Source organism: Ptychodera flava, chromosome 9 (assembly GCF_041260155.1).
Source record: "Ptychodera flava strain L36383 chromosome 9, AS_Pfla_20210202, whole genome shotgun sequence".
Taxonomy (NCBI): Eukaryota; Metazoa; Hemichordata; class Enteropneusta; family Ptychoderidae; genus Ptychodera; species Ptychodera flava.
Window position 1 is genome coordinate 30521684 of NC_091936.1, and position 72089 is coordinate 30593772.

At 38.3% G+C, this 72089-nt stretch overlaps 1 long non-coding RNA gene across 1 annotated transcript; it reads left to right on the forward strand.

Moving 5' to 3' along the window:
• The first annotated feature begins 25126 nt into the window (after nucleotides 1–25126).
• On the forward strand, nucleotides 25127–56869 carry LOC139140634 (uncharacterized). Its single transcript, XR_011554034.1, has 3 exons — nucleotides 25127–25608; nucleotides 35244–35415; nucleotides 54563–56869. It is a non-coding gene; the product is annotated as an uncharacterized lncRNA (long non-coding RNA).
• The last annotated feature ends 15220 nt before the right edge of the window (nucleotides 56870–72089 follow it).

Below are 72089 nucleotides of genomic sequence, written 5' to 3' on the forward strand. Positions count from 1 at the left end.
TCTGACGTTGTACCGATGGAATTGACAATCAAAAAATTCAAACACAGCTAGAAATGTAAGTTAGATCGATCAGGATGGCTTATTTAAACCGAATTACCATGCTATGTCACTTTGATGTGCGCTTTTGCGTCTCATGGAAAATTGACTGTATTACCCTGTCAGGTTGCATTTGACCTGATCGTCACAGAACTGTCATCTTTACTCAGTAATTATTATTGGGTTGAGCTCATTGTTTGTCTGATAGAACAGCCAGGGCACACAGACCATGCGCAATGGAAAGACAGAACTAACTGGTTTTACTGCAAAGGTCGCCTATGTTGAAAAACATAATCGCCGTTGATGAGTTCTTATAATACATGTGGGTTTACCGGGGTGTTATACGTCATCATTCTTTCATTTATATGTCAATGCACGGCATCGCTGATCACAATATATTCGTTACAGTATATTATTGCATCACCTGCGCAACGCTTGTTGCAAGCTACCAACAGACGATAGGTACATTTTGTCTGTTGTGCAAATATGTGTGTTCGCGCCGTTTTCCCTCCATGGTTTTAAATGCAGCGCTGGTATTGGGCGCTATTTAGGTCGCCTGTAAGCGCCTTATTCCTGCAAACTTAGATCAAATATTTCGAACCAATGACGTTTACTTAGCGTATTCTACTATTAATGATAGATCTGAGATGTCAATGGGAAACAGCCTCTATGTACCAGCCATAGTAGCGACAGTGCTTTACTCAAAGACTAACACATTTTGTCGACAGCATTCAATGACATTCTCTCGTCTCCTGTGTACGCAATAAAGCGCAAGTACACGTGCTGTGAAGAAGTGAAGTCTTAATGGCGAAATGCCAGTCACAGATGAAATCACCATGATTGAAATATCCGGGTACCCTGTTTTTGATACATAATCGTGAATTTATAACTCAATGGTCACTCGAAATTTTTGATGAATATCAATGCTGAGATATTAATATCGGTTTACAAACCGTTATACTAAACGACCTATAATACTATCGTAAATTTACTACACTCCTACTCAGTGTCAATGGTACTCAAAAAAATACTGAACTCCATTTCAAATTAACTTGCCACGTCGTCTTTTACAAGTATGCCTTCTCTACTTGAATATATATAGGACTGCACCACCGCTTGCAGTCAATATAAAGCTGCAGCAACGATAAAATTTCCGGTATACAGTAACTTTGTTCGTCAACTTGTCCCCGTATGTTTTATTTTTTCTTGACCTTGAGAAAGTTAAAAATATTATCGCGATGTTTTGAAATGCAGAAAATTTTAGAGAAAGTGGAAAAAGTGGGTATATGGTGCAAACTGTAAAGTGATTTCTCTCGGTCCGATTTGTAGGTTGTATACGTGGCAACCTACATTAATGAACGCCACACGGCAGTAGTTCATCGCCATAGCATCAATATGCAGGTTGAACTGAAATAGGTGATCATATCTAAATTCGTGTTTTAGGCCGTCACAGTTTCTTTTCTATGACAGATTTATGAATTATCATTATTGGAGTATGTTGACTTGGCAGTGTTTACTGTTGCACAAAAAATAATGATTACTTTTAATCCGACACGCGCCATTGAGTATATTCCGTATTTATCATACATCGCGTGACTTGTTTTGCGACAATTACATTAATCTGGATAAACAATTATTATTCTGTTGCTGGGTATAATGCTTACAAGTTGATTCAGCACTTTAAAATTCCTGGATCAGAATGCTGTGCTGTTGTCACAAGAACTCAGTCGATGACATTTTGATAGTTCTTTGTCAGCAGTGCATGGCATTCTTTATTTCTTGACTTTTGTGACATTAAGGTAGTTCGAAAATGAAAGACTTAAACTTTTTCTCAAACTTTCCTTTAGGAATCTTTCAACCATTCTCTTTCAAAATCAAGAATAAAAATCAGGGTCACCGTGCAAATTAGATTTACCGATATTTAAAATTCAAAATGGCCGCTATCCCTGTGTTAACGCCATGGAGAATAATGAAAATTTTCGAATTTCGAAAAACTAAGCCCGTGAAACGTTTTCTTACACCAGGAGCTTTAAAATGAACCCCCACAAGTGGTAGATCAGAAAAGAATTGTAAAAGTTTGAGAGTCCGAATATCCCCAAGACGCGTTAGACCTATACCTTAATGATTAATTGATGTTAAGTTCTGCCTTTGGCCTTTACGAAGGTTTTTCATATGAAAACAATATATTTCAAGATCTCCTGTATACCATATATTTTTTCACTTTCTGTAAAGTTTTTACGCACTTCAAAAAGTTATAATTGTGACCAATTTTGGCTCGATTAGAGACAATGAATGTGATTTCCCCCAAAAATGCAGTCTTGACTTTTCGCTTGAATTAAGCGATCTGTGATTTGCTGTAAATAAGGATAAACGAATTGACTAATGCCTCGCGGACGCTGAAACAGTCAGAGAAAATTCAGAGTTGTCATGACAACAAAGCGTCTCGTCAAAAAAAAAACGACAATGCGACCGACGTGTCTAGGACAAAGATCGTAAAATCTAAAGAATGTTAACTTTCCCATTTCTTATAATTTGATATCCTCACGCACGAGTAACATTGAGTGATAAACAAGATGAAGTCATATATCCCTTTCTATAAATATCCCAAAACAAAGCCAATTGTTACATGCCTCATACATTGAACGTCACGCGCCCAATAGGATTTAATGGTAACTCGTTGATGGCATAGCGGGCCACCGAAGAAACATTTTTTGGCTGAAATTGACCTTCAACTATTGTCAATTGGATAACGTTTATATACTGAAATTACATTACATAGAATATTCAGTTTTTAGAAAATTATGCATAAAAACAATAGACCTACAACATTTTTTGAAATACAGCAATGTGTCGTTCGATGATGAAAACCGTTCTACTATCGTGAGAATAAAACATATGATTATCAATTTTCAAATAAGCCCCAAAATTATGAGACTACTATTGCAAGAAAGGCATGTAAAAATATAGCCAAGACAAGGGACTGTGTACCCTCGAGGCAAGAGACCATTTGCCCTGCTAACGGACATCGGGCAAATCGTCACCTGTACTCGGGCACATAGTCTCGTGTTTGGGCTATAATATGTAACACCGATGAGTATTGCACTTTTCAGACCAGGCCAGGCACCGCCAGGCTCCTGTACTAGTTTAAGGGACAAAAGCAATGACGTTCCACGATATTTTCACTTTTGTTTTTCAAAAACAAGTCGCGGTACATTTTTATGACTCTCCTTCATAAAGTATGCTTACATACAAGGTGCGGCACCTTGACAACGAAACCATCTGTGTACAATATTCAATGTTGATGTTGACGAATGAAACATAGTTTGGAGTAAAAGTCGGTTGTCAACGAACACTGTCAACGTCATACACATATTGGTGGCGTTGAAAACTAGCCATGATATTCCTTCATTGGATACTCAAAACTATGTAAAATGCTGGAACGTGCACCAAGGAATAAGATACTGACTTTTATTTGAAGTTTCCTTTTCATTCGCCAGTCGAGCAAAAATAATCTTCGCGACATATTTACATACAATACACATAATGTACTACGAGCTGTGAGAGCCTATGCACGGGCAGTGTATCCCAGGAGATCACGAATATATGATTTCTGTACCGTATTCCTTTAAAGATGCCATGCTGACAATGTTTCGATGCCACGTTTCGCCGTTTGTTACTAAAATTGTCCTAAATCTTGACAGGTAAAGCCGAACGGTGAACTGATCGTACTCTCCGGGGAGTACGGTACATCATGAGTTCAATCTCAAGTATTTATAACGTTCTTTTGGTCGCCGATGGTTAGTATTTTTTATAGCGGCGAGGTCGCGAGGCTAGGCTGTAGTACATACAACTGGTGAAAGGAGGTTCATACGCGAAGTTTAACAGCTCTTCGTTCTCTGTTATTTTAATTAATAGTTGTGCTAAAAAACGTTATTTAATTGTCTGTAGCTGTACGTGTAATCCCAGGTCGATCGTGTATAAAAATATTTGATGGCAACGGTCTCACTTTTGTTGTGGAACACGTATCGACAAATACACACTACAAATTTTATCCTAGGTGGAATAACTACATCATGGTGTGTCGTACTTCTCAACCGAGAATTCGGGGGACACACGTTTAACAAAAAAAAAGGCATGATGTCGGATTTACGTGAGCGGCACCGTGTAGTCGTAAACGTCATTTATTTCTAAGCCGATGGAGCATAATCCGCGTCAACTGCGCTGGCGTGAGATATGTCGCCAAGTTTTTTTCGGTTGTGTAAATCGACAGAATAAATTTGCCTTACCTTTCCTCGATCGCGATTACACGGGTGCGGGGTTCGCCGTCTCCTGTAAAATGTATATGTCAGGGGTATTATCTAAAAATAGTCGTCTTGCTAGGGTGCCATCTGATGCCAGACTTTCTTCGCGTTGTTAGGTCGAGAAGCGCCACCTTTCCACGCTGACAGAGCCTGGTTTAAACGAGTAGAATGTAATCACATGTCAGTCATCTATTCGTGTCCCCCCCGGTCAGGTCACGCCCACTGCAGTGTGGCTCACTAACATGGGAGAGGGGTTCTTGTAGGAGGTTCGGAAAATAGTTCAAAGGTACCTTTTCGTATTGCACATCCGGGCACACGATTTACGATTTTAGCCGATGCTGTATATTACTCAGCCGACGGAAGCACTTCAATTCTGAACATGGAAACAGGAGCGTTGTGTTGTTTCGATGACTTCGCCAGGAGCACTTAAAGTCGGATAAACTTATGGCAATGTGAGATTTATTACCGGTTTATTTTATTGATTTATTGATTAGAAACTGAATGTTTGATTTCATTGTTTCAGTGTTTAACCGGGAAGCTGTATCTAGAACACCAGAATATATTTTTGAACCAACTATAAGCATATGATTAAAAAGACTTGCCGCGCTAGTATTCTACAAGTACAGATATTAGTTTAATTCCAGAACGTAAATTGTAAAGCAAATAAACATAAAACTCGTTTCATGGACATGAAAACTTGTCACCATCAGAAAGAAGAAAGTGCAAGTCGAAAAAAATTCCAGCCGCGTTTAGGTGTTTCCAAGTTCAGAGGTAAGCTTCCCATCTTCGTCAAAGTGATACGCCTGATATGCCGATATGCGACTGCGCAATGCTGTCGCTGAACGTTGGTTCATTTGACGATAAACGCTGAGCTGTACGATGATTAATTGAAGATGCTCGTCCAATATGATATGCTTCCATGGTGTGTCTGTTACAGATTGCCACTCGCCATAAAAGTCCAAATTTTACTGTAAAAATGCATTTTCATTTTAAAAGTACCTTTTAAAAGCATAATTGCTATAATAGTGAAAAATATACTTGACCGTATGGTATAATCCGCCTCGGGTACAGATATTTGGACTCTCAAAATTTTACAATTCTTTTATGATATACCACCTGTTAGGGGTTCATTTAATTCTCATGGTGTAAGAAAAACTCACAGTTTTTTTTTGAATATAAAATTTTTATTTTTCTTCATAGAGTTAACAGTAAACAGGGATGGCGGCCATTTTGAATTTCAATATATGTAAATCTCGGGTAATTTGTTTCTCTATTACGAAAATTTGCACGCGACCCCGATTTTCATTCTTAATCTTGAAATAGAAAGGTTGAAATATTCCTTCTGGAAAGGCTGAGCGAAAGTTTAAGTCTTTCTCTTTCGAAGCGCATACTACCTTTAATTTGCTGCGTGATGGCAAAACGTCAGACTTGAAGCAACAGACTATTAAGGTCGACCATACGATCCTCCGGGAACGAGAATTATTAGGAGATTAGAATTTTATTATCTCTGACAGAGTAATTGGAATCCCGTCTGCCTGGGAGTCGTTGTCTCCACACGACATGTTAAGTCGTCAACTTGTCGTTTTCGGTATGGCAAATGCTATAGACGTCTATCCACAATTCTGTTCTTTGATGTCTCGTATATATCACCACCTTCACCTTGACAGCAGGGGCAACACATTCGTTTTACATACTGAGGTGGCCACGTTCAAAGGCCAGCAGCTCGCGTTAGGTCCCGATACAACGTTAAACGTTGTAACGACCGACAACTTGAAGTTCGGAAACATACAGTATGCTATTTTGGAAGAGTGTAAAACACAGCGTCAAAATATATTACTGATTACTGAGAAATTACCAAGCACGCTTACTTTCAGTACTAGTAATACATGCCTAGTCAAAAACATTCGGATTATACGCATACATTATCTCACTACAAAAGATAATCATTACTTTATATCTCTGAGCGATATGAAAGATCTTCCGAACATGAATAGGCCGTGTAATATTATCCATACGCAAAACAAGAGGATTAGCCGAGATTACAGTGTTGGTTGGAATATGCCGATGGAAGAAAAGAGAACGTTGAAATATCAGTCGCCTTGGAGAACTAGCTCCGAGTATGATAGATGGAACTGCCCAACTCTCTGGGGAGCATCCTCGGTACGGCGAGTACACAGCGTTTCGTCACCTCCTGTGAATTATTCATGTAACGAAGAGTATTTTATTATACCTATATGAACATCGATGATCTATTACTCTTCAACAAGATCTGCGCATACTTCCTAACACTTGCGCGAGTCTTCAATCATTAAGCACCGTATGTTTTCGATGTTATCGTCAACAAACTTTTGTACGGCCACAAGCTGCTGTTAAAATCCAATGTGCGTCACTAATCATTGTTCTCAAAGGCGTTCAACGACCCGATATACATCGGATATACATCGGATATACATCGGATATACATCGTGATCTTTCGCGTAGAAATTGCATTGTGGTCGTCGGTCTTTGGATTTTGCTTTGTAAATTGAAGACTTACGATGCGGCGCGTGTGGACACACCAATGAACAGACCATCCTCGGGACGACCAATCCAACAACCGACCATCAAAAAAACTAAAACAGACTCTTATGAGTGTGCCGACTCGGTATTTTACTCAAAGTCTGAGCTTTTTTAGACATCGTCAATGAAACGGAAGAAGAGCAATAAATTTGTTACTTTTCATTAATTTATTTCTAGTTATTTCACGAGAAAATAAAAACCCCCATGATTTACAGATACATAAATCACAAAATATCACATGCAAAACAATAGGTTTCCTACGACCCAACGAATAATATTTGCCAATGCTATTCCATGATACGAGAACCACTCACGAAAAAAAATACACGACATTTATTGACAATTGCAAGGCTGTTTCTTGCATTGTGGACACAGCACTTTCACATCAGTAAAATGCAATAATTCTATGGTCAATAAAAAAGCGATAGCAGGTTGCGGATCTCTCACGTCATGATACGGTTACAGGTGTATGTAAGTCACGTGACCGGTTGCATGCAGTCGACCGGAACAACATTAAGTGACAGGTTTCAATTTTTATGTAAATTTTCTCGTTCCGCTTTTTAGAAGATCTGATAATGCAGACATAAATTATTAAAATAAAAAACAACATTAAATGGAAATATTAACAATTAGAATTCGCATTCATCATCATATATAATAGGCTGCAAATTAGCTTAGTTAACTTTTACAAATTTAGTTTACTTAACATTTATCAAACTAGCTTGTTTAACATTTACAGGGACGTAATAGGGAGATAAATTTTGGAGGACATGAGAAAAAACCTTCTTAGTGGCTCCTCTTCTATCATTCACCTGGAATCTCGGCCTAGAATTTTCTCTGCTAGTTTTTTGTCAAGATACTATTTTGTCACATTGATAATTTTCTGAGTATTTGGTGGTGCACCGTCATATGATTTTTGAAGGATCGTTGAAACAACATGTTCAAATAGTTTCTCTGACAAGATATGCTGGAGTACGTCAAACCTCAAGCCCCTTCTTCGCATGTGGTTGGATTAATTTACACCGTGCGTGACCATTCTAGCATAACAACCGGGAATACTGCATTTTTACTGCTGAGATTGTGACTTACTGGTAATTTCGTTCGGGTAGTTTTGAGATTCGGAGCCAGAATTAGATATGTCATTAAGGAGGAGTGCCAATATAAATAAACCGTGAACATGAATTTTGATCAAAGGTTTTAAAAACTTACACAGGACAGAAAATAGGTACTTACTTGAACTAGATTACAGGCGGCTAAAGTTATTCCCTTACGTACTCAATTTTGGACTCTAGGTTTCGGAGCTACTTGACAAGGGACTCATCGCTTTTGAATCGTTTGGAACATTTGTGACATTGAAACACAGTACTGAACACTCACCTTTAAGCTCCGGCAGGTTGGTTCGGAGAAAGAGCAGACGACGCTACTGGAGAAATACTGACAATTTTTTTTCACCGATTCCCGGATGTGTGAGGGAGGGCGGGGTTGCACTATGCAACGATGTATAAACAACTATCGTTAACGTGAACATGCCGGAAAATGCCGAGAGAGTTTGACCGGTTAAGAAGGGCTTGACTACGCAGTTTCTGCGTAGTGAAGCTTCATTACGTATTCATGGTGACCCCTGGCCAGCTGTCAATAACTTTGGGGGCTTTTGTCTTTTGGCCTGCTTTGCATATGCGTCGTTGGACACGACCTGCCAATCACCCAGGTAGTCAATTAAACTATTAGTTGACTGTTTACCGACCCAATTAACACTATCCAGCAGTATCAGTCATATTTTAATCGCGTGGCCCGGGTGGGCACAACGTATAGGAACGCGTGTATTTCTATGTGTACGTTTCACTTGTGGTGTTGTTTGTACCATGGAGGATGAATGTTTGTACCATCGTGCGTTTGAAGTAAGCTTACTTGTTTCACCTACAGCATTACCTTCAAGGTGACAGGCTAACTATTAATGTTCAGTATGATTGCACCGAGTTCTGCCCACGGTGAAAACCACCTGTTTTGCCACGGTCCCTCTGTGGAGGGACCGTGGTTTTGCCTACTAATTACTGCCCGTCCTGAATGTAGCCTATCTATAGCTACAGTAATCAGTCAATATATAATACCCCGCGCCTTATAATTTTTATATAAACCACAGTCTCTCTATCCACGAGGGACTGTGTATAAACTTATAAAATCATAGTCCGTGCCGTAAAATTGTTGACTTTCGATGCGATATAGAGGTGATCGTTGAATCGCACCGGCGCATCCATATTTACTTGCCCCATAAGCTTACTACTCTGTAAAGGGTGGGTAGATGGAATTCCTGGGCCAAAATGAACACCGGGGCGAAACTTTTTGTGAACCCATGTGAAAACATAAATCATTTATCAGTTTTGATATATACTCCTAAATTGTAAGTTTGATCATGGAGGTACCTCCATGGTTTGATCAAAATCGAGACCACATTCAAGGGCTATGCAGACTGTCCATGTACGCACACACAGTGACAAGAAGGCGGCAAACACCTACTTACCAAGCACATCGAATCGGCGAAAAGAAGCATAAAAAAGCTATAGGCTCATCGCCAAAACAAACGCGCCAAGCGCTAACAAAAACCCATACCAAGCGGCCCTTTTCAGGGCCACCAAACACTCCAAAAGAGAACTACCCAAAAAAACCCATAAAATGACATAGAACACACAAACACTTAAGAGAAATAACAAAAATCGTACACATAAAAATAACGTGACAGAAAAAATGGCCGTGGAAATAAATCAGCTATTTCCAAAGAAAAGCCGACAACAACATGAAATTCAACAACAACCTATCATCGCTCAAACTATGAAACTCCGAAAAATAGTACTAGGCAAAGGCCTTAAAATTAATTCGGACGCCAACAAAACCAAACAGAATAAAACCACCTCAGGATTTCAACAAATAAAGTCGTAAAATGTGACTACGCTACATCGTGAGACACAAACAATCGCAACAACACAAATTCAAAGAAAAGTCAAATTGGGCTCCACAAACAACAAACACCAAAAACTTGAAAGCTATCTGAAGCTGCTAAACTCGCACTTCTAGAGATACCCTTTCAAACAAGGAAACAAAACATGTCGCGTGCTAAAAGAATCGCGATAAACCAGCTTGCAAACAATAGACAAATTTCGGGGAAAAAACCCTCGACAAGGGTCGGGTTTTCGTCATTGTCAACACAAACGATTACGTACTCGAATGCGAAAGGCAATTACGCAACACTCAGTATTATACACAACAAGCCAGAACAAACAGTAAACAAAGTAAACGAACTATGAATCAAAATGTACGAGAACAAGCACATCAACCAGGATACTTGTGAGTATCTTGATCCAATAAACATAAAATCCGTACCCCCAGTGGTACTTATTGCCTAAAAATTCACAAACCTCCGCAAAAATCTAAAAGACACACCAGTCAAAACAAAATTTACCGAAGTAAAGAAACATAGAACAAACAAACCGAACCACCAAACGGACTCACAACGTGACCAAAAATTAATATACTTGCCTCGCTAATCGAAAAGCAAGACCACTAAAATGCATTAAAATAAATTTTCACAAACACAAACTAAGGAAAGAATGTACACCGCGACTGATGAGAAACCACAACCGGGTTTCGAAACGCAAGCGTCAAAGGGCGACTCTATCAACTTTTGCAACAAAATAGGTCCGGCTGCGTCTCGCCATAAGCTTTCCCCACACAAACAAAACATTACCGTACACACTAATCCAAACTTCTCTACAAATATCCAAAGCGAAACAAACATTTTTATTAACACACACAATCGGATAAGAATGTAGGAACACATTTTCGAAACGAATCAAACACAAACTCGACACAAAACATTTAGGATAGTTAGATGGGGAGCCTCTTTCACATTTTTTACATCTCGCTATACTGTCTATGATTCTAAAAATAAAGTCATCTGCCACTTTTTCTGTATACGCGGTTTGGCAAAACTCATCTCTTCAATCGAAAGTCGGGCGATTTCATGGTTCTTTGGGGTACGTCGAGCTTAAGGAATGTGGTTATATTCGCGATGTTTTATTCGAAATTATTTATTTCTTCTAGGGCAAATGCACGTAATTCATGCTGTTGGAAATACTGGCCGCTTATAAACAAGACAATAAACTCGATATCTGTGCATCTTTACTTTTATTGTCAAAGTACCATCGACACCCAAAAAAAACCAAATGGTTCAGTCCACGCGTGGGTTCAGTCCAGGTATTTGCAACGCAAGTCACCTAGGCGACGGTAATCCGCACCACTTATCACCATCGGGAAGGTACTCCTCCCCCTATACCACTGGCAATCCCACCCTCAAGGCACTGCGTCATTCGACCAAGCATTGTTATTGTAATTTCCTGCATAAAATTAACAGCGAGGTCAACCGGTCAAACTCTCTCGGCATTTTCTCTCATGAAGCCAGAAAAAGTACAATAATTTCGTTGAGTACTAATCTAATTACAGTTATGAGGCAAATAAGGCAAAATCTTTCGAAATTTTAATCTGCAGTGTTCATGATTAATGTGTATTAACAAACCATCCCCTATTAAATAATGCAGAGATCCAACTATATGATAAATAAAGCGTGCACAGCGCTTTATATACAGACATGGCAGAAGTTCATGTAGGGTCGATACTGAAAACACTAACATAAAGTTAAGACAGATGTTTGAACTTTTAAATTATTCCAACACTTTTCTGGTGTGCCGCTTATTAGGGCTTATTTTTGAGCTGTCGGTGTAAGAAAAATTAATGTCAGGTCTTAGTTTTTTTGAAAATCGAAAATGTTATTTTTCCCCATTTAAATTAACACATGGATGGCGGCCATTTTCAAAAATCCGTCAATGTTTGGTTATTTGTTTGTTCAGTTTCAAACTTTGCGAGGTGACCCCTGATTTTTGTTCTTGATTTGAAAGAGAATGATTAAAATCTTTATTTACAAGAGTTGAAGCAAATGTTTACGTCATTTACGTTCGTGGCGCGCGCGTACTACCTTAACATCTTTGTGAAACTGGGAAAGACACTTTCTTATTGTTCTCAGGGAACCATGTCCAAATTCATAATTTCAGCTCGTCAATATCGCCCGTATGTGTGTAATAAAAATAATACATTGTTATCGTTCTGATTTTTGTCCCGACTAGAATTTATTTGTCGATGGTAACATTGATGTCGTACAGAGTGCGTTGTCTGCGCAAAAAATGTACACTGTATTTCAAAATATGTTGATGGGAAGACTTGTTTCATAGAACAAAAATAACGAAATGTTATCAAAGGTTACGACTCACGTCCCTTAAAAAAGATTGTCCAGTTTTGACCATTTTTAGTGGAGGTGAGTCCATAATATGATGGGGTTCTCTCCTTGTTGATGTCTCTCGCTCTCTGACTCACCAAGGAATAGCAGTATTTCCTTTAACTGTCCGTTCTCAGAATTGTACATAATTATGACTTTATTTCAGTATAACAAAGCAATTACTGATCATCCGGTATGAAACGATGACAGTGATTCATACTTTCACCCTGATTCTAGATCACAGGCTAATATTCTTCTAGATTCGAAAATGTGCACTTCCATCTATTGTGGAACGTCTTTATGCAAATCACATTTATCTTGATATATGTATTGCGTCTTGGGAAATCGAACAGGCACGGATCCCACTGGTGCTTTAGGGTGCGATAAATATAGTGAAAACTGACAAATTCAGAGCCTCCGACCGCCGCGACACTCATTACGGGCAGTCGTAAAATAATTAACAATTTCCCAATACACTAGTATATCGAGCGACAGCTGACCTTTGACATCAGGCGCAGCGGATCAAATCATTCCGAGAATAATAAGTGTCTTATAAACTTGCCGTGGAAAAATATATCGTAAATTTATGGTATCTTTAGCTTTTCTAGCCCCCCTCGTCTCCTTAATCTCTTGTTCTTTTAGTTGACGCACCGAACAACTTTAATTTAAGTAGAATCGGTGTATATTGTTGCTTTTCCTCAGGGAATAGCTACATACATGTATAACTCGCTTGCTCCACATACGCAACTTATTTTTAAAACGCACAAGCTAAATGGTAGACTCAAGCTGCTATAGGAAAATTGTCATCGAATCCTATTCATTATTCCCTTATCCTAATTTGCGTTTGGACCAATTACTCTCACCCGAAGGAGTTTCCATGTTTGGCACCTGGATGCTTAGTCAAAAACACAATGTCAATGTGTGTCAATGATGCTGTCTCAAAGTATATGTGAATTGTCAGCGACATTGTAGTCATTGCAGAAGTGCGCCCCCTGTATCCCATTTTGAGTACGTTGTTATAGTGTGTGTGTGTTCCGTTACAGATCCTAATCGAAATATCGGTGTTGATAACTTTCAAGTAAAGAAGTTATTGATTTTGCCGCAAATATCATTAGCACATATAATATGTTCGTATCGTATCGCACTACCGATTATAAATGTAAATAGTTGGTATCGTAGGACCCACTATTTACCCCAAATAAACTATATTCCATATCCTTGATAGTTGATGGCGAGCTAGTTCCACGTTGTAGCCAGTCAGCCAAGCCGAGGTTTGTTCTTTGTTTGCCTGCCTCCATGCTTGCGTGCCACATATTGGCCGTTTGCCATATTAAAGGGATACAGTTGTCGGAACTGCGCCTGTGCGAGTTTCTTGTTTACAAACAATGTATTTCGTGCACGATATCTACATGCACCTCATCATCATAGCAGCGACATTTAAATTATACCATGTAGATTATGACAGACATATTTTAACTTCCATCAATCACCATCATAGCTTAGCTGCAGTGTTTACATTGGTCGTACGGGTCCCATACGACCTTTGAGCGCAGTTCCGACGAGCGTATCCCTTTAAATCTGAAGAAAATCGGCAACCGTTTCCCCGTCTCTCTCTAGTCTGTACGATTCACTGGCCGGTAGATTTAGCCGTTTAAGCCGTTTCATGGTTAGTATGTATATATGTTGAATTTTTTGTCTTACTATTAAGGTAATATGCACCTCGAAAGTGAAAGACTTAAACTATTGCTAAAACTTTCCTCAATGAAACTTTCGACCATTCTGTTACCAAAGCAAGAATAAAACTCAGGGGTCACAGTGCAAAATTTGGTACTAGAGAGACAATTAACTAAGATTCCCTGATATTTAAAATTCAAAATGGCCGCCATCCCTGTGTTAACACTATGGGGGAAAATAAAATTCTCGGTTTTCGAAAAACTAAGACGGTAAAAAATTTTCTTTCATCAAGAGCTTTAAAATGAGTCGCCACAAGTGGTAGTATATAGATCAGAGGAGAATTGATAAAATTTGAAAGCCCGAATATACTTCCCTGAGGCGCTTTCTACCTTCAAGTTAAAGCACGTGCACTCTCCAAGTGTAGCATTGCAATTACGGTTAGATATGCCCGGATGAGAATCCGAAGAAAGTTAACAGAAGCAATGAACCAACAAGAAGAAAATACTTGTGTTCTTTAATTTTATCACCCAATAACGACATAAACAGCAACATGAAACACTCTGTTCCCTGCAGTTTCACCATCGACCCAGGAGAAAACGTCCGGGTCTAACCTTTCACGTACTGCGTTAGCTTTGCCGCACGCGATCGCCAGGGTAACTGGACATCAAATATGCACTAGACCACCAGAATTCTTGCACTGACAACGGAATTAAGTAATGAACATACGACGAAACTTTCAGAGTGGTGTTATATTACACCGCTGCAACAAAATAAATGCAGCTTTTACTGGGCTTTAAAGAAAAGAACTTTTAACGACTGAATGTGATGTTGAATTTGTTGGGCCAATGGGGAAATCCGAAGCGTTTGGGAGAGATCATAAATAATGCGTATTCTAGTCAAGCGTGATACAACTTGTGAAAGTCTTGGAAACCTCGGAAAACCATTATTCGCTTGAATTTTTAAAACTCGGGTTCTCTCTAGATTTCCCTGAGCGGTGGACGGCTCAGTAATATTCATGAAGAAATTGGCACTGTAATTTATATGCTTGCAGATCTGCTTTCTAAATTTACCAGAATAATAAAAGTAGTGGTTTCCAGTGATCCTTCAGAATATTTATTTCTTATTTGACGAAACTGTTGGCATAATGAAATAAAATCATCAGCAGTCTTGATAGGAAACTTTTCAAAGCTTCTGTAAAATAGTCACGAATCTATGTTGCTCAACAAGACACTAAGAGAGTGCAGAAAAGCAGTACGCCCTCTATCAACAACATACAAAACCCTTCGAATCATTGAGTAACCGGGGGGACTGCTGTCTTGACGGAGCTAATGTATCGAGTTTCCGTCTTTTGACAGTACAAAGACTAAACTTGCACGCAACCATTTCAGAATTCATTTATTCATATCGATGTGAAGAAGCGAAGTATAACAATGTTGCCACTTCCTTGGCAAACTCCCTTGAAATGATGTGCGTTTAAAATGTTACGCTTGCATATCCCTAATAAGCATACGGTCGGTGGTTATGCCCTAAATGGGTACGGAAAACCCCCGTTGGCTGTATCTTTTTGCATTATGCTTACGAAAAATGCCATCGAATATTCGCCAGAGCGATTACCATTGTTGTGCCATATTATCTTTGAAAATGTCCCCATCAGAAGACTCGGTGATGGATTTGATGGGTTGTTAATAGGTTTTGTGTACTCGCTCCAGGCGGCCATTGACCTAGGAGTCGAAATTTATTTACCTGTTTAAAACCAAGTTGTACATTCATCGTCAATATTTTCACAACGTTCAGTGTTCGCCCTTCAATAACCGTTGCATAAATTGCTTTTAATTCCATTTTATTGGAAAAGATTGAAAAAGCTACAACTGATTGGGCTTTGATGTTTGGCTACTCTTTACTTCGTCATCATTTAAGGTAGAAAGTTTCTCGGGGTCAAATATTTGGACTCTTAACGTTTTTCTGATCTATCACTTGAGAATTTTAAACTACTTAGTTTTTCAAAAATCGAAAATTTTATTTTCCAAATTGAGTTAACACAGAGGTGGCGGCCATTTTGAATTTCCAAAATCGGTAAATGTTCGGTAATTTGTTTCTCTGGTACTAAACTTTGCACGGTGACCCCTGATTTTAAATCTTGATTTGGCAAGAGAATGGTTGAAAATTTCATCGAGGAAAGTTGGAGCAAAAGTTTAAATCTTTCACTTTCGAGGCACGAACTGCCTTAATACATGTGTCGTCTGTGTATAATATGTACATTCTGTAAGAGGTCTCACATTCTTTGTCCTCTCAAAACCTAGGTCTACCATAACGTAAAGATCGCTACCTTCTCCCGGCTGTGTTGACACAACATAGGGACAGGCGATTGAAACATCGCCCGCTACGACGTAGATGAGTGTAACGCCGTCCAGAGAACAGATGAGCTCGCATGAGGGCGCGCTCCGAGCTAAATTCATCAGAGCGGTATTAAAAGGCTCATCGTGTGCGTTGCGCAGCAGATGGTCGGCACCTGTGACGTGATAAACGGCATCAACGAAACAAAAAAAACCAACAACACAGAACAAAACGAATTAAACTCAAACGAAGTAATTGATGTAATTGATGGAGCTAGCGTGTACTTTTTCTTTGAAAAGCAATATCAAACGGTACATTGCAGGGGAATATTTATGGATATCAGCTTAGCCGTGACTTGTCAAGAAGCCGATTGAACCATCAAAGGGAAAATAGTACATCACTCACAGTCAACAGTCGAATAAGGTAATAAATTCCCTCTAATCTCTCTTTCCCTGCACTTTTTTCGTTGTCGAGACGCTACTTTAGAACTACTATGCTGATATTTTTGATGAGCGTTACTTAAGAGATATCAACAACTTTGCACCGTAACAGCTTTCTGGAAAGACACAATTTTAGATGAACACTGATATCTACCAGTCAGCCACTTATTTACTGTGATTGTCATATTTCTCGAAAGTCTCTACTGTCCTATAAGCTGTCAATAAAAAGGTGATAACAATATCAAGAGTGAGATAATGCAATAATTCTGAAGGGTTGACATGACCGAGTATGTAGAAACAGGGGCACTGAAGTATAACAGTAGCAGACACGGACGGTAATACCACGTGTCACACATGTGACATAGATGGCAAAAACTAGAGTTCTATATTCAGTGTATGTATGTATGTATGTACGTATGTATGCATGTATGTATGTATGTATGTATGTATGTATGTATGTATGTATGTATGTATGTATGTATGTATGTATGTATGTATGTATCCAAATACTTATAATACTAATTAACCACGGAGTGGTTTCCATTCCCCACCCCTATTTCTAACATAAGGCCATTTAAAGAAACTATTTTGTTTGCCGTCCTTGGGTTTTTGAAAAACCTACCAACCAGCCAGGGAAAAAAAAACAAACACAGACAAAAAACACAAGTGTATTAACATGAGCTCAATTTTTATTTGGTTTTCTTTGGAAAAATAATATTTTTAGTTGCAATAGTGTTAACATTGTGTTTGTTTTCTCAATTTTCTCTGAAAACCTACCAGCACGTGGACGGCAAACAAAGACTTTTATTTAAAGTGCCTAACCGAGTTTCATCAAGGTTCGTAGTAACTGACTAGTGATCGCATCTTTTTGGACGGTCCCGACATCCTCAGTCTCCTCTTCGTCTTCATCACTGTTCCGAATTTCGTGCGTCTCTGTTTATTTATTGATTTACCTATTCATTTATTTAGTAGCTAGCTATTTTTTTATTTATATGATCTGTATTTAATCCGAGTCAAAATGAAATCCACATTATATTATTCGAACATAAATAATTATTAGGGCCTTCGTAATTTGATTGAGTTGCCGCATGCTCAGTATGGAGACAGTTAAAATAGTGACCTACTTCTTCTACTTAACCTTAAAAACTTTCCCACAGTTCAGTGGGAACTGGAAATGGGATTTCAGTACATGTAAAACACACAAAACCCGTAAATCGCTGTCATGTAGCCTTGGGTTGGACAGATTTTTTGATGTGTCAGCATGACTGAAATGTAGTAGATTTTAATATGAACATCTTTTAAGTCGTCTGTTTCCAAGGCAGCGTGATAAGCATGCGCGCGTAACACTTTCAAATATCAGCGGAATACGGTGAGATAGACAGAGTCACCCTACTTCTAGTAAACTGTTGAAATCTCGGTGAAAGCAGATTGTAACGTAAAGCTGTCGCTAACAGACAATTATGTCTGTGTGTCTCTCTTGCTCCCCATTTCTCTCCATCTTTCTGTTCGTCTTGTCATCTCTCTCTTTCTCCGTGTACGCGCATATAATAAGTGTATGCAAAAGGGGCCAAATTACAAATGTATGGGTTCTCAAAATTTGATTGAAAAAAGGCGTCAATACTTTATGTAAATTATGAAATTTACCTGTCATGATGGAAAAGGTACGTCCATAATATTTAATGTACGATCTACACTCCCAAACCGTGAAAATGATATGAAACAGTCGTGCGTATTGACATAACGGACTTGAATGAGAATTGACAACCGTTCATGTGAACTTGATACGATTATACGATCTATATTTTCAAGAGCTTTGCTCAAAATATCGGTCGTATAGATAGGACACCGTTTTCTGAACACAGAAAAAGTTGTTGATAAGGATCGAACTTGAAGAATCATAATACAAGTCAGACTTTGTTAATGAGGTCCGAGAAAGAATTTTTCATACTGATTCCTCTCGGAAAATCGAAAGATTTGGCAATACAGAAGCGATGATTAACAGTATGAAGCGTTTTTATGGTGTTTAACATTGACATGCACTCGTACGTAGATCGGAGCAGCCATGAGCTATGTTTGCGCTGAACGAGAGAGCCACGCGAAACTAAAATGTAAATGACTTCGTGTAACCTCCGAGTCGTTCATTCATAGACCGGGGACGGGTCAACGATCCGACAAGACTGAAGAAGAGTCTCCCTGCTGAAGAAGGTGTTGGCTCGCAGTTCCTTTTGAAACCACATCATCAATCATAAGGTACATGCCCGGATTGTCCCCGAAGAACGGCATCTGGAAGTGCGTTGACAGGCGCCGTAATATTAGTGTCAGCCGGTCACATCGGGGATTACACGCAGTGGGCCTCGGATTAAAAAAGATGACGTCATCGCCATTTTGCCCCAGCATTAACTCACGAGCATCAATGTCAACAAAATCGAGATGCAGTAAAGAGCTATTCATTTGAAAGACTGACGATGGGGCAACCGATGCCATTGCTTTTTGAACTCGTATATTGCGTCGTGGAAACGTAACTTAAATTAAATCTAAGCTATCGAGTTCACCATGAAGTGCTTTCTCCTTTCAATAAAGTCGATGACTTGTAGAGTACGGAACGTCAAATATTCATTTTCCGGTTTTTACAACTACGTATATTTTACGCAAGCCTTTCTAGTTCGACATGTGAATAACGACAGCACCAGCGTGGCGCTCTTAAACACAACCAGCTGTCCGCCATTCCATATGCTTCGTGACACAGGTGTGATGTGATTCGCTTTAGAGGAAAGAAGTGTCCCGCCAAAAAGTTTGGTAGCACGAACGCGGACAAGACTTTGCATTTAAATGGCACAAGTCGACAATTTCCATTGCTAGAAGTTACGTTGGCTTGGATTAAAGGGGGAAAATGCTCAATGCCCGAAACAGCCACTTAACATGTATGGTAGATTGTGTCTGACAAATTTTATCAAATCGAAATTGAGTCGACCTTCCATACCAGTAAAATATATACATATCTGAGACTGACAGCGATGACAGCGAAGAAAAAACTAATTAAGGGTCATTTGTTGGCTGCTGTGATGTATTGAATCTAGCATTCAAATGTGGGCGAAAAACAGGCCTCCAGCTCTTTTGTGTGACACGTGGAAAATTGTTTTCTTTCATAGGAAAAGCAGTTAAATTATGATCGTTTAAATGAAATTTATTAGACCATTTTTTTCATCAGGGCACGGCATGTGTAGTATGTATTGATGAGCAGATCTTTACACTCCGTGTGAAGTAGCATTTTTTTCACAAATAAACGACAATACGATTTTTTCTCTGTCATTTTGTGTACAAGACCGATTACCAGAATGGTTGCCTTGAGTCAATAGTCTAGAAAATTCGAAAAAACACTAAGGTAAACGTTGTTCTGTTTTCTGGCATTTTGTCAGAGAATATGAGATAATTCCGTACCCTTCTGAGAATTAAATTTCGTTCGAGAAGTCGAGCCCTCCTGAACTGCCTTTTTCGCTTTAACGATGAGTATTTTATCACCTGTCAGTCTGTCGATCACCCAATCATAAATACATTCCTTACAGTTTATGATCTGCCACTTAAACGCTCAAAACGACCGCATGTTAAATATGACGCCGATATTGTCACATAAAAGAATTGTCAATTATCCGACCATAAAACGCAATACTGAACGGCAACGCGTAAAGTTCATCCAAGGCGTACCCAGCTAGGTTATGTTCACCATAGTGAAAAAAGATGAAATTTTATGAAGCGCAAATAAACTAAATGCCGTTTGTTTTCTAAGCAGAAGTGAGCACAAATAAACGAGCAGTTTTCTATTCATGCCACCTTAAAGTAGTATGCGCCTCGAAAGTGAAAGACTTAAACTTTTGCTCAAATTTTCCTCAAGGAATCTTTCAGTCATTCTCTTTCAAAATCAAGAATAAAAATCAGAGGTCACCGTGAAAATATAGGTACTAGAGAAGCAAGTTACCCGAGCTTTACCAATATTTGCAATTCAAGATGGCCGCCATCCCTATGTTAACTCTATGGAGAAAAATAGAATTTTCAAAAAAATAGTACGGTAAAAGTTTTTCTTATGCAAAGGGCTTCAAAATGAACCCCTACAAGTGGTAGATCAGAAAAGAATTGAAAAAGTTCAAGAGTCCAAATATCTATCCCCGAGGCGCGTTCTACCTTAATAGCTGTCTTGGCCGGGGTGCGCTCTTCAGTAAGATAAATATTCATACCCTTGCCCTGTGAGTGAGAGAGGTTGCACACAGTTTGATCACGCCCTCTCTCTCGCAGAAGTAGATGAAAACAATCACCTCTGGCAACTGGTACAAATATTATCAGCAGTTACATGATTGATTTGCTCCGAGCAGCGGAGTGATTTATAGTTCTAACCAAAAGTGAAGCGCGGGGACACGAATCATGTGTAGGATTACGTTCGGGCAAATATTTTCATGGTAAAAAAAGTGATCAATCAGATATTAAGCTAATATGGTTGAAGTAGTCCTTTTACGGCTATTTGTTTTATTTGATGTAATTTGCTGGCTGACGATAACAACCAATTGACCCTCTTGCCTGGCCAAATACAGAGCAATTGTACGCGTATCTAGCGACGATTAGCGTCAAAACAGGGCAATGATCCTCGTGTAGATTTTCACCAAACATCAGCCTTTTTTTCCCGAGTTATCGCTGATCGATACTACACGACCTGTTCATAAAAACCGGACATTCGACATAATGGATCAACTCAGCCAGGTTTTACGCCGAAATGCTTCCAGTACACCTATAGAGATGCAAAAATACAATGTATTTAGAAATGATAGGTGATGTTAAATGCGGCAAGTTAGTATAGTAGACTTTTATGCCCACCCTCGAAGCGCATAATGACAAAATTGTTGTTTATCTATATCGGGGAGGGGGGGGGTCAACATATACCCCACCTCTGTAAGTGTTTGTTACTATAAATGAACAGTGTTTTGCCAGTAAAGTCTACTTGTTTCACAGAATGAAATATTGCTTCTATTCCGTGCACGTCCCTGCATGTTTAGAAACGCTAGAAGCTAAGTGTAAACACACACACACCACAGACACTGACATACAACCACCCACACGAACATTTCAAAACACGTGACACGCGTAGTTTCTATGGCAGCTTTGACAAATCGTGTTTGGGGTGCATCATGGCTACAGCTGCGACGGACATGACAATTGTGTTAGTAAAGGATTTGGCGCATTAAAATAAAAGAACAAAGGAAAGACTGGGAACAACTGCTGCCGAACTTTCGGCGTCAACGGTTTTAAAAGCGGAAAATATTTGTTTCATTTCACCGTGTGTACTATGTGCCGCCATTTGCAAAGTAATGCTCGTACAAACCTAGGTTTTATAATGTTACACTTTTGAATATACCTTGATCCGGTCTATTGTATACAGTGTGATTTCATAATTGGAACTGTGTCATAACAGTACTAGCTATGTCGTAACGTTTTGCGTTGTTCCATACTCAAGTGAACCGTATTTCACCCGCACTAGTACTCTGCTGTACTATTTTGTGATGAACTGTATTGTACTGTGCTGTGCCGTACTCATTATACACATATTGACTGGCTATGAGGGCAACAGCATACGTCTGTACCCCGAGGGACTGTGAGTCACCCCCAAAATCAGACTGTTTCCCGAGGCCGTAGGCCGAGGGAAACAGTCTGTTTTTGGGGGTGACTCACAGGCCCGAGGGGTTAAAGACGTATGCTGTTGCCCTCATGGCCAGTCAATATGTGTTTTGTAACACACCTCATCCATAGCTATGCATAAGAACGTACTATACACAAAACTTGTCGCATGTAGGCCTATGATGTAATATTTTGGAGTGGTTCACTAAGAAAAAGTTTTTCCCAAAAGGATCGAAATACTTCTGCAAAACGTTCAATGCACCTTTGATTATAGTTTTTGTCGAGTCCTTGTTGGAAACCAAAGCATTCAATTCTTCTTCAGAAAGTAGGATAAACCAAGAAATTCGTTTCGATCAGCCGCAGACGACATCTTTGTTTACATTCCGGTCCGCGTTCGCGTCAATGTGGTTTTTGACGTCAGCAGGCATCATTTTTCAGAACTGATGCCTGGCAGGCAACAGTTCGAAAAATGATGCCTGATGACGCCGTTTACGTGGATCAGCACAAAGAGAACGCATCCCACGTGACTATCAATTGACGAATTAGAATACAGACTGCGGATGATGTGTGTTACAATATACACATATTGACTGGCCATGAGGGCAACAGCATACGTCTGTACCCCGAGGGACTGTGAGTCACCCCCAAAAACAGACTGTTTCCCGAGGCCGTAGGCCGACGGAAACAGTCTGTTTTTGGGGGTGACTCACAGGCCCGAGGGGTTAAAGACGTATGCTGTTGCCCTAATGGCCAGTCAATATGTGTTTTGTAACACACCTCATCCGTAGTCATACATAAGAACGTACCATACACAAAAGTTGTCGCATGTAAGCTATATGATGTAATATGTTGGAGTGGTTCAGCAAGAAAAGTTTTTGCCGACAGGGTCGCAATACTTCTGCAAAACGTTCAATGCACCTTTGATTATCGTCTTCGTTCGTTTCGAGTCCTTGTTTGAAACCAGAGCATTCAGTTCTTCTTCAGAAAGTAGGATAAACCGAGAAATTTCTCGACTATCGTTTCGCTCGTCCGCAGACGGCATCTTTGTTTACATTCCAGTTCGCGCATGCGCCAATGTTTTTTGACGTCAGCGGGCATCATTTTTCGGAATTGATGCCTGGCAGGCAACAGTTCCGACAAATGATGCCTGATGACGTCGTTTACGTGGATCAGCACAAAAAGAACGCATCCCACGTGACTATCAATTGACGAATTAGAATACAGACTGCGGATGAGGTGTGTTACAAACTGTATTGTAACAGACTGTTTCCCTCAGCCTACGGCCTCGGGAAACAGTCTGTTTTTGGGGGTGACTCACAGTCCCTCGGGGTACAGACGTATGCTGTTGCCCTCATGGCCAGTCAATATGTGTATATTGTTCTACACTGTACTGTATTGCACTGTACTGCACTGTACTGCTTTATACTATGCTGTGCTGCGTTGTACCGTGCTATGCCTTGTCGTACTGTACTGGTACTGCATTGCACTCTACTTTAAATACTATGCTGTACCAGACTGTGCTATACTGTACTGTACTGTACTGTACTGTACTGTACTGTACTGTACTGTACTGTACTGTACTGTACTGTACTGTACTGTACTGTACTGTACTGTACTGTACTGTACTGTACTGTAACACACCTCATCCGCAGTCTGTGTTCTAATTCACCAATTGACAGTCACGTGGGATGCGTTCTTTTTGTGCTGATCCACGTAAACGACGTCATCAGGCATCATTTGTCGGAACTGTTGCCTGCCAGGCATCAGTTCCGAAAAATGATGCCCGCTGAATAAAAAAACATTGGCGCATGCGCGAACTGGAATGTAAACAAAGATGCCGTCTGCGGACGAGCGAAACGATAGTCGAGAAATTTCTCGGTTTATCCTACTTTCTGAAGAAGAACTGAATGCTCTGGTTTCAAACAAGGACTCGAAACGAACGAACACGATAATCAAAGGTGCATTGAACGTTTTGCAGAAGTATTGCGACCCTGTCGGCAAAAACTTTTTCTTGCTGAACCACTCCAACATATCATATAGCTTACACGCGACAACTTTTGTGTATGGTACGTTCTTATGTATGACTACGGATGAGGTGTGTTACAAAACACATATTGACTTGCCATGAGGGCAACAGCATACGTCTTTAACCCCTCGGGCCTGTGAGTCACCCCCAAAAACAGACTGTTTCCTTCGGCCTACGGCCTCGGGAAACAGTCTGTTTTTTGGGGTGACTCACAGTCCCTCGGGGTACAGACGTATGCTGTTGCCCTCATGGCCAGTCAATATGTGTATACTGTACTGTACTGTACTGTACTGTACTGTACTGTACTGTACTGTACTGTACTGTACTGTACTGTACTGTACTGTACTGTACTGTACTGTACTGTACTGTAATGTACTGTACTGTACTGTACTGTACTGTACTGTATTGCACTGCACTGCACTGGACTGTACTGTACTGTACTGTACTGAACTGCCATTTACTCTACTGCACTGTACAGTCCTAAACTGTACTGTTCTGTACTTTACTGTACTCAATTGTACTCTATCGTGCTAAACTCCATGGAATATACTGCAGTGCATTCACTTTGCTTTACATACTATGTACCATACTGTACCAAACTGTAATGTATAGTACTGAGCCTTTCTGTTCTGAGCTTTGTCATACTATTCTATAGGTACTGGAGTTACCATATGAATGCGCTGAATGAAATGAACATGATAGTTTATGAATCCAGAGTCCCGGGTCATACACGTCACAAAAGTACCCATAACCGCTTGTGATCACACTTGCTACCTGCATAACATTTACACCAGGTCTTCTCAATCCATTTCCTGGTTGCGTCATTGCTATCATCGTCGCCCATATTCCTAACTCACCAGGGCGTCGATATTGATAACGGTCGAGCAGTAATTAACGCAGGCATACGGTCAAAAATAACATCCATACGTCGCGCTCGATGTTCGCTGAGGATTCTATCATTTTTCGTCTGCCTTTTTTCCCCCGCTCACTTCCTGATGGAAAATATGCAATTCAATGGAGCAAGTCTGATTTCATTGATGTTCAGATAATTGGTTGATTTTTATAAAGGCTGGCCAGTTGCCGGTATTACGATTCATGTCAGTTTGATCGTCATTCCGCATCGCTGCAGCATCACATTTGGGACTCCGCTGCGTTACAACGACCACTTAACTACTTGTTCAGAAAGGAGCAAAACATCTGAGAGGCAGGCTGCTTAAAAGAGCGAGATCTGTTTTATTTTCAACCGTAATCGTAATTCCGGTAAGTACGTATACGTGTATATATTCTGCATAACGATAATTATATCAAGGAGGCTGTACTTGTTTAATTTGAGCTATTTATAGCTGCTGATATTTTGTTTAGAATACGCGAATATCCGTAGTTGGCATGTGTATAGCTTCTCTGATTTGCGTACAAGATAAAATGCGATGAGCAGTGCGCGTTTGCTACGCGCCATTATGTTTTTGCGTTCGTATGAGTATACCTTAATTTGCTTTTGCGTGGTTATTTTGTCAATCATGTTCAAATGTTCACTCAAAAATATCGCAGCTTGCTACTTTTAGATGTGGAAGGACATCAGTTATTTTACATGGCGAAGGTGTCATCATCGGAACAGACAGAGCGTATCGATTTTTCATACTTTAGATTTGTCAGCTGCTAGAAACTCATCAATGCGGTAAAAAAACTGCCGGACGTTAAAAAACACATCCCCAGCGTTCATTAATGACACAGTATCATAAATCTTTACGTAAGAGTAGAGGCAAGCGACACAGAAGTTACGGTCATTTCTCGTGTATTTTCTTCGGCGACTTACTCAAAGCCAACGACCGTAAGTGACACTTTTTAAAAGTAATTTCAATTTCAAGATTTGCAGATTGCTCAGCGCATCATGCAATAAACATGCGTTCGTTTTATTATGCAAACGTTTACAGACCACAGGGGCAAAATTAAGGTGCAGTAATAGAAGGCAGGAGTTTTTGCAGCGTCTAACACAACAAAACAAGACACCACACTAAAGCGAGGAAAACACAAAAGTATAATCGTGAGATTTTTACCGCATAAACAGCGACGATCGATTTAGTCAACATCTCGAGTAACTAAGCAACCACGACGGCGCCTACACGTTCGTGCACGCCGATAAGGATTAGGTATGCCTCGCTTGGTATGACTTGGATCGTAAACAAGTGCGTACCCGGAGGCGGGCGTATAAATCGATTTCATCCCGAGTATTTGTCAAAGCCTACACATGGACGGCACTCTAGATGAATAACTTTGTGAGTTCCAGATTGTTTGACCCAAGTTGTCGTTGTTTTTAAGTCAGTACACTAGCCCCAGAAAGTCTACATCTAAAACGCCATACACATGAGAAAACAAGTATATTTGGCGGCTTTTATTCGAGTTCACACGATAATCGACCGGTAATACTGATTTTACTGGCAACTTTCTTGCGTGTAAACATATATTTTTGAATTTTATCATACCGGACGGAAGTGCGACAGATGAAACTTATTTTCGTGGCGACATTATTTAAAGATGAGCTTATAATGTCTATTTGACAGTAATTTAGGTGATATATATATATATATATATATATATATATATATATATATATATATATATATATAATATATTATATATATTAGTTTCACTATGTTCTCTCGAACGTATATAACACAATATATGTTTCAAGCACAGGCTACGCGGAGAGAGAGAGAGAGAGAGAGAGAGAGAGAGAGAGAGAGAGAGAGAGAGAGAGAGAGAGAGAGAGAGAGAGAGAGAGAGAGAGAGAGAGAGAGAGAGAGAGAGAGAGAGAGAGAGAGAGAGAGAGAGAGAGAGACAGACAGACAGACAGACAGACAGACAGACAGACAGACAGACAGACAGACAGACAGACACAGAAACAGAGAGAGACTGAGACAGAGAGAGGGGAGGGAGGGAGGAAGAGAAAGCCAGAAAGACAGACAGACAGACAGACAAACAGACAGACAGACAGACAGACAGACAGACAGACAGACAGACAGATAGACAGACAGAAATAGAAAGCAGAGATAGAGAGACATCGAGAGACAGAAAACACACAAACAGGCAAGTACAGACAACCGACCGACAGACAGTCCAGAGAGAGACAAAGACAGGGAGACCGAAGGAGGGGAGACTTGGACATGCTAACATTATATTTTTTCTATTCGATAAAATACGAATGTAGCAAATGTGACTGTGCATATGCCAAACAGATTAAGGCCACAAATGAAGTAATTCAGTTGTCAGGGCGGCAGTGTAAGTACTATTCAAGGTAATGAAAAAAAAACACAAAGTCAATATTTTCACTTTCACAGACTGGAGAGGTCGTTAGGCGGACACTCACTTGGGGGCGGGAGAGAAATTGATAGATTTTTCAATTGGGTTATCAAGAGTGTTTTCAATATCCTATCTGACGAGCCTCCCGATTAGCCTCTGCCCAGAGCCGTTTTATACAACATCCACGTACATCTACACAAAAAAGCAAAGAAGGATCAAATGTCGATCTTCGATACAAAGATTAAGTTATTCCAATTCTGTCACCGAGTTAGCGCCAGGTCAGATCTTGTACCCGTCAACGATAAAGTGCAATGAAATTATCGAATTTCTCCCAAGGTTAATGAACCTTATGTAGCTCCGTTTGAAACACTCTTTGCTGGTGCGTGTATGATACTAGTGCAAGCTGACGGTTTCACAATGGGTCGCCCATTGAAAGTAGAGCAATACACAGTTCACCCCAGGAACTCTCGACACTTCATTTATTTCATTCCAGTGAAAACATAGCTGTCACACGTCTGACGCTGTACGGGCGACCAACTCCCTGTTTTTCTCTCTATTTTGAATCAGTCAAAATCTGAAACCATCGCTACGCCCTTTATACACACTAAGTGCACCTCACGAGACTAATTATTCTTATTTTCTTATTTAAAATGTTTAGGGTGAATGGCATATACTTAACATTTGAAGCGTTGTGTTATTTGAATGATTTAGTGTTGGGTTTAAAGTTTTACTGATTCTGTTTCAGAAGTTGCCTTGGTTGAAAGATCACACTGACTGTACTGCATTTTGAATTTATGACAAATAAACTCGTGACTTGAATTATTACCCAACTAAGCAACAGCTGTGAGCCTGTCCGGGTTGCCTGGCAGATACTATGTAGCGTCCATTTGACAGTTCCAGATTTGAACGCCATGTGCCAACACGTAAGTCAGTTTTTCAAAGAACGAATCGCATGAAACTAGTTTGCCGCCATGATGGTGTCTGGCCGTATTCCGCAGGATTTCGTCTGTGTGCAACGACGAGACAGAAACTTTATATAAGAGACCAGCGAAGAAGGGGGGAAGGGGTTGGTCAGAAAGCAGGAAGAAGATTCACTGAGCTGTAATTGTTCAATATCTTTTTGGCAACCTCGCTTCAACAGTCAAAACAGTCATGTAACAGGAAGGTAGAAACGTAGATTATGAATTCAGAGGTAAACTAATGCTCTGTGTACCCAGGAAAAATGAATATCTTGATAAAACTAACACAGTTTTGTCTCTGCGGCTTTACATCAACCTGTATGGATCTTAGAATCAATTTTTTGTACTTAAGTATTCTAGCGCCTTGGTGACCACACTAGATTAACCATCTCAGTAGCAGACGTGCGGTATTTTGAAAACAATTCTGACACCTATACGTTAGTCAACACAACTATTCATAGGTTCGTTTTGATTTCGACTACCTGCAAAATTACTTTCAATTTCATGCCGAGCTTGTTGCTATATATCTGCGGTTCAGTGCGTCCCTAACTGAGAACGTAATGATCAATCAGTCGGTCGCGGAGTATTTCTCTTCAGCCTCAGTATACCTCGCTTCAGCCAAGGCTCTTGAGACGTTATAATCTGTACACAGGGCAGATATTCAGTCGACTTGAGTCACAAACGAAATCGATAATTCTGATCACTGACGGGATGATTTACAGATTGGATATTGTCCAGTTTATGTCACATTTACACATCATTGGAACATCAAGTTAATCTCAATTCATGATATGCCTCAAGTAGATTTTTCTTTCATCCCGCAATCCGGCGTGGTCGGCGAAGATTACTTACGGATGGCGGACACAGAGTACACGAAAGTAACATTAATTGCTCCGACAAGGATTGCGACTTTGCCTCAGGTGACGAAATAACGACGAAGCACATCATGTTAACGGTCAGGTACGCAAGCAATGATCTCTGGAGCGGGGTGCAAATAGAACACCTCCAATCGGAGGACAAGGTTCTCGGAATTTCTTCTTCTCTGGATGATGGTATCAGCTCTCAAGCAACAAGCGGTAATCAGCAAACACACTGTCGCTTGTCTTCAAGTCTACACGTTACGACTCCGAAAAAACAGCATTTCGGCACAAGTTGAGCTTCTTCATTACATTCAAGGAAATTGTTACCGCAGTGAAAATTACTCATGCCTGCCGACTCTTAGTAACGTAATTTGACGGTAATATAAACCATACTTGACTAGAATATTGATATACTGCCTTTCCTGTATCTTTCCCTGCAGCATCCAAACAACTTTATATCATTACTTGATCTATTGAAAGATACATGTCACCGTTTCATCTGACATACAAAAAGTTTAAGCGTCTTAAACCATAAAATATGAGTGTTATATAAATATATATGTTATTATATTATATGATATTATATGATATTATATGATATTATATGATATGATATGATATTATATTATATTATATTATATTATATTATATTATATTATATTATATTATATTATATTATATTATATTATATTATATTATATTATATTATATTATATTATATTATATTATATTATATTATATTATATCATACCAGTATATTGATGGCGCGAATACAGCGATCTGATTTGTAGAGACGCGAAAAGAACCATGGTATATTGGCGATATACTACGGCTGGCACACGCTCGAATTCACAGCTTGAGCAAAAAATCCGTTTTTGATGTTGCACGCAGAATTTCAATATACTGTTATGATATAAGCTTAATAGCAATAAATCACACCCAGCAACGGTACACCACTCCATTTAGACCATTTCACTTTATATATGCACTCGCTATCGCTCGTGCACATATGTCGTGAACTGGTCAAAATCTTGTGGTATACCGTCGCTTGGTGTGCTTTATTGCTTAATTATATTATATTATATTATATTATATTATATTATATTATATTATATTATATTATATTATATTATATTATATTATATTATATTATATTATATTATATTATATTATATTATATTATATTACAAACAAGTTCTAGTCACATAAGTACGGTTCCTTAAAACAACTCCTACGGGAGAATAACTAGTGTACATCTAAGGTCTCTTTCTGTGAAGAAAAAAGGCCATCAAGACGGCGCACTCAAACCAACTTGAACTGATCCGTTAGCTCAGTTGGTAGAGCATCCGACCTGAATTCAGGAAACATGACTTCAAGTCCTACATGGTCATTATTTCAAGCCCCTAAAAATTTGCAGTGTAGAGACAATGAGAAGTAGCTGTGTGATTTTTCTCTTTATATATATATATATATATATATATATATATATATATATATATATATATATATATATATATATATATAACTCTGAGTAACGCTTAAGTCCTGTGTTCTACCTGTTATCAATTTTTACCTTGTATATATATATATATATATATATATATATATATATATATATATATAATATATATATATATATATATCGTTAAAACTACCGGTGTGAAGTATCATGACATTTGTGTCATTGCATATTCGTCATTTCCTTAGAGCTAAAGGTTTTAAACAACAGCAGTGCACTCCATGGGACACTGGACAACAGATAATCCATACAGTAAAATCTATTCAAGTACATATTTAGACTCAGCAAGGAAGTCTTCTTTGATCACATCACACTGAGAACAGTCTCTCTTGATTTCAGTGCGGAAAATTTCAAAGCCCTTCGAGCCTTCTGGCTGGGCTGTTGACCGAGCTCGGAACTCAACTAGCCGATGAGAATAAATCAACTGGATTTAAATTTCAAGTTAAGGCAGTTCGCGCCTGGAAAATGGAAGGCTTTCACTTTACTCAATCTTTTATCAGGCAAACTTTCAACCATTCTATTTCAGAATAAAAAAACATAAAAATCAAGGGTCAATCGTGCAAATGTTTGGTACTAGAGAAACAAAGTACCCAATATTTACCGATCGTTGATATTTAAAATGTCTCTATCCCAGTGTTGTCTCTATGGAGAAAAATAAAATTTCCTATTTTCACAAAGCTAAGCCGTTGAAAACTTCATTTATTCCATAAGCTTTACAATGCGCCCCAAAGTGGTAGACCAAATTAATAAATCAAAAGTTTGAGATTCTGAATAAATGTCCCCGAAAAACATTCCACCTTAACTGTATACATCGTCTCCTGCGTCTTGTTTCCAACCCATCTACGTACCATCGTGATTCCTGCTTGCAACATAACAACGCAAAAGTCTTCGAACCTTTCCCAAACATAAGGGGCAGACATGCGCTGGTGGAGAATCCGGGTACACAAGGAACATATAATTGCGTGGTTAGATATATATGGACTTATGTACGACATGACAACGGCGATAAAAGCTTTTTTGTGGACATCTGCTATCTGTCTCTGTTGTCAACACTGTCACTGCATGCCACCATCGTCGTTACTCAATTACTGCCGTCTATGCGATGTCGACATCGATATCACCACTTTGCTAAGTCATTGTTTGCATCGGTGGTAAAATACGGCCTTTTAAAGCTGTACTGAGTTTGTAAGCTTTTACTTCAGTTCGCAGTAATGTTGTTGCTACATTTCGGTTCCCTGGAGCTGTCCCCATTCACAGTAGACAGTCACCGGTCTACACTTCCATAGAAGTCTGCTTTAGCCCTTTGTGCGCCCTTTGTATTAAAAAGAGAAATCATTTGTAAAGCAGGTGGACAAATGGCCGAGTAAAAATTGTAGAGAGTATCCAAGCATCACCAAGTATCATAAATATTATTAGTTTAACACTAATTATAATAACCGTATTATTTTAGTTTGTCTGTTTGGTATTTAATGTAGGGCTTAGACCAGTTGACCTATATCAATTGTCTCTCACTTGACCACATTTCACTTACTTTTCTGACTCTTGCGTTCTTATACTTTAAGTTATTTCAATTTTTCAACGAAACTTATCACTAGGCCGACTTTTGACAATGTATCAACTCAATTAAGTTTTAATTGAGTACAAGTTTTCAGTTCATATTGAGTTCTCAGTTGCGCATTTCCTAAATGCGTTGACAGGCTGCCAGAAGCAACACTATGACAATGTACTGACGTCTTGTGATAGTATAATTATTCCCGCTAACATTAAGTGGTTTGCGTTGAACAATTTGCAATATAGGAACTGTGTAAATTGTGGAGTTATCAACACTTGTAGGTGTAACTATCGCCTAGTGGTAATGTCAGTCGACAAAAGAAATCCATTCTGCGAAAGTTGAAACATTGTAAAGAAGTCAAACATAGTCGAAACAATACCACTAGATCCCCATAAACAACGTTTGCAAATGATGCTTAGTTCTGGACAGTTTGACGGATGTGTGGTGTTTTTTTGACTCCGAGTCACCTCCTTTCAGACAATGTTTCAACTTTCTCAGAGTTGGTTCATTTGTGGTCGACTAATATTACCGCCTTGACGATAATTACAACTGACAGAACGGGCAATTTCTCAATTTAGACAGTATGTCAAGTTCCCATTTGCCAACGGTTCAACGCAGACCACAGGAAAGTTACCTCCTGTCCATATTGCGCATACACGATCACAGTAATTCTTCTTGGAAAGGAAAGGTTTTTAGTCTTTTCTCTTACTTTGCTGGACGAAATTTATACTGAAGGTACAATAACGGGTCACTGAACGGTCTTTTCCGAGGCGAAAGAAAGCTAAAATTAAAAACGGCCACCATTTTTTGAAATGTTTCTGCAGCAAATAATATATAAGTTTGTTTCCGAACTATTCGAGAAAAAGACGTTAAAACCTTCATATTCTCGCTGCAATAATCCCACAGAGAATTCAAGAGAGCATTATATTGACTTAATGGCGAATAATCAAAAACATTTGTCTGATCCAAAATTGTTACCTTAGTTTCTAGGTTTATATATGAACTTTTTATATAGATATAAATATCGTTTGTCAGGCTGGTGTTGATAATGAGCTGAAAGATTATCTAGCTAGCCTTGATTCTGATTGTTCCGCAGTGAAATCAAACAAATGTTGTCATACACTAAACCGCTCGGCCATTGTGCGTGTGTGCAGGCCAGGTCAGAGAACAAGACATTTGTTTTGCACTACTAACATAACAATGTAGTCAGAGAGACTTGAAGCCTATACGCTTAAGGTGTTCACTTCATGCCTAATGAACACCCTAAGAATACTGTCGACCACGTACAGGCAATGATTTTCTAATTCTTTCAAAATCTGTGTTAGCTTACACATTTATTTTGTGTAGAGATGATTTTCCCGGAAGGTTTCAGTTCTTATGATGTCAAGATCGACCCCTTGCCTTGCGGACAGAATATCAATGTTTTAATAATGTGAAAATACAAAAACCTAGACTCCAATATATTGTTTACTTTATCATGCCTGTTGCTTTTTGAGTACTGCAAACACAGGTAAACATGCTTCCACAAAATGCATTTTCTGACTCGGAGCTATTGTGGCACAGCGAATTTTAATGAAGCCAACTCGCGTTGCATGAAAACCTGAGTAAGGGAGAGAGAGGGCAACAAACAAAGAGCTTGATAGGCAAAGTGCAAAATAACAGACTGAGTTCAGTAAATACAACGACAATATCGACAAGGCATCGATGAGAAATGCTATCAAGAGAGATGGTTTCATCAAAGAACGTGAAGTCATTTATAGTAATCACCAGTCCTTTGGGCACCTAAAAGGCAGACTGAGTATATGTGTGCATTGAATCATTTTGTAGCCCTGCCAACTGCCCTGGTTAACGTCTGGTAGACTTTCCTGCATGTTTCAACGACATATGCGATTCCCAACTGAATATTGAGCTTACATCCAGATGTGCATTTATACCGACATTTGTCAATAATTCTTAAGGGGTATGACAAATGTCTGTCACGTAGTCGCCATAGCGAACCTAAACTTTGCTCTGTGAACGCTATAGCGTCGGTTTCTGCTCTACCTTGTGCTCCAATCGAATCGAGACGACTTATCTGATGAAAGAAAATTGTCTTTCACTGAAGAAGAATAATGTATATTCTCTGTTGTTGGATATTTGACATTGGACCCGAATGTATGTGATTTGCATAACACGTGAGTTCATCGACTAAAAGTACCCTATCACGAGCTTGGATAAATGTGTTGGACCAAAACAAAACACGCCATTTCTGTTTAGTTCTCATTACAACAAATCTTAATGGCAATATCTCGAGTAGAAACTTCGTGTACGCATGCCAGCATCTTGTTGTAGGATTGACTTTAGTTTTGGTGGATGATATGATATTTTTGTTCTGCGGGATGAGACACAGTTTAGTTTCCCGTTTAAACGCTACTTAAAAACCCAGTGCGGTACTTAAACACGGTACAATTGCTGCCCATATGCTATTCTATCCATTCGCAAAATTCATAACGGAGATGTCCGGGTGATGACAACTGATCCGAACCCCGGTTATTTTAGCAGTTCTGACCCGAAATGTACAATCAAATATGATTTTTGATCTGTTACAATATTGCCAATTTTCTTCAATTATACCCCCTAGCGCCACAGCCGGAAGTTTTTACCTGTGACGTCAATGATCGCGCCCGTTTCGGCTCTCATAATGTTAGTTTGTTATTCCCACTCTCCAGAGTCGGTATACCAAGGTAACATCATCATCACTCTCGCCCCAGGGCTACGACGGCTGAGGGCAACGTTCGCGTAGTGCAGGTGACTGGTGCCGACCGACTTTAATAGACAGCCGCGGCAAATCCAGCGCCGAGAGACGAAGAAATTTGCGTCCTATAGCCGTGGATTCAAAACGTGAGTAGGTCTGACTACGAAATTTTGGGTTTTAATATGCGCATAATCCATGTAAGTGAGCGTTGTCGATTGCTGTGTTACGGCAAAGCGGGACTCCTTCGTATAATCAAACGAGCTGACTATTCGATTGTGGGCCCGTTGTGTAGATGAGAACTGGCTGCAATGAGGCAGTGGCGGTGTTGCCATCAGCTGTATCGTACTGCGTGGGCAACAGCGTATGTACAATGAATTCAGAGCTGGTTGTATATGCTTGTCAAAATCAACAAACAACGAATACGTAAGGTTACACTCACAACACGCTATCTAAGTACTGTTTTTTTTCCCTCTACACGTTTGAATGATCATGTCACTCAGGATGTACTATTTGAAAAGTAACCCTGCGCCGCGCCGCAAAATGTGTAAGGCCACTTGAAAATGTACATGTATCTGAAAAAAAATCCCAGATAACAGGATTGTCAGATACGATAACAAGTTAATGTGCGAACGACTTTCTCATAGAGGGAAACGAAGGTGTGAAGTACGCTAGCCACTATTCAAATTGGTAAATATCGGATACATGTGTTGCCGGATGTAGCGAGTCGTGTTTTGTTTTTTATTTTTTTTATCCCGAACACGTTTCATTATGAATGGTCATTCCGTCATCAACTTATGTCCGTGTCAATACATCATCAAAATCGCACAAAAGAAACACAACAACACCGCCGATTCCCACCCTCTATATAAAATGACGCAAAATCAAATCTTAGCATGAAATGTCTGCAAATAAAATAATATGATTGAAATTTCATCGCATCTTGCTCTGTGATGTGATTTGATCTTACCCGACAACCTTTTTATCTGCACATTCACTCCGAATTAAATCCTGGATGATCCGTTCATCTGCATTGAAGAAACGCTATTTTTATTTTATCAGTCGTGTTTATTACTCCGCTTTGCTTCTCTCTCTCTCTCTCTCTCTCTCTCTCTCTCTCTCTCTCTCTCTCTCTCTCTCTCTCTCTCCGTCTCTGTGTTTGTGTCTGTCTGTCTGCCTGCCTGCCTGTCTCTCTCTGTCCCAGTCTTTGTCCCTCTGTCTACCTCCGTCTGTCTATCTGTCTGACTGTCTGTCTGACGGTGTCTGTCTGTCAGTCTGTCTCCGTCTGTCTGTCTCCCTCCGTCTCTCTGTGTTTGTGTCTGTCTGCCTGCCTGCGTGCCTGTCTCTCTGTCTCTGTCTTTGTCTCTGTCTTTGTCTCCATCTGTCTGCCAGACTGTCTGTCTGTCTGTCTGTCTGTCTCTCTGTCTGTCTGTCTCTCCTCTCTCTCTCTCTCTCTCTCTCTCTCTCTCTCTCTCTGGTAATATTATAAGACACAAGTCATTTCTAGCTCACCAGATGTTTGGAAATTGCTATATATCAGATAACTAAAACACTTTGAATCTTACTGCAAGTAGGATCTTGTCAGTATTCCAAACATGTTCGCTGGGAAAATGTTTGCATATAAACCGTGTTGGTTCAAACTAATCTCGACTTCAAACCAACTGGTCCCGTAACTGTGTTTTACGAAGCTCTGTCGCTAGTAAGGTTATTAACATGGATTAAAATTGCGCGCATCACTTTAAACTATGGTCACAAACTTTCACCAGTATTTAGAAGAAGGGATGGCTTCACTGAGCAAATAAACGAAGTGGCTTCTTGTATCTATGAGTTCGTGTACCCACTTTCTATTAATATTAACAAATTATTTGCTGACCGAGACAAATACTTCAATTATATGACGCTTTATAAACTTCATAGCTCTTTTTAAATTCTAGAAATGTAATACTATTAATATATTATGCTGTAGTCTAAACAAGAGGAGCAAGAATGATTTTTTGAATACAAAAAATTAAACCAGAAACATTTAAGTTATGACTAAGGATAGTGTTTTTAAAGTTTTTGACACATTCGTCATTTTTTTCTAGTTTTGATGTTTGTTTAATAGTGAATTCAACTCTTCAAGTGTACTCATATCTGTGACTTGATATATACAGCGTGGTTAATTCATTTTACCTGCACTGTAAGTAGTATAACATTTAGAGTTATCTTTCAAAAGCAATGTGTCAGTGTTATAAGGCGTGAGAAAAAATTGCACGTTTCAGTTAACAAGCCCTAAGCAAATAGGGTATGTCGGGCGAGAACAGTTTCTCTTCTCATTTTTAAAATTTAATTCAATGTGACCCATCAAATTAGCAAAATTTGGAAAAATCATGCGTGATTTTTGAAAATAAGGGAAAACAGTTTAGGTTCCAAGGTTTTTAAATAGGGTAAGTTGGGTTATCTTAAACACACATACTTTTATTAGGCTTAAAATATTCTCTGGTCATACCCACTGCAAAGATTACCATTGTTCGCTTGTAAATAAGCTGTAACAGCCGCTTTAATTAGCGAATCTCAGTTATTAAAAAAACATCATATGGTCTTTCTACGAAGGTTAAAGTGGGCATTAGGCGATACTAAAAACAATTGACACGTAGAACAAATGTGCTAGGGCGATGACAGGAGCGTTATTAAAAAAACATATAATGTTGAATAACACTTGGCTGCTGTCATTTCTCTGCAAAGTATGTCGGGATTGTTAAAAGTGCAAATCAAAACGAACCTGTTGACTGGTTTCCACAGAGATCATATAAAGACATTCCTTTCCAGACTGAGCTGTCATCACTGTTGGGATAAGTAGACCAAAGGCGAGCTAGCAAAACAAAATTGTAAACTGAATTTTAACTCTATTATTTAGACCACTTGAGATAGAGAATGCATGCTTAATGCACGTCCTTCGGGATAATTGCATCATACATATTAGAGAGAGCATAATTGCTTAGCAGAGCATATTGTACCAAATTTTCGTGTTTTAGAATTCGAAATTTCACAGAAAATTGAATGAATGATATATATATATATATATATATATATATATATATATATATATATATATATATATATATATATATATATATATTCTAGGTCAGCAGGATGGCTATTATGTATTGATGATTGACGTAAGTCAGATTTGTTCTCTTAACGTAAACTAACAGGTCAGTTTTTACGTCTCCAAAATCGAACGGCTGTTCTACCTCCCTGGAAGAAGAACACTTTGTGTTACTATTTCTGGATTTTAAATATATCGTTTTGACAATTCCTATCTATTCACAACAATATACAATTGAATCAACATGAAACTGCACATCGTTATGCGGATTTCCTAAAAAGAAATAACACAGATTTAGATAAACATACATTTGCCCTCCTTAAGGATTTTACTCACTGCACACTATTTTTGTGTAATTGAGTGCCCGCCATTTGAAAAAAACAAATAATCCTTTAATGGCTCTTTCGAAGGTCGCAGTCATGGTCGCAATTTACTGTTGATTTTATTCGTCAGGCCATCAACTGACTTGTTAAGTGCCGTCTTGAGAATGCTGCGGATGTAACACTTATAACGTACACTGTACACATGATCCCTCGTGCTACGGTTTAAGAGCGTTTCAATGCTAGCAAACCGGCATACGATAAGTGCGCGCATCTCGTATGAAATTTTCAGATCCTCGAGGCAATCACGTCTTTCTATTGATGTCAAGATTATAATTTAACTGTAAACATTTGTTTTGCAGTATAACTTACGAAAATTTTCAGTACTTTGTGACAAACCCTATGTCCGTTTACCTCCAAGAGTATGTTCGAATACAAAATGTTAAGCTTCATAATTACATAATATGAAAACCAGCTTTGATCCGTGCTAAAATGCTGGTCAGGACTTAAAATAACATCGGATGTTGTAAAAACACGGGGATGTTAGAACTCAGTAATTACAGCTTTAAAACGCGTCTGAATGGCACACATACACTCGAGCTCTTCGTCGATTGTGCATACATTACGTGTATGCATATGCTGTCAATTGAATATGTTGTAGCCGCTTAAAAAATGAAATGACAGTATAATAACGCTGTTATTGCGCCTACTCTTAACTCCCGCATTGTTCGGAAATTTAAATTTCATAACGATGAACAATATGTTCATTACGTTTAGATACAGGTATAGCCAAGAGTCATAATCTAGAGACGTAACTCCCCAGTGTATATATCTCCCAGTGACCTGCTCATTCTGTTTCGCAGCCTTTTGTTGGATGTATGAATTCAGAGTGATTAATGCAAAATGGAGATATCACTAAAGGAGGCAATTTTTGTATTTGGTCTATTTTTAGAATTCATTCGATGCAGCACTGATATTTGAAAAATGAACCAGCAGAACGATATTTCGGTCACGTGGTTGTGCACTTCATGCTGAAATTTTTTGTTTGCTTGATTTTCTTTCTGCCTTACTACTTATGCGACCTTTCTTCTCGCTGCACCACATACCTCCGGTTCCCTAATGTTGTAAAAAGTATCAAACACAATAATCTGACACTGTTTCGAAACAGGGCATGTGGTTGACATTCTGGTTAGAGTAAATTTGTAAACGTATCATGACAGCGTTCTGTTTATTTTGAAGCACCTAACAGCTGTGTTCAGAGGATTAAACGAAAACTAGAAGGTGAACGAGCGCATTATACATATTGAGCGTTTTCGTTTTTAGTTGTTAATGTTGACAATTATTTGCATCGAGCGTTTTCGTTTTTAGTTGTTAATGTTGGCAATTATTTGCATATATATATATATATATATATATATATATATATATATATATATATATATATATATATATATATCGACAGATTTATCACGCAGAAAAGTCACCGATTGTAGATTGTTCTTCACATGGATGATTGACAGGTGTATTGACAATGACCGACATGGGGACAGCATGACCCGTTGGCAGAGCTGAATCACTGGAGTGCAATATTTGAATGCATGTGCAAGTTAGTAATTATGGTGGAAAAGTTAAAAGAAGAGTGAGATGCAGATAGATAGACAGTCTAAAAGACGCAGACCGGCAGACAGACACTCAGGCAGATAGACAGGTAGACACTGACAGACAGACAGACAGACAGGCAGGCAGACGAACGAACAGAACGGACCGAGAGTGCGTGTATTTATTTGTCTATACTGGATTGGTGTTCATATATATATATATATATATATATAATATATATATATATATATATATATATATATATATATATATATATATATATATATATATATATATACAAAATGTATACATGTGCCCTCCCGGTTATCACCATAATGGCTTTATGGCAACCTCTGAACTTGGGCACAGAGAGTACGGTATATATTTTAATGTAATGTAATGTAATGTAATGTAATGTAATGTAATGTAATGTAATGTAATGTAATGTAATGTAATGTAATGTAATGTAATGTAATGTAATGTAATGTAATGTAATGTAATGCAATGCAATAATTTCTACTATTATCCTTGCAAGGGGAAGGACCCGCACTTGTTTTTTCCCAGTTATTTTCTTGCTTTTGCCTTTAGTCCTTCAGGAAAACGTCCTTGAAGATGCCAACAGCGTAGATCAATTTTTGAACAGATCGAGGCATTGTGTCGGGATGATCACTTATTTTCATTTATTAACGTCTTGTAATTGGATCGATCTCGGTTGCCATTTTTCAGTAAAAAATCCCACTGGTTAATGCTACTGATGTTATTCGCTGATACTCTTTTGTGTAGGGCATTACGGAGGAAAGCTGCGGGTTAAATTCGGTTGAAAGCAGACCAATTGATTTATGAACTCCCACGAGGACCATCTTATTTAAATTAATATTCGTCCAGCCGATGCCTCATCTACCGAGGTCGAACTTATGTCGACTGTTGTCGAAATACATAAAGTGCATTTAAACTTGACACGGCTACCTCTTAAATTGTGCTTTGTTTTGTTTTTTGTTTTATACCGTAACGGTTTTTAATGACACCTATATCATTATATTTCGATTTAGTGCCATTTCAATCACTCATGCAAACATCCCCCATTCTACATAAATACCTCGACACAACCAGTATATACAAAACACACAGCGACCGTATCTTTTTTGTTGGCCATATTGTGAATACAATTGAAGTCCGAGTAAATTATAAATCAAATTAATATTCTAGGCCGCCCAAACGTCACGTGACAGACAATGCTGTGCAAGTAGAAAAATTGAAATAATAGAGTAATTTATCAAATTTGCATTAACATCTGGAATACTCTATTGTAAGCGAGGAATGTTTGTGACCATGAAGAGTACTGCATTAGGATGGTACATATAGCTTCTAATATCGATTTGTTCGAAAGCTCTTGAGTGTAATGAAAAATCAGACTGGGAAGTTGTTCTCTCTTGATCGCTATAAATTGAGTACTCCGGACAGTGCGCCTTTTCTGAAATCGATTTCTGGTATTTTAATAATAAATAAACCCTGATTTACTCTGTAGGGTATCACTAGAACAAAACTATTGCAAAATGCTGCAAGACAATGACATATTTTACTATAACGTGCAAGCGTGACAAAGAATTCAGCGTATTTTTCAATTTTTAAGAAAAGACAGCCTCCCCATGTGTAGATGACTTTAAATTACTATAATGTGTTTTGCCCTATTTAAAAAGGCGCTATTTGTTTCATCATTATTAATCATTTGTTAGACATATTGTAAACGATTTTTTTTTAATTTCTGAGCCATCAAGCTGTTCAGACATGGTGATGTGCAAATTAGTCAGGACAGTGCGGGTACTGCTATTTTGGGTTTTTTTTCTCTCCCGTCTGTCTAGGTCACCTTTCGGCCTGGTGCTTCTTAAAAACAGGGCACGATTAACGTGTTAGTATGTAAATGAAGACCAACACTCCACTCAATGGCCCTATGGCGTGCAATTGAAAAGCGTAAAATGGAATGCTCGGAAACGGCATGTGACGTGCCGGGCACAAATTGAATGTATCTGTCACGACCTTTAAAATACCCGCTACAAAAATATAGGGCAAATAAACGGTTTTCCGTTGTACGAGTCGCCAAACACGTCAGCAGATGTCAGCAAATATAAACTAAAATCATGATAAGCGTTGGAGACAGGTCAGACGACACAGTAACGCATGATTTTCAGTGAACGACATTTTTTGTCCTATTATGTGAAAAGCAGTAACCACTTGATAACGAATTGTTGCAACCGTACGTGATTAGGACAACTGAATTTTAGATTTCATTGGGATTAGAGGAATATCAGGAAACGATACTCTCACACATTTTGTGTGAAAAATGCCGATTACTATTATTGGTTGATTAAGAGGGATAGAAACTCACGCCTGGGGCACATATGTTCATATGATATCGACGCTGCAAAATATTGTGTGCACAATAACGAGTGAAACTCTAAAATTCGGATATTTTTATATGGAAATGTCATTATTTTATCTATTCAAGCTTCTTTCGCAAATTCAATCATTCACTTTGAAATTGAAAGAGTAACCGGTCATGTTCAGTGTTTTATACATTTTCAAGGGTAAAATTCCTTCTCATAGTTTCCTATCTGACTTGGAAACACGACTTAATGTTTCGTTTCGATCATAAGGAATCAGGCACACTAATTAAAACCTTGTGAATAATAGAATCCCATTCCTGAATTGGTTGAGCTGGAATGTCTAACAATCATTTGGGAATTTCTGTCTCGCCCATTCTATTTCAGTCCACCCTTCTGAGGGAATATATTCAACACGTCTCTTGAATACCAGCAAATATTGCAGCTACATACAGTAATTGTATTTCATATAGAAAAACCATTGGCACCTTTGTTTTATGTTTTATGTCATTTTCCGTAGATAATATACTTTCATTCTTCCATGAAGACAATTTGTATTCTCGCAAACGTACCCTTTACAACTTTTACTTAGTAATTTTTTATTTGAATGAGTTAAAGTAAATATATTTAATACGGTGCTTTTGGTCTATTTTCATGCATTTGTCGCCTACGGGTCAAATCAACAAAAGCCGTTCACTGTGACGCGCGTCGTCTTCCTGCGCAATTATTGTGTCCGGCTGTATACTACGCGACATCCCATTCGTCTGTCAATCCCTATGCCAGTGGCGAGTGTACATGAAATAACCAATTAGTTTGCGTCACAAGAAAATATTTTCAAACCCCGTTAGGCGTACCAGGTACATGAGGAATTGCCTGTACATTGTCACTGTTAAGATAAATTTTGGACATGTCTATCTCTTTTTTTTTTGGGGGGGGGGTTCATTTTGAATCCAATGGAGCAAATAAAGTTTTAACCGGCCTATAAGCTTATTTTTGAAAACCTATGTTTCATTCCCCCCATAGAGTAAACACAGGGATGGGTGCACAGGGAAGGCTTTAAATAGTCATCGTTGAAAGTCTGGGTAACAATTTAAGTTCATCAATTTCAAAGCACCATCTAGCCTAAACAAACCACTGCATACACGAGTCATTCTTGGTTCTATCAGGTTAGCGATAGCTATTTAAATTATGAACCCTTCAAAAAAAATAAAAAGAAAGAAGACAAAAAAGCAATTGCATTTTCATAATCAGAAACTTTTGTTCAAGCTACTGACATATATCACCGAAGAGAAAGCCCCGATGCGTTAATTGTAATTCATTTGTCAGCTTGCTATTTAACACATATCTAGAGGGATGTCCTTTGTTGGTTCAGTGACATATTTAAAGTTCGTGTACAAGATGGCAGCTGACAACCTTTACGCTTCTTTGTACGCAGAACATATCTTCAATAAAGATGTTGTCATTTTATATGGAATCGCAAGTGTTTTAATGAGTAAGATTGCACGGATATTTTTATCATTTTCTAGAAATGTAAATCTTAATCCATGCTGTTTATGTTTGTGCTATGCGTCACTTTATTTGAAATAGATAAGGATAGTGTTTACATATTTATCTTTGAGACTTGGAAACACACGAGTTTAGCATTCACCAAACATACGTAAAAGCAAATCTGCTGATGAGCACTGCAATGGAATAAGATCGGTGTCCTGGAACAACGCCAAGACCGAACAAATTGAAATCGTATGATCTAAAGCGGTATTAAAGGCCCAGTAGCTTAAATTTTGATGACGTTTACTATCAATGTTTTCGATTTCAACTATAGTTTTTTTTTGTCCTGCTTCCCACAGCATACTGGAATACACAGTATTTAGCTTGTCAACTCAGCCTGTACATGCGTAGACCGCGTGGTTATTGTTGACAAATGAATTCTGGTCCGGACTAGAATTCAAACGTAAACTAAACCAGTGCATTTTACACGTGGAGACTCTGGGCTAAATATAGTTAAATACGGTATGTTTCAACATCATTTGGAGAATAGAAAAAGAACTTGCAATTGACGTATAAAACAAATATAGTGAAAAACAACCATCGAGAGTTACGGCTACTGGCCCATTAAGTTTTACGGTAAGACCTTTGATATTACAAAGTACGTTTGCTACCGCAACATTTTAAGTGACACAGGTGATATTTGCGATGGAAAGGTGTGACCCAGGATAATAGCTTATTTCAACATCGTGCTTTGCAGATGTCACGACTGAGTTACTTCGCAAATAAGGTTAATCTCTTTGACAAAATGTCATTTGCAGGTTTGAACGTCACCTTGTCTGTAACTTAGGGAAGCCTGTCGTGGGTCATACTCTGCGATTTTGAAGCAGAAAATGCACCGTTAGGAGGTTGTATTTAAGCCTGTATATAAAAGGCGGGAAGTGCTCACTCATATCAAGAATATTGCATCACTTTGCACACCTTGAGGTCCGTATCAAGCTTTTGTTATCACTGATTTTGCAATGTTTGTTAAAGAATATGTACGCTGTTCGTCGACTGAATTACCTCATTCGTATTATCCTTGTTGTCTCGATACTAATGCGAGTGCCAGCAGGGCCTGACCAAATCTATTAAAAAGCCATTGGGTTAAAAGTACGAGCTAATATTTACCAGAACTATTTTGTTTGATTTTAAGATGAAGCACTCAATTGCATGCTAAGATTTTGGTGCTGTCACTGAAAAGACACACGACCCCAGCATTGAAATAATGCAGATTTATGATGGTCTCACGACTTTCTTCGATGGCAACGATACATTACACCAACGTTGTGAACGAAAGTGTTTATTTTCAAACTTTACTAGAATGAACTGATATTTCCAATCCCTTCTAAAAATTGCATGAGAAATTCTCACCATCTCGTCACTTTTTTGAAAAATCTATGCCAGAGGTGGATTCTGACTGATCAATTCATTGTTTTTATGCCTGATTCGCGACAGCTACAGTTATTTGTAGAATCCGTTATGCCATCAGTGGTAAAGAAACCGAAATAAAACAACACTCCTGGTCATTCCTGCTCGCGTGGTATTCGCTCAGCCTGATATATTGCATACTCCATTGACCGTGTGAATTATTAAATCCGAGCTCGAAGTGAAAGGTCCGCCGCTACAACTTTGAGGTACTAAATTTAATTCATGGGGGCGAACTCCTTACTCAAGGCAGTAAACGCCTCATAAACGGAGGGTTTAGATGAGAATGGTACTCATGCTTTGCTCAAGGGGAAGGCCGAGATTCCTTTCTCAACTCAGAAGTGACTCAAATACAATATCTGTTGAATTTTACACCCGAAGAGCCTAAAATTTGCTGATATTAGAAGTTAAAGATGACAGTCACTCTGTATGTAAATGATGCTGGCGAGAATGAATCTGTTGATTTTCACGATATATTGGGTAGTCGAACAGAATTGGTTTAATCTCACTGCGTTTCGCAAACCAGGGCGGACTAGCTTTATTGTTGATTGTTAGGGCATGGGACAGACGTGAAGAGCTTTCATTTTAAGTTCTCTAGTCAATAAATGCATCCTCGAGGTATTATGGTTTATCCGAAGGGTTTCTTGTATTTCACGGATGCGTTCCGACTGCTGGAACGATTTTTTATTGAGTTTACCGTCAATAATGGTACTTAGGTCACAGTTAAAATGCCCTAGTCATTAGGAAATTATGAGTTGCACTCACGGGACGAAGATAATGCAAACGTGTAATGATACTCTGTTTACCGCGCTTTGGTCGTAAAATGTCAAAAATGGCAGCGGATTTTCAATTACATCATTAAGACGAGACTGGCGTTAGATAGTCTCCTATATATTGCCACTGAGTTCAACAAACTGTCACAAAAACAAAAAACTAATTATGCGAGAATTATGACATGCGCAGTGATTAAGGCAGAAAGTGCCAAGGGTACTGATATTAATTTTTACAATTCTTTTCTGATCTGCCATTTGTTGGGGGCTCATTTTGAAGCGCTTGGAATGAGTAAAGTGTTTACGATTAGTTTTTCGAAAATCGAAAATTTCATTTTTTTCCCCATAGAGTTAACAATGTGATGGCGGCCATTTTGAATTTTAAATATCGTTAGATGTCAGGTAATTTGCTCCTAGAACCAAAATTTGCATCGACCCCTCGTTTTTACTCTTGCTTCGGTAAGAGCATGATTTAAAATTCCAATGGTTGATGAGCGAAAGTTTGTGTCATTCAGTCTCGATGCGCTTACTACTTTGTTGCTTGGTTTCGTTTACACAGGTCAGATTTTGGCCAGAATATTACAAGAGCCGTATGGTACTGTTCAATTACTTTGAAGGATATGAAGATCGACCCGCACAATACATATGGACGCGTTGTTCTATAAAACATTAGTGTTGCAATTTCTGTCAGCAGAAGTAATGGGTAGTTTTGTGTGAGCTCGACTTTGAATGGCCAAACCGTTTGCCCCAAGATGATATGATTTATGACTGTGCTCTTAATTTAAATTGATGAGTAGACGAATTTTCCGATTATCCATATTTGGTAATACATGTTTCGATTACGTTTTGTAACAATATCCAACTCATTATTATTAACAGCATTACTTGAACGTGTTGAACAAAGTTTAAAGGGATATAGTGACTCAACACGGACGAAGAGTTTACACCCTGAGAAAATGTTGATTTAGCCACGCATTCGTGTATTCAGTCTTTTCAATTGGATCTTCAATATTTGATTATTGTTGAAATTACAAAGGTTGAATGAAAACTCCGTGATTTTAGAAGCTGTAATATTTAATCAAAATCATATTTAGGATTGGTATTATTGGATATATTTATTTTTATCACGATATAATAAATTCGCAAATATTTAGGTTGTATTGAAATACCAGTTATGTGATTTTCGTGACTTTGAATCTTTGATTTAGCTTATTCTCCTCTTGAGTCGAAATGTAACTTCAATCAAAATGGTTTCGAAAATGATAAATTGCATTCATATGTATAATAAATGATGTAACGCCACCTATCAAATTACTCCGTGTGAAACAAAATGTCGAACTCAACAAAAAGGCTGCAACGAAATTTATGTTTCGTATTGATTAATCACGTCGCACAATCATAGATACCATTGACCCTCCAGTTGAAATAACAACGACCCTCCATGATTTTAACACAGACGGCCATTTATGTGCAAAATTTCAGAAATCAACCCGAGGCACTGTGGTGTATTGCATTCAATCAACTGAAAGCTTGTTTTCCTAGGAAAGTGGTCGGTACGTCGTCGAACGAGAAAAGATACATTTTGAGCTCGCCGAAAGACAAATACCATCGAAGTGAAATCCTTACTCGAGTTCTAAGGTATATTAGACTTACTGCCAGAAGAATATTCTTTACAAGCAACCATTTTAGATTGTCAGGAGACGTTTACCAGCATTCTGGGCATGGTGACTCATTTCTTTCACATTAAGGAGGAAAGAAAGATGTCGTTTCTATTCATTAGGGTCTCAAAGCAATCTCAGGACATAGCGATCAAGTCTAATAGGCAGGGACATCTATAACCAAATGAAATGGTAACAGCGTTGTGTCTAACAAGCGAATAGAGAAAAATCTCGCTTCCGATACACAAATCAATGTGTTTTGCAATTTTATAGGTTGCCTTTTCCTTTTATCTAATTTTACCCCTGCCATGGATGGTCTTCATCCAGAGTTGTCGCCAGGGACATTACAAGGTGTTGAGGCACAATAGCTATTCACAAATGCAACAAAACGGTTGTGGATACTCTCTTATGTTCCTCTAGGCGATAGGTAGTGAGCATTGTTTCCGTAACTTCAACTTTTTATGCATGACACTAAATGCAGCTGTGCTCAGCAGACAAGCAGCAGACAAGCAGCAGCTGCAGCAGCAGCAGCAGCAGCAACAACAACAACAACAACAACAACAACAACAACAACAACAACAACAATCATCATCATCATCATCATCATCATCATTATCATTATCATTATCATTATACATGTAGCTTGTCGGTAAGGTTTGTAAATACATGTTTTCAACAGTATCATATTAAATGAAAAGGTGTTCACTGAAACCATGCACGATGAAAATGTTTTATATTTCATCAAAATTACGCTAAGTTTTGGTTTGGTTTACCATTGTGAGTTCAATGTTTTGGGAAGTATTACTATAGAAAGGCGTTAAGCAATCAATGGAATTTATGTGAAAACTGCACTTTGTGCTTTTTGTTGTTTAAAATATAAATAGAATATTCTATAGTGCAGGATTTTCCTGTTCTTTGGTCTTTGAGACCGCAAAGGTTTATTAGGATTGTGTTTTACCATGACCACCGAAACAATGAAACCATATTTGATATTCCATTTTACAAAATAAGTTTTGCATTTTACTCAAGGCATTTTGTTGTCTTACCAAAATAACGTCCATCAACAGAACATTAGTGTTCTGCTGTGTGGTTATAATGTTTGAATATCCCCTGAGCACCTACATCAGTATAAAGGCGCACTAAAGGTACACACCATGTGTTTGCATTGTTCCAGTCTTGAACACACGTTGTAGAACACGCATCCTATGTTTAAATGTTTAAAGCCTCTACGAAAGCGTGTATGTGTTCAGTTTAATTCAAATTAAATCAGTAGTATTCAATATGGTTAAAAATGAACACCTAGTATTTAAAGTCTTCACATCTCTATTTAAACCTTCAACATTGGCGATAAATTAAATCCAACATGTAGTGTTAAAAGAAAATTGAACGCAGTAACGTGTTCAAAAAGTACTACAGAAATAGAGAGCAATTGGTGTTCCTGGTGAAACGTTTACTTTTAGGCTACAGTGAAAGATGATTCGAGTTAACATATGTAAAACAACCTTCGTCGTGCGCGAAGGAGTAAAAAATAACATAGATGTTTGAACAAGATAAGTTACCACTGTGACAACAAAAATCAAGGGCCACTACAACCTTAAGAGTTTTTTTCTCGCTGACAACATTAGTTAAAGGGTCACTAATGCTGCTCATTCTGGTAGCCATTTTCTTTCTGTATCAATGAACCTATCCGTTCACCCATTAATCTTTTTTCTTCATCTATCTATCTATCTATCTATCTATCTATCTATCTATCTATCTATCTATCTATCTATCTATCTATCTATCTATCTATCTATCTATCTATCTATCTACCGAGCTAGATATATCTAGTCTATGTAGCTATATATTAATATGTAGCTACATATATATATGTAGCTACATATATATATGTAGCTATATATATATATATATATATATATATATATATATATATATATATATATATATAAAATCAACAATTCAAATTTGTTATCCACATTAATTGTGAGACGCTCTCGGTTAGACAAAGATTGCATACACTTTGAAATAACTGCTTGTTCTTTATAGGATCAACCATAACCATAATTGTGGTTTGACCTTCAATTAAAAATCCCGAACGCACCATGACATATTCTGTGCTATTATAGGCTTTAATTCGGAAAGCATGGACATGATTTGCATACCCTTTTTAACAGTTAGCAGAGTAACAAATACTAAATGTATTATTTGACTGTGACATTGATCTGCGATCCTTCATATTCTTTGTAGACTATTGGCAATTTTTGGATTATATTTATTCGTAAGTATATAATATAACCACTATAGGCACCATTCGCGAGATGCATGTAACAACTGCAATATGTAGTGCGTCGGAGATGATGATTGACATATGTTTTCGATGACCTTTCCTCAACATAATACATACAGCCACCACAATCCGGTGTTATTGGTCCGCCAGAGAGTTTCCAGGCTAGAGTGCTTTCCCATTAGCCAGGATGATTAATCGCCCTGCCTCGAACTCATCACAGACGGTGCACTCCAGAGTGGTATGGTTGATTTTATGTACAACGTGACGTTGCTGAGGACCGTTATTGTCAGCATCTCATTAGACCATACTACATGTATCTGTACAAAACGGAACATTAATTTCAAATTTGGTAACAATTGCCATCACTATCATTTTTAATCGCTCCCTAGACAAATATTTCTATTAAAAATGAAACTGTGACTCCGATATCGCAAAATGTGAAAGCGATTTGCATAATCGGATCAACGCATTGGATATATTTTTCTGGCAGGGGATGGTAGATGGCAGTAAAATTGCCGGAATAGATCGGGCATCTGGAGATGAGAATTGCACAATTAATGTGAAAGGCAAACCACCAGTAGTAAAAGGTAAAGGCCAAGTGCATCTCTACACATTACCACATTTGAAATCTTACCAAACTAGGGATACAGAAAAAATGGCGATTTTTCCTAATCCTTGTATTTGTGTTTGTATCCGTGCTGTTTACTAAACTGAAAACATCACCGCATAACTTGGTCTACCACAGAAGAGCAATATCGCAGCCACATTCTGTATTCTGTAACACAGGAGATTAATGCCTTAATTACCCTCATTCCAAAAGGGCATGAAATATGCTGATAACGTGAGAATATTCCATTAAATATGCAATAACATTTTTTTAAAAAATGACTCCTACAGGAATAATATTGTCATTTTAGTGGCGCTGAAATTGTCACATTAAGAGCTGGGTCTGACGGTGAGCAGATTCTGCAATGATACAAGGACAAGGTGTTTCGACGAGAACTTGTGAAAATGATATTTGACATAACTTAGATAAGAAATGATTCTTGAACGGAGCTTGAGTTAAAAAAAACTTTAGAGTGTTTTTACATTTGTCAAACATTAACCGCAGTACTTTGTTTAACAATGCAGAAAAGAGCGAGGAGTAATACATTAAAACTGCATCAGGCATATGTAAGCGTACACACTTTCTGTATAACCCACATGGGCTACAATTTTATCATGCTCTGTGCGACGGCATTAATAATTCAGAAGCTAGCTGTGACCGAATACTATAAAAGTTGATGAAGACAAATTTACCGTGTTTTTATTTTTACGACCGCTGACTCTTGCATATTTTCTCTTCTTCATAATTTACGTTCGTGACCTCGACATCAGGAGTGACTGCAGCTGTTCTTAAAGGGGCGTTGCATGTGAGAGTTTTTTGGCCCAAGATCCCATTATTTTTGCAAAGATACATGCAATTTTCAGCCATTTGTCAGCATAACAACCAGTCGTAATTCGGGTAAGAAGGAAGTTTAAATGTATGCAAATGTATGCAAATGTATGCAAATCCCGAAAGTCACTGACATTTTATTTTCCGTTTGTAACTTGAACATTACAATGAAATAAAACTCTTCTCAGGCTCGACAAATTGTTTTGAAATTTTCATATTACATTTTTGAAACGCTATTCAACAAATTCAAAATGTCAATTTCATTTGGCAAATTAAAATTCGTACATTTGGAATAAGGTCATTTCTATCATGCCTATTATGATTTAAATCACTTTTTGAATGTCAGTTTTTCAGTTTCCTATATTTATGAAGGAGAATAGATAACGCAAAATAAGATTGCAGTTTTACACTACATAGACTCTAGTTTCATATGAGATATTAAATTTTAAAACGTAGTTTCTAGTTTTTGACTTTTATTATTATCTTTATTATTATGATTTACGCTGAAATTGAGTTATGTGAATCCCTTAATCCTTCAAATAAGCCATGCATACCATATATACAGATTCTTTGCTTTTCGAAAATATACATTGACTTTGATGAAAAATATTGCTTTTAAAAAGTGTGTTGGCTACATCTATCATTTAATCTGAAAATGCACATTCGAAAATACTAAAAAGTCTCACTATTTGATTTATATCGGTATTGTAGCAAACACCGAGTTTACAAACACATGGGCGCGTCATATGGTCGGCCTCGTTTTCGTGACATTAAAGAGGTTATCACACGCGTTCAGGTGGTACGCGTCTCGAAATTACAATACCTTAACTTTTTGCTCAAACGATTCCGTAGGGAAATTTAAAACAATTCTCTTCTGAAATCAAGAAAAAAAATCAGGAATCGCCTTGCAAATTTGGTATTACTAAAATCAATTACCAATTATATCATACCAGTATATTGAACGCGCAAATACAGCGATCTGATTGGTCGAGACGCGAAAAGAACCGTGGTATATTGGCGATATACCACGGCTGGTACACGCGCGAGCTCTCGGCAAGAGCCAAAATCCTTTTTTTGGCGTTCTATGCGAGAATTTCTATATACTGTTATGATATAATAGCAATAAATCACACCCAGCGACGGTATACCACTCGATTTTGACCAGTTCACTTCATATATGGACTCGCTATATTAACCCTGTGTTAACGCATTGGGGAGGGGGCCATACAGATTAAATCTTCATTAGCATCAAAATGAACGTCCATCACAATAGGTAGACCCCCAAAATATTATGACAGAATCTGTACCAATCTTTAATACGCGGAAGCCCTTCAGTTCTTGGTCGCGTTCTCGCCATGAGCGCGAACCTAATCGACAACTCCCTATCTGCTTGTAGATTTGAGTGTACTGTGTTCAACTGAACTCATTATTGGAGAAATGAATAAATGAATGAATAAATAAATGAATGAATGAATGAATGAATGATGAATGAATGAATAATAAATAAATAAATAATAAACTATTAAAGCAATGAATGATTAAATAATTTCGATGTGGTCTCGTAATCTGTATTTGTGCATGTACAGTTTGCCTGACATGTACATGTCAGTCGTACTGTCTGTCAACATGTGTGTATGTGTGTATGTATGTATGTATGTATGTATGTATGTATGTATGTATGTATGTATGTATGTATGTATGTATGTATGTATGTATGTATGTATGTATGTATGTATGTATGTATGTATGTATGCATGCATGCATGCATGCATGCATGCATGCATGCATGTATGTATGTATGTATGTATGTATGTATGTATGTATGTATGTATGCATGTATGTATGTATCCATAGACATCCGAGGACATATGGTTGCATGCTTGCAAGCAAAGAAGCCAATGGTAGCTTTCTCCATAGGAACAAATGGAAGTGATTAACGCTACTGTTTAGATTCTTGTTATACTTAAATGGTCTTTTTCCATACCATATTATTACATACACTGAATACACAAACCATTAAAGGATTAGTTGGAGCTTGGAATCGTAAACCACATCTCTGCAAATAGCTCCTATTTTTAATGAAGTCAGCAGACTGCTTTATGCGCCTCTCGCGTTGAACATTTTCCTCTGTTTTGAAATGCATGGTGGCATAGTGGGAGCTCACTGCATTAGTTTGAGATCACTGAATTCGCTTCTGGCAATAGATCTGAAATCCCAGGGGTTTTCATATGTGCATCACTGACTCAATCGAAAAGCCCGTTCTACATCCCGCAGATTGGAAAAAAGCATCCCGCGTTGCGTCTGGAAAGTCACATGAAAACGGCCGGTGATATCGTGGATTTTGTCAAGGCTTTCATTCGATGAATAAGTCTCTGGTACACGTACGTGTGTTGACGTGATTAAGACAATGCTACCGAAAATTAAAATAATCTGCGCCCAATTGTCGAAAATATACAAGACAATGCAGCAATCAGCACGGGTTCTGATAAAGCATATTTGAAAGTAAAAAAAAAAAAAATTAACTGCGAATGTAGGCTGAAAGCTAAAGGTGTGCGCGACATTTCTCTCGGTATGCAAAAATTGAATTTACATATCACTTTAAGTGGAGTCTTGCGTATCGAAAACCATTTTACAAAAACGACTTACTAAAAGGTGAATTCAGATAGAAGAGGCATTTACATTTTACCGGTCATCCGCATAAAGCAACGGTAGCGATGCATTTAGTTACCGCCTGAAGGGCACACCGCAGAGCGTCGGCTTGGACTGCGATCAACAATTAACCATAAATACCCTTTGTTTCCGCTTTCAGAGATACGAACCGTGCACTAATTGGATTAATTGCCAGGAGAAACCATCTTCCGCATGTTTTGACAGTCAGAAAATCTCGAAACGTCGCAGTGGAGGCATTCAGGAAAGCCTATTCGCATTTTTTTCGCGTTGGAGGAATCGGCCGCTGTTTGTACAAGATATGTCATACCATTACTTTGAGTATCTACCAATGTTTGCGGCTGGGGCCCAGAAACCCCATGCCGCGCATCAGAGAGATAGACACGTCACATCCCTACGGTCTTCTTTGGAGTATGAAAGAGATTTTAATAACAGATATCCAGCTTTTTTTAAACAGTCAGTAAACCTCTTTTGTGACAGAATACCGGAACATGCTAGACTTCACTGATGCATTTGAATTAGTGTAAAAAAAAACACTCGTCTCGTGCGGAGATATATAGCAATACGTTTTATTCTATAGAACGCCTGAAGACGGTAAATAGACACACAGTCACATATTTTTTTGACATGAATACGTTTACAAATTTTGCCTTCCCTGGTTCTCCTTTAACCAGGTTTTGCAGTTGCTTACTACTGTCAGTTGGTGTACGAAGTCTAAAAAACCTGTTTGGTTGTAATTGCTTGTTACGGCCTGCAGCCCATTCCGTAAAGAAAAAGGAATGAATCTTTAAGAAATTAGGAAGTAGGTGTACACATAGTCGTTATAAAATGTGCGAAAGCGATCGCCTATATATATTGCATGTTTAAGTGTAGGTGGGCGTGTATAAACTCGATTTAGTCCATCTAACGACTGGTTCCCATCCATAAGGACTTACATACAGGGGAGCGGGAGACATACATACATACATACATACATACATACATACATACATACATACATACATACATACATACATACATACATACATACATACATACATAACTACATAACTACAAACAGACAGACAGACAGACAGACAGACAGACAGCTACCTTTCATGCGTACACATATTTTATGTAGGTATACACACGTTGATATGCAACCTTGTCATATTATGTGTTTACTTGCAATATTCACGGAAATTCAGCAAGGCGATAATTTGTCGACACGACATGTTTCAATTCCCAGATTTTCAGCCTCTATTGAATCAGCTTTACTTAAGGACGATTAATTGTCTCCATATGAAAGAAACCATCATTCGCTGCCGAGCTGTGGGGGAACATCACTCCAATTTCTGATTATTTAGATGTCAGTCACCGACTTATCTTTCACAGTTCAGGGCATCCTAACTGAAGACTGACCATTTATCTACAAATAGTTCTAATATTAGAGAAGAAAATGTGCAAAGTTTAAGTGAGGACGCCGCCGTGATGTTATTTCATATTAAAGAGCTAGACAGACGAAAGTGAAAGACGAGAAGAAATGTGTAGTCTTTGAGACTCGGCGTAGGTGTTTAAGACCGACAGACGCTAGCAAGCTTAAAGATTTACTGGGTCTGGTGTCATTGATTTTCAGAACACCGTTGGCTTCCCGCTGCACCACGAAGTGTGCCCAGAACACTGAATAAAGTCGATCTTCGCTGAATTCACAAGTAGTTTGCAAATTCACACCAGGCGCTTTGCGTTTAAATGACAGTGCGCCCATTGGAATTAGATAACTTGCGGTGTGTCATGATCTCAGCGACCACTTTGTCACATTTTCTTCCAAATTACTAGAAGTCATCAGAATATACGTCAGTATATGCGAGGTTTGACACACACACGCAGTGTATACGGATGCACTGTCGACTGACATGCCGTGGCACGCTGCTATTGTTCTCAAGATACGGTCACTTGTCATTTACATGAATGAAAGTTAGCCCGTGAAATGTGAAAGACATCTCGGTTGACACTTGTCACCCTCATTAATAATTATATCGTAGAAACTGAAAATTATCCCGGCATGTGTTCCTACAGTTGCAAATGAACAATTTTACGACGTTTCATAAGTTTTGACCCATTGCACGCATTTGTCAGTGAGTGGCAGGTGGCGTTTTGCCTTAATACCCACGCTTTATTAACCGAATAATTTCTCAGCTTTAAATAACACAATTAAAAGTCGATACATGTCACCTATATCGCTATTCACACAAGAACACACATACATAAATAGATACATTCACAAATCTACATGATGATATACATGCAGAGATATATATACATATTACAGATAGAGGCCATATAAATGATACATACATACATACATACATACATACATACATACATACATACATACATACATACATATACATACATACATACATACATACATACATACATACATACATACATACATGCATGCATACTTTACAAAAAAAATACTTGAGTTCTCTTGGCGTTGTGTATAGCCTGCAAGACATGTGACGAATACTATCATTGCGCCCTCAATCCGCATAAATGTAACCCTTCAGTAGCCGGTCAGGTTTACCTGTGGGCCAGAACTATCGTCTTTAATTTCACCCGATGGAAAAGAGGTCGGCACGTGCGGTTTATTTTCACAAGCAAACATGGGAAGAGACATTTTATCTCGACTAGCACGTGTGCGTGACGGCTGTACAAATGAAACGTGCAGAATCCACGTTAGCGATATAAAACTCTTCTTGTCAATCATAAGTGAGTGAACCCTCCCTCGATTGGAGGGGAAACGGACCACAGAAACTGAAAAACACCACGGAAATCGTGACTAACAATCATTTATTTCGCAAGACTGATGAAACCATGTTGGATGTTATCAATAGTTCCCTTTATGGTTATCGTCGTTACCCATCCCCAGCCCTTCGGCTGTCATTTTTGAATTTTACTGAAACTGAGACTAAGATATATGAAGCACCCGACGTTTTTGTAGTCCCTGTTGAACCTGATCTGTGGTTCTGTTTCCGCCCTGTAACACGCGTAGGGTAGTTTGTATGGCTTACTGCTACGACAAAGTTTGTCATGTTATGTCACGTCTTGACGGTTTAGTATGCCTTGTGAGTTTTTAGAAGTAGCATGTTCTGCCCTAATGAGAAAAGGCGATTTGATTAAATTCTGGGGAATAAATAAGCCAACCCCATATATAAAACGATTAGTCATTCATTCTATAATGACTATTGGAGAGTAGAAAATGAACCTTTGGTGAGTAGGCGATCCACGCTCACAAGCTACTGAGAAAGGAAAGTCTACGGGTGACTGTATTACCCCTATTTGTAACAATCAACCCAATTTGTAACAAAAGCAGTTTCGGAAAAATGAGTTTTGACAAGGAAAACAAAAGAAAATTGCCCTCAAACATACAAATATGCATATTTTATTAATATTTCAACATATATGGCAAAGTTTTTTTGAAAATTAAATTTTGTTACAAATAGGGTTGATTGTTACAAATAGGGGTAATACAGGTGACAACATGTCGTGGGTGTCGACTTCTGAATAATCAAAACTAAATGAATAGATTAAGAGAAGCCGAAGAAAATATTGGCTTCAAAAAGAAGATTATGAAATAGGACAGCCGGATCAAATGCGAAAGACCCATCGATCTGATTAAAAGAGCCAAGTTACCTAACGAACCTGATGTAAAAGCTCCAAGGAAAGAACAAAGACCCTCTCCACTTAATATGTGCATTAACGTCACGTACGTGAGTGAGCAAATAAATTGGTCTCCCTCTCCCTCGCCCCCTCGCCCCTCTCCCCCCGCCCGCGTAACCTTTTGCTTGAACATATATTATATTGTGAACGACTGAGACAACACAGTGAGCAGTCATCGTTCTTTCCTGATGGATGAGATACAGATTATGCAGGTACAACGTACCTGCTGAAGACCACCATGACGTGTATATATATATATATATATATATATATATATATATATATATATATATATATATATATATATATATATATAATATATATATATATATATATATATATATATATATATATATATAACCGTACTCTCTGTGCCCAAGTTCAGAGGTTGCCATAAAGCCATTATGGTGATAACCGGGAGGGCACATTGTATACATTTTGTATATATTATATATATATTATATATATATATATATATATATATATATATATATATATATATATATATATATATATATATATATATATATATATATATATATATAATCTAAAACTACAGTCGAGTAGACATTATGGGCCGATCTTTATTTGTAACGTCAAATAATGTCAAACTCTCTCTCAAACTCTCAAACTCTCTCAAACCACCCGCAATGAGTCAAGTTAACCGTACGCCTGTACTTTTATTTGCCTATGTACAAACACAGTCACCTCCACGTACCCCTTCTAAATACATGTTCGATGGTATTGTTCTGGGTTTTCGTCGTAACATATTTGTTTTGATGTACGTACAGTATTTGTCTTTGTTTCAAAAACTAAAAATAAAACTTAAATCCCCTGCCTTTTGCTGTGAACTAGTGATGACGAATCACGAAATTTAGCACTGCAAAGTACATTTGGTCGAGTGACACACCCCGGCGCCCTCATTGCAGACTGTGTTCGTGGCAGTTATGCTTTCATATCGCTTTATCTGGCAGCATGTTATCAAATAACAACAATTGGACTTCACAACATCAAGATCGCTTGACGTTGATCATAGATTTCCCCAAGGTCTTACAAAGTGACAATCATTTATCTAAAACACCTCCTTTCCGTACAGCATATAATTTTATACACGTACGCCTTTAGTGAGTGTCACATAGAGTACACAGCGTTGCATTCAAAAATATCGCGTGCCTGCCGCCATCTCATCAAGTTGCCCATCAATTTTACAAGAAACAAATGGGCCTAACCTCATTTCTCTAAGACATAGCCCCGTATCTTATCTCACATTCAAAGCTAAATTACCCGCAAAGCCATTAACCTTTGTCTAAATTTACCCATCTGCTCGTCGCTGTTTTGACCCTCTTTAGGGGCAGAGATTCCATGATAGGCACTCCAAAATGTCTATTTATCTGGGACAGATTGACACGAGTGTATAAATGTCGAGTCTCTCGGTATTATACTTGTTTCAAAATTACTTCTGTTCTGGTGTCAAGATAACTTTTTCTAAAGATCTCGGGTGGTATGGAGAGTTGTCATTTGTGATTTCTTAGATTAGATTCCCGAAGTGTCTGTTTCTCGTCATGATTCAAAGATCGATGAAAATACTCAAATTGCTTCATGTTCTTGCTATGAGAGAAAGTGTCCTCAATTACACCCATCGACAAGATTCATACATTGATAACACCTTACACTGTAAAAGTATTGCAGGCCTAAGTCTCCAAACAAACGGAAAAGCGAGAAAGTCTTATATATATATATATATATATATATATATATATATATATATATATATATATATATATATATATATATATATATATATATATATATATATAAGTAGAGACACATCAATGTTCTGTAAAAAATTGTATGTCCAGTAATTTCAACTCTACAAAGCTTACATGTGTTTGATCGTCGATGCTTTGATGCGAGGCTTTGGAGGCAATTTCACGGTAAACACATTAACCCTTTTAGCGCCAGTCTCTTTTTGTCCCTTTATAGAATAAACTCCAGTCAATTTTTCTCTGATAATTTGCCAAAAATTTGAGAAAAAACTGTAGTCTATGAAATATGTTGTCCATTTGGTCCAAAAAATTACAAAAAAATTCATAAAAATTGGTAAAATTTTGCACTAAAATTTGGGTGGGAGAAAATTAAAGCGCTCATTGGGTTCAACCAGAGGCTTTGCAGTATACTTTGAAGTCATTGCAACGTTGTTTTTACACAGGTTTACTTTTGCCCATATGATCAACAGAGATCTGTATATAATCTCATGATCTCCTGGTCCATGTTTGTGCAATGAGCATAAAATGTGCATTATAATAAAGCTCTACAAAACCTTAAATCGTTTTTTTATACTGGATGTTGTAAAACTTTTTTTTCATTTGACACAATGGACTGATATTACACCATAAAAAAAAGATATTATCTTATTAGGCAAGTTGTAGCATGCCCATAAACATAATGAGACCAAGCGGAAAACAAATCGATTAAAAGCTTGTAAACCATCAATCACCTGTTTGAGATCGTAAACGTCAAAATTCTCGTGATTTTTTCCTTGAGCTATACACATAAAGATATTAGTGGAAAATATGTCAATCGGATTCTTGTTTGTTTTGTTTCAAATTCAATTAGATACACAATATGGAACATAAATAGTAGATCGTATCAATACGTATGCTAATCGTATCAGCATATATGTTATGGTCTGTTTGTGACTCCACTTTGCGCTTGGCACAAAATGAAAGTTTGCTTTTAAAAGTTGACTACGTAACCCACGCCGGCTTTAATCGCATTTAAGGCACACTGTTTGCTTGGTAATCGGTTTTTAATAGCATGGCAGCTTGTCAAAACCTATTGTAGCATTGACGTAAGGATCAAAGTGGGCACATCTGCGAAAAAACTAGCGTATCAAAAAACGCCTGATCCTTAAAATGAACTGTAAACTTGATTTATGTCCGTCGCATTAGCCATTTCACGGCGAGTTGACTCTTCTGGAACATGCTTTTATACCTTGATCACTTTGTCGTGTCGGAGTTAGAAACCGATAAACTGCCTCTCATAACGATAAAAAATGATCTACTACGATTTAGAATCCGGAGTTTTTAATGCGAGAGAGCAACGGGAAACGCTCGTAAAACGACGATCGCGTCACTCGGCAGCACGCGCTGGCGGATTGTCGACCCTTCCGTCACAATAATACCAACGTTGATGTCACCTTACCGATTATGAATAATGTCAAATTAATAACGTGAAAAGAAATATTAATCAGGAGTGAAAATATGACTTCCATTTAATTGATAGCTTAATGGAAATAAATACTGGCAAATTATTTTTATTGCTGCTTTCAATTTTAGGTATCTTTTGCACTACCATATCCATTGAACGTGTGTGTACGAGTATGTCGTAAGTTTCCCTGCTTTACTCGAACTTATCGTATAAGTGATGCGTTCGTTTTAAATCACACATAATCTGCTAGTAGCAATGATATTTAATCAATGGAGTTCATGAATCTTAGTATACGCAGGGAGTTAGTAAATAACATATAGAGAGTGATATTAATAATATTAATCTGATTTTGATTTCGACAGGACTATCGCATTTCAATTTCGATAAATGGGTTATCAAATTACCTATTTTATCCGAATCTAAAAAACTCCTTTCGGCCTGTTTTTAAGACGTACAAGAGTGTTCGATTTTAAATACCCACTTTGTTTACGTTAGTTGATGTGCCTAGGATGTATCACTTTGAACATTTCAGTTCCTCGCAATTCCACCATCTGAACAACAATCTGGTGAATAAGCTCTCGATTTCTATGGCAACACCCCATGACAGATCTGTGTGAAATTTCAATTGAGACCCAATTGACCCGACCCACGTGGTTATCATACCCGTCATTGTGGGAGCTTTTTTCTGCTGGAGCAAGAACAAAACCCAATTCAGTGCGTGAAAGCTCCAGGTGATGCTGGGCCCTATACAGGGTAGTTCTCGGAGCCTGTCAATCATTCCGCATTAAAAACACTCCACAACATTGTTTATAATTTGTGAAAAGAACCAGGCTTACAACGCGGATTTTTTTTAAATGAATGTCCTTCAGATACATAAAAAACTAGCATTTATACACAATACTCGACCCGTGTGAATCAACCTTTTGTGTTCGTTGCGTTCTAAAAAAAGTGAACTCGATACATGAGGTGTGTGCACGTACAAAAAAATTGTGTTTCAAGGATGAAGCATAGTTTGTGCGGCGCGCGCAGAGTGTCGCTGACCGTAATGATGGTACGATCGAAGCGGGCGATAATCTAGACGGAGATTGTGAAAATTTGCACTCGCCGGTAATTTTATGGTGCATATACACACGGCCTAGTCAGCAGATTTCGAGAGATGTGTTTGTCAACAGACGCAACTCTCACAACCAAACCACCAGCAATTTAACACATCTACCTTCCCGAAGTGACCTTTAAAGTCGGCTGTTTACAGTCTAATCGTGACTGACTTGTCTAATATAACATGGTTAATGACTTCAGGGAAGAAAATACACGTAACGATGAATTTTCGTTAAAATCACTCATTTGAAAAAAATCCCGTACTAGTGATAATAAATAGGTACATTTACCAGTGAAACGAATCTACCGAGAATAATTTCACCATTTTAAGAGTCTATCGTTTGATACTCGACAGCCGGGCTATTGCACTCGCAAGCTCCATTGATAACGAATACATCAGTGCTTTGTACACTTACTATAGGTCCCCTTACACTCAAATGTCCCTGAACTCCCGAAGTAGGGGTCAAGGGTAACCATCGGTCACATGCTTTTTCCTTGCAAATATGTAAATGTTGATAGTCTGTGGCTAAGTCCATCTTGTTTATGAAAATATGTCGAAGCCAACCAAATTTGAATGAATGGGTGACTGTAACAAGGACTGTATTCATCCGATTATAAGAGCCTTCCCCACTTTTAGGGAATTTTTAAAAATGCTATACACCCGTATAGACCCGATCCTATATACTTTAGATCGAAATGTCAAAAAAGTTCACAACTCAAAAAATTGATCACAAGATGACTTCAACGATCACATATGTGAAGTTATTGCTGACTGACCGACTAAAGATTTAGAAGGGACATATTTCGAACGATGATAGTTGAATCTGACTGCCCATTTGGCCCTCTCAATGTCATGTGGTCTGTGTTTGAGCATATGCATGACTTGAAGAGCTGTAATGGCGATAGTATTTGTTGTGAAGATTGTATAAGCGTGTTAGCGCAAATGAACCGCAAAAAGCTGCTATAATGTTATTTAGATACCGGGTGATATATATATATATATATATATATATATATATATATATATATATATATATATATATATATATATATATATGTATATTACACACTCACTCACACACACACACACACACACACACATGGGTATTAATATTTAAATAGCAGTATATATTGAGTGTGCTAATGCCAATCATCCGATTTCGGTACTCTTCAGCTATTTTACTTTTTCTCAGAGGCTTACCTCGAATATATATCAAAAAGGACACTCAACTAGGGATTAACAGTCATGCCGAAAACATTCTCACATTAGCCATACTCACTCTTAATCGTAAGCCATTGAGACCTATAGCAAAAACATATCATCCCTATACAGTATGGTACTGATAAGCAAAACGCAAGTAGCCTATGAAGGTATCGTCAAAGAACATTGAGCCAATCAAAGAGACGCCCTAAAACGCCTCGGTTGAACTATCGTATCCGCGTCAGAAATAGACAAATTAGCGGAAGATGAAGCAGGCGGCGGCTACACGGCGTTCACATTTTATTCGACATTCCGGCAACGTACGGTGCTTTAATAGCGAAACCACAAAAATAATATTAGCGGTAAAACGTTTCATCGGGGAATTCTCGTCTCCCCGAGATCTTGTCATTATTAACGTTGACAGCTTTAGCGGTGGTATTGTCGATTTCAATATGTTGACATACAGTCAACGGCGGAGGCCAATATGGATTTAAAGGCGTCCAATTTCATGGGAGCGATTGAGGCAATTTCAGTTGGAATTAAGGCAATATTGCCAAAAGGGCGCCGTCGTTGAATTGACGCTTTTATACGACTGATTAATTCTCGGGGCCAGGAGGTTACATTTTGATCGAGCTTAGCTTGTGCGAACCGTTTTTCTCAACACCTACGTTTCTGTGGGCGTATGTGTTCGTTAGGTTGTTTTTGTACTCTCCTCTTAGCAGAAGTAGTGATTTTAATCAAATTTTAATCAAACTAAATTTTGCCATCTGATTGATGTCTCATCACATGACGGTATAAGGCATATACATTTTGATTTTTTTGTGTCAAAAACTCTACCCTGATACGTCAGAAAAACTTCCAGCGTACAAGCAAACATTTCGACAGGACTGAGTGCGTAAGGTCTGAAGACCATTTGCCCCGCTTGAAATTAAATTTTGCAAAATCAAGTACTTTTAGCGGATCTTTGTCTGAGATTGTCTTGGCATCATTTTTAGAAAATTACTTCCTTTGTGTGACTAGATTAGAGAGAAAACCCCCTGTCTCTGTTCATGCATCTCACCTAATTTGACAAAGACACGCAATTAAGGCGCTGAATTCAATAGCGTGTGCATTTTGCAATGTAGGGATACTGAGTTATCGACGAGACGAGTTGCATCTCGTTGTATGGCACGACCTGTTTTATCGAAGTTAGAACTCAATTTCAATCCTCAACGCCCTGCCTCAGTATCTTGAATAAACGTGTTTTCAAGCCCTCATTTCCTTTACTAGGTCTGACGCATTCGGCAGTGCGTACAGCGATACGATCAAATCACATTTCATTAGCACTCGTTTATTTCGCCTATCAACACCATGACACCAGTTGCGGTACCAGTGTATCTATCTTGGCGAAATAGCTTCACCGAATTGGCCATGTAATTGAAATTTGTAGTACAATCAATCTCCAATAATGCATACAGGTATGATTCATTCGTTCAGAGTATTCGGCGCACCACCAACAGTGGTTTAATCTAGTGGTATAAATATTCATAGGCAGTTTAACATGAAACTGCTTTTCCCTTGTCCGTCAATCACTTAACTCCCCGAGACGATGAGAAAGAGAGAGAGAGAGAGAGAGAGAGAGAGAGAGAGAGAGAGAGAGAGAGAGAGAGAGAGAGAGAGAGAGAGAGAGAGAGAGAGAGACAGACAGACAGACAGACAGACAGACAGACAGACAGACAGACACAAAGATAGACACAAAGACAGACACAAAGACAAAGACAGAAACAGAAATAGAGACAAAAACAGAAATAGAGACAAAAACAGATAGAGATAGACAGACAGACAGACATGCTAATAGACACAAACAGAGAAACGGAGACAGACAACGGAGAAAGGCACATTAATGGCCACCTTTGAAAGGATTACTTTTCCAGCTCTGTACATAAAATATCACGGCTCCGATCCGAGTAGCCTTGTTATCACTTTCTGAAAGTAAAAATGTCTTCAGCGGCTCGACGGATTTCCGATCTTCGCACTTACGTGAGCGCAGTTCCCAAGATGTACAGTAGTCCAAAAGCCGCAGGCTTTACAACAGTGCTAGATTTTTTTAAGTGTTCGCTCAAGCAAGCAGCGATCCGGTACACGCACATCGCGGAAACTTAACGGTATCCCAAATTAACGTATGTCGTTAAAAACTGACGCAATAGTAAAAGTAAAATTTCTCAGCCGATCAACATTCGTACAGGCGGCTGTGCTCAAACCCGACCATCTCACGTATGCGTCGATTGAAACATCGCACGAAAACTTCAAAGGCCATTATGTCCTCGATTGTATTCAATAAAACGGGGAAGGTTTTTTTCAACCATTGGTTACCCTGGCAATGCTGGCCCAGACAGCGCATCCACAACACGTCAAAGGACATGACGAGAGACTCATCTGGCGTTATGTTTTGTTTCCACCTTAAAATTTCCTGAATTAAGATTTAATTATCTTTTCATGAGAAAAAGATCGCATAATCCCCAGGTTATTGAAATACATTTCCGTCAGGCTTACGTCAGCTTAAAAGCACTTGAGCGAGCAAACTCACTACAACTTAAATCAAACGCCCTCTTCAACGTACACGGAACATGCGTCAAGATGTGACGTCACCAAAATGTTCCAGTTTTCCAGTAGCGGCTACGATAACAATTCATCGATGATGTGTTTTATATATTTCGTGTGGAAACAAGATAAAAAATCCAATTGTCCTAGTCTGAACGTGAATTTATATTTATAGCAAATGAACCAATAAAACAGAAAAAAAAAACATGGAGCAAATTACAGAGGTTTGGACTTTGTACTTGAGGGGTTAGAAAACTGTACTGGCCTTTTAGCTGCCTTTTTCTCAATTGCTCTATATCATACAAAGTGCTCTCGGCTCCTCTTGATTAGATCTAATAGTCTTCCTCTGACGTCATTGTTGAATGACTTGATTGAAACGTACACTCGGTCGTATTGGCAGGACTTTCAATGACGATTCAACGACCACGCTTTTAAGAACAGCGTTTTCAAAGTTATTTCGACGGGGTCCCCTTTTTTGCCATGAGCAGCGAGGAAACATGCCGCCCAATCAAATTCCAATCTCGGGTCACTTTGTTGACCTGTCAGCTGAAAGTCGAAATAATCAATCACACTTTTAGGGACTTTGTTTTTCCATTGTATCTTCTTTAATTCATTATGTCATTTTAAATCAATGGTCTTGTGTATTAATATCTAGGGTCTTAGTAACACTCAGTCGCTAAGGTAATTTTTTTTCGCAATTGAACTCTTCGATATGTTTTCCTTCGCGTGTTAAGCGATTTCCAGAGTTAGTCCGCACGGTGGCATGTATTAGGTAACGAGTACAATTAACGGCGGGGGTGGGGCAGAAGAGAAAATGTTTCGTCCACTTTTTTTACTGGACCACCATAACGATAGCCACAGTTTTCAGAACTTCCCTCTGCTGGCAAAAATATTTGGAGGCCCACATTCCAAAATGAATACAATGCATACATAGATACATAGATACATAGATACATAGAAACATAGATACAAACATAGATACATACATAGATACATACATACATACATACATACATACATACATACATACATACATACATACATACATACATACATACATACATACATACAGACATACACGCACGCACGCACGCATGCACACACACATACATACATACATACATACATACATACATACATACATACATACATACATACATACATACATACATACATACATACATACATACATAACTATGCTTTTATATAGGTTTGACAATTAATATGAATGTGTGTCACTAGAATATGGTGTTTAAGAAGACTATTTGTTTACAAGAAATTTGATTTTAGAATTTCTCTTAAAAGTTTAAAAGTGTCTGATCACTATACACTGTAGTCTATGGCAAAAACTATGTGCAACTTGTTTCCCGTCGTGTTGGTATGTGTTTGACAACTGACGTAAATTAAATCCACTTGAATAGGGTAATTAGAAGTGCTTGGTTTTGCAACAAATGTGATATTGAAATTTCATCAAAAGATATCAATGCGTTATACATATGAGTCTCCAGGGCTAACTATAAAAAAAATCAATTTAAACTAGCTATATCTGTTAAATTGATTAATTTGCCTGAAGTTTTCTCCCCTGGCCGCTCTTGTCTAAATTTTTTAGTACCCTCATGATAGTCAACTGCCGTCATTTGTCATTCCCACACTTTGACAGTTTTCAGCTTTATAGTGTTAACAAGCACAAATCGTTTATAAGCTTGAGCGGAGATACCCTATTGCATATTTATTAGAATTTCGTTCAAATGGAAGTGATGAGGGCGCTGTTCTACTTGACCGTTAGTGTGATTTTTCCTGTTTTTTGGGGGCAATTTCAGCCCATTTTTTCCCAACAAACGATGTCAGAGACGTTTCTATGGTCATATAAAGCAGTTAAGTTTGTGCCTATGAATTTTTATCAACTTCTACGGCTTACTTTTGGTGCTATGTGTGTATTGTCGATCTATGGCTCGCTAAACATAGGCCTACTTTTGGGCTGCCGCAACTACATGCACAGCTGATTCTTGTGAATATTTTTACATAGTTAGACAGTCTAATCATTATTTAAGCCCCCTAACTTAGTTTTATTCTTGTTCATGCCCTGCAAATCACTGCTTTGGCCTCGTAGGTCGTACACCGTCCCGCCATCAGAAGACAAGATGGCCGCTTAAAGTGAGGAACGTGTTGCACTCCGCTGACGCCTTGCTCACGTTACTTAAATTGTTTAGGCCCAAAGATTGCACAATATCACATATTTTACTGTTGTCAATCCAACTTATGTTATATTTATATTTGATGCTTGGGTTACAATTTCGCGGTAGTCCTCGTAGGCATTGGCTACCAATATTCCATTGGGTAACCGGAGAAGTCGGGCAGTTGCGAACTCGGCCATCGCCAGCGCCGATGGTGCCGACCAACTCGGCCAGTGCAGTGGGACTCGGCCAGGAGAAGTCTGCCACTCGCAACAAAGCAATATGATTGCATACGCATTCTCTTCACAGTTGAATATGCCAAACAATTTTAACTTTTTACTACCATAGTTTTTGTTATTTGTCGGTTTAATACTACCGGGTACTACGAACATTCAGAAAACAACTCAAAGTCGAAGAGCTCCCACGTCCACCCTGCAAAACATGTACGGTCTGCCTCCGTGTTTCTGCAGATCGCGCGCGTACCGTATTAAAGTTCAGGCAAACATTATGCCATTTCTTCAGTAAAATTCATGGCTTGATGACTCTTAACTAAGTTGCTTCGCCATCTCCTATGACTTTTTAACGAACTTCAAGTGTAACTATGACGAAGACTGCAAAACTCGCTACCACGATCGCGATACACCGCCATCTTTAATTTTACCCAATGTGTGTATATCATACGTGCGTTGAACTGTGATCTGTGAAGTTTGCAAACATTACGCTCATCTTATGAATGACATTTAGATCGCTTTCGTATATAACTTAAGTGAGACTTCAAAAAAAGAAACACTAATATGGAGCATATATTCTAATAGGGTGCATACTGTACTGGCCGACTTCTCTTGTATTCGGTCATTGTCAACTGTCAGTGTCTGTCTGTTTGGAGTCGATGCAGGATGTGGTGGTCGGACATTCCCACGCCTGATTTTACTGACCCCTCAGCCTTTCAAGATAATAATATCGTTGTAAGAGTGGATTTGAGTGACCGTGATTTGTCACAGTTTTCCTTTTCACTGGTAACGGGTAGTATATCACTGTTCAGTTACCATGTTTCAACTCGTCAATGTTGACTGAAGTCCGATAGCATAAAGGCGAGTTTCAGTGCCATAGCGTTGTACGCTGTACACGCGTACACTGGGCTGTACGATCGGCCTTGTACGGTAACACTAACAGCGCATACATGGCATCATGAAATCATGCCGCAAATATATGCGCACTGTCAGAAATTCACGAAACTTGTCACAAGCGTTGTTCAATAGCAAGTGGTTTGACACAACAAGTATTATTTTTGTTCAAGACCTGTATCAGTGTGTTTCGGGTCACAGTCTAAAAATAGCACACAGCTGAGAGGTATAAACCATCATTGCAACGTACGAATTCGTTGTCAATTATCATTAGTATTTATTTCTATCATGCATAGATACGATGAAATTACTCTCAAAAGTGTACATTACCTCATAGCATGTTCAATTTCGCATTAAATAATCATATTTGTGAGCTTTCGAGCCCATTTTCACGACCAAGTCGCTCGAACGACGTGTATTCCGACATATTGCTTGTTTACATTCAGAACGAGGCTCTGCAGCCTATTGAATTATGCAAATTTCTATACGTCCGCTCAAGCTGTTATGATCGCCAGCCATTGAAACGCAGCTGTTTCATTGGATAACCTCAGAAATTGGTTTATGATGATGAAAGAAATGTTCTCTGCCTCGTTCTGTGTGATCTGCATCAAGTGAAAAGTTGGAGGCCCCCCTCATGGTACTCTGGAATTTCCAAGGCCTCCTTGAATACCCATTTTTGTGCCCCCTCCCCATTTTCTCTTCCGCCTCCTGCCGTTAATTGTGCTCGTTCCCATAGATGTTTACAAATTTGTGAACTAGATACATGTATTTGGAGATTTTGTGTAAACCTAGCAACGTGACCGAGATTAAATCGGAGTGACCAGCGAGCCATGTTGCCAGAGATGTAAATCGTGAGCACGTAGAGCTACCGAACGTGTGCTTGGTTCCTTGCCAACAGAAGTGTGCATTCGAACTGAAAGCCTATATGAAATTAAATGTACGTTCATGTTGAACCCCGGGACTTCAATTCAGTTGATCCTTTCTGAAGTCTGGTCGCACGCAAAGATAGCTTGTGACGTCATGGCGGTGATGAGGATGCACTTTCTGACGGTATGCACCTGGAGAGTCATCAAAAATGGTTGTAGGAAATGACGTAATGACTACATCAGGCGAGGATAAAGCAGTCACACATATAATCAGCTCATCGTTACAATTCAATTGTTTTTTTTAGAATGAAAAATCATATTATGCTTAATATTCAAGTTGAGTGCATCATTTATTGAGCGTGTAAAACAATTCTTTAATTCACGTTGTAAGTATAATGTATGAACATAATTGAAGTGCTGGTACAGCCGCTGTCGGGAACCACCGTTGTTTGTTTGTCTGTCGTCTGTCTGTGCGTTCGCTGCTTTCGATAAAACCTGGAAAAGAATGAATCTAAATAAAAACAGCCCAGAAAACATTATGGAGCTATTACTCAAGCTACTTAATGAAAAAAAGATCCACTTCACGCGGGAAATTTAATCACGGATGGCTACACTATAGTCTGAATATCCCCTACGAAACAAACGTGTGAACAAGCACGAAAGGATGTGATGGTCGGACCCACTCGTATAAACTAATAGATTATCGTCACGTTTTTATACTGAACAATGATCTCGTTTGATTGCTGTTTATATGGATAAACTGACGCCTTGGGACAAACGTTCTAAAAATTAACGACCTCGAAACCTTTTAATATTCTTCTGCTATCTTACCATGGCTGATGGCGGTTCGTTTTGAAAGATAAGTAGTAAACCAACAGATCAATTTTGTGCCGTAGAGTTAGCACAGTGAATAGCCGCCATCTTAAATAAATTTGGAGCAATTTGGTTGGCTTATTGAAAATTATCACCCAATTTCGACGTATAAGGGGGTTTGTGATAAAGTGTCCTCAAGAAAAACATGGTATGAGAACTAGTTTTAACTTTTAATATTTCAGACAAGCAGTATTCTTCAAAGTTCACGCAAAGTTTCTGAGCATGTGTGCTGTACGGCGCGCCAAATGTTTCAAAAATATTTATCATCATAGAGTAAAAATAAACTGTCAATTTTTCTTTCTAAATAAAGTCTTAAACGTGTATGAATAATAAAGAAAAAAATTCTTTCGTCCATATCATTTTATTTTATTAATGTACTTTTTCACAAAAATAACATTCATTTGAAAATACGTGTCAATAAATATTTGAATGTGTCTGTACAGATAAAGATGACGTGCAACCGTCGTTCTCGATTGAAATAAAAATTAGATGGAATTACGGAAGAAAATAAACGAGAAAAGTATTATTGCAAAAAAAGGGCAGAATGTTGTGTAATGCTTAATTGTAAAATATTCTTTAAATACCGCAATGAGAAGATAAACTGTTTGCAAAAATTTAGAAATACCACAATCCCATACTTATTGACGTATATACACGTGTATTTGATATAAAGGTGCAATGAATGCTGATTATAAAGGAAAAAAGTAAAAAAAAAAATCAAGCACACACAAAAAAAATATTGAAATGCTTAAAAACAAAACCAAAAATAGTACTTTCACTACTACAAAAAAACAAAGCGAACCACCATCAGGTCTGACTAAAAAAAGAAAGAAAATCACAA